Consider the following 72,089-nt stretch of genomic DNA (forward strand, 5'->3'; position numbering starts at 1 on the left):
TTAACTAGTACAGAAAAACATTAGAGAATTATTAGAATAGCTATCAGGACAGAGGAAAGGGGAAAGCCATCTTCAATTCATCTACCCTTGATTAATTTCTGCAAGTATTTTTGCTGTGAGCAAAATGGGTATAATAAGGTCTATTCCACATAAACCTTATTTTTTCTTAATGTTTAAAATTTATTTTACATACCAACCACAGTTTCCCCTCCCTCTTCTTTTCCTGTCTCCCTCCCACACATCTTATCTACACTCTGCATCCACTCCTCCTTCAGAAAGAAGGTCTCTCATGGGAGTCAACAAGCATGTCATATCACTTTGATTAAGGACCAAGCTCCTCCCCCTGCATCAAGGCTGAGTAAGGCATTCCTACATGGGAAATAGGTTATGAAAAGCCAAGTCATGTGCTAGGGATAGGTCCTGTTCCCACTGCTAGTAGCCCCACAAACAGCCCAAGCTACACAACTGTTATCTCCATGCAGAAGGCCTAAGTTGGTCCCATATAGGCTTGCTAATTGTTGATCCAGAGTCCCTCACTAGTTGTTGGTCCTGGACCTCCCATTAACTCAGATCAGCCATCTATGTGGCTTTCCTGACATGATTTTGAGAGCCCCTACCCCATGCTCATACAATCCCTCCTCCCTCTAGTCAAATGGACTCCTAAAGGTCAGCCCAGTGCTTGAATGTGGATCTCTGCATCTTCTTCCATCAGTTACTGGATTAAGGCTCTCTGTTGAAAATTAGGGTAGTCACCAATTTGATTACAGTTCAGGCACCCTCTCCACTATTGTTAGGAGTCTTAACTGGGATCATCCTTTTGGATCCTTAGGAGTTCCCCTGAAACTAGGATTCGCCGTGACCCCAAAATTCCCCCCTTTATCAAGATATCTCTTTCATCATTCCTTTGACTATAAAGAAATAGACAGATGGTTGGGAGCAAATCACTGGTTTATGACATGATATCAAACATTTATTGTACACTTGTGCTGAAAATGAATTTCCTATTAGACAAGTGCCTATCACAGGTAGTATAATGAGGGATTTTTAGAGGGTATATCAAGGTATCAAGTCTTCATCAGGAGAAAGCCCATGGTTACATTCCTTATAACAACTGTACTACCCTTCTATCTCTCACCCCCTTTACAGTCTTCTCTTATGCCCTCCCTATTAAAAAAAGGTGATTCAAAGTATGACTTCTGTCAACTGATACAGTGGGATCACATGCCTCATGATTATTTCACTAAGTGGCTCACAGATGACCCGATCCTGAGTTTCAGGTCTATTTTCTCTCTGGTTCAGCTAGATCCACAGTGGATCTTAAAGTCAAAATAAAAGGCGTAAAAGTTGACCTTAGGAAGGACTTGCCACTTTAGCCTTCTGTGAACCCCAAGAGTAATGTCTTCTATCATCACCCATCATAGAACAAGCAAAGCAGACATTTTCTTTAACTTCAGAGACACATAATTTGATGAGGGTAGCTCTGTCTGTCACCTGCTCCACAGTAACTTAAATATGCATCCATCTCATTATGATATCTTCATAAAATAACTGCCACTCTGTCTTTAAGAACACATCACAGACATTGCTGAGATTTGTAGATAATGGGAGACAACACAGTCAATATCCTCTCATGCTCATTGCTGATGAGTTCATTCTTTTGATAGGCAGAATGCAGAAGGTTTTGAAAATTCTTTTGAAAGTAAGCTTGAGAGCTTCTAACCTCTTCTGAATATCTGAAAAGCACACTACTTTTGTAAATGCAAAATGGTGATAACCTGATAGAAGGGAGGGATTAAGTATTTCTCTTTAGAATAGCTACTCACTCATTAGCTAGAATGGCAAACTAGAATCATAGTTATATTTGGGAGGCTTGAATGAGTCTGAGTGACAGACTGGAATATACATCACATTAATAGGATGCTAAAAAAAAGTCAAATTAGTTTTAAAGAAATAAACAGAAAAATATAGCAATTGTGCTGGCATTAACTGAGAGCGCTTTAGAAAATACAAAGAGAAGTTAGTGCATTGATCATGGCCTTGGAAAAGCTGTAAAGTCTGAAGGATGGTTCACTGATATGAGGAAGTGGTGCAAGTGAGTTTCTCAGCAATGTATGGAATGTTGCTACTTTGGTTAACATTAGACCAAGTAAAGATAAATCCGTGACAACCCCAAAATGTACTGTTAAATAATGAGTATCCATGACTGGATATAGATAAAGAACAATGATAGTGACAAAATTTAGCATGTCCTGTGTGGGACATACATACATATATTAAAGAATGTTCTTTTCTCCACTGGAAGAAATTATACTGTGGGCATGGATTTGCTACTGAGACTCACAATGAATACCAGAGTTGGAAATGTCTGCTGGGCTGTGAAATGTAGGGTGAACTTGTGTAGGAAAGGAGAACATTTGGAGATGGAAACTTTTCACCTACTCCCTAGAGACAAATATGACCAATGAAAAAGCAGTGGCCACAGGGTAGCATAGAGAAATTGGAGACTGGGAACATTCTGAAGATACAGGAAAGAATGCATCCTGTTTCCTCTTGACTTTGACCTAGTCTAGGCAATGTGAGATGTTCTCCCCTCACACATCATGGGTAATGAAGTGAAAAGGCTCACTGATAATGAATGACACTTTATTATAGAGAGCTAAGTAAGGTAATAACATTCATTTACCCTACTATACTCAACAATGAGTCTAGAAAAAGAAAAGAAACAAGTAATGATATGTCCCTTATTTTATTAGAACATTCTAACATTTTATCCTTTCAAATGCTAAATATGTATTTTAAAGCAACAGAGAAATAATTGAAGAACAAACTGAAAATTGTAAAAGTTGAAAAAGCTACTGTGCCCATGGATTAGCACAATTGACACTGAGAAAATGGTTCTATTGCCAACATTTATCTACATATTCCATGCAAGCCTGTTAAAATATGAATGACATGCTTTCCAGACCCACAAAAACAATCCTAGAAACTACCCAGAAAAATTGAAAGTTTTTGAATAGGCAAAGCAACCTTGACCTAAAGGGCAGTTTTGGCTGCATGACTACATCCATTTTGCATTTAAAAAATCAGAATCTTAGTAACAAAACTCATGGTACTGGCACGAAACAGACATGCAGAACATAAACTACTATAGAAAACCCAGGAAGAGACTCATGTACACACAGACACCTGTGTTTCAACATATATGCCAAAAATACAATTGAAGAAAGACCCTCTCCAACAAACAGCACTGGAGAATCTGTATCCATACACAGAAGGAAAATATTAGGCCCATATCTCTCATCCTGTAAAAATCTCAAGTCAAGTATATCAAAGACCTGAATATAAGACCCAAAACACAGGGCCTGCAAAGGTAAATCATTTCAAGATACACCCAGAAATATGGATTTCCCCTTACAGACTACAGTGGCAAATGATACTATCCTCCCCTAACCAAAAGACAAATAGGATTATATGAAATTTAAAAAATTCTTCAAATCAAAGGAGAAATAAGCAGAGGGAAGATAAAGCATATTAGATGAGAGAAAACAGTCACTAATAATCTGACAGGAGAGCAATATCTAGACACTCAATAAAATTAAATAAATTAAATACTAAAAAGTCATCCAAGTAAATGTCCAAATGAATTATGTGAGTGTTTATCAAAGAGAAAAATAGATATTTGAAAAAATCTTACTCTAGACAATACAAAAATGGGAATTAAAACTAATTTTCTATTCCCTCTCACCCCATCCCAGAATGGCCATAATTCAGAAAACAAAATGAGGAACCATGCTGATCAAGATATGGGAAGGCAGGAGGCATTATAAGCTGATGGCATAACCTCAAGTGATAACAGCAGTTAAAGAAATGACAATGAATATGAATCTGGGTCAACATGTACACTGTTTATTTTTGTCTATTTGGCATAACCTAGACACACCTGGGAAGAGGAAACATCAACTGAAAAATTACTTCCATCTGATTTTTCAGTAGGCATGTCTTTGGGGACATGTTTTGACTGTTAGTTGATGGAGTAGGGCCTATGAAACTGTGGGTGTTACCACTGGGCAGATCGGACTGTGTGATGTAAGAAAGTAGATGAATGTCACTTGAAGAACAAGGCAGTAAGCAATGGTCTCTGCTTTGAGCTCCTGCCTTGAGTTCCTCACCTGGCCTCTTTGATAGACTATAACTTACAAACTGAAATAAGCCCTTTCCTTCCACAAGTTGCTCTTGGCTGTGGTGTTTATCACAGCAACGAAGAGGCAAACAGCATGTTACACAGCCAATTATACATTCTATTATACATGTCTATTGCTATGCTATTCCCAATACAAAAGATACTGACACCATGTATGTCCATCAACAAATAAATGGAAAGAGAAAATGTGGTCTTTATGCATAATAGAATTTTATTCAGTCATAAAATACAATTACACATTTCTAGGAAAATGGATTGATCCACATATTAAACAATGAGACAATTTAAAAAATAAAATATTGCACATCAATATATAACATACATATACACACGTGCAAAGAAACTGAAGGTGAGTTGTAGTGTGGGAGCATGCTGAAATGAATGAGGATGGAAGAACATGACAGGATAATGATGGGAAAGAAAGACTAGTTTCTACAACAGGTAGTTTCAATTATAGAAACATAAGTAACTGTCTTCAGGGTAAAAGAAATATAATGGGCATATACAGAAATCATGTACATACATTATATTATCCATAAATTAAAATATGGCTTTATTAATACCTGACAAAGTATTTCAGAAGAAAATTATTACAGATGAAGAGACCTACTAAAGACATATGTTCAAAACCTGGGAACATCAAGAGAAACATTTTTTATGTTTGTCTTACTTTTATTTGTTTTGTTTTATGAGTCAATAATTACCTTGAACTCTTGAGATTCCTACCTCCACTGCCCAAGTGATGGGATTGTAGGTACATGCCAGCATGCCCAGTTTATATGGAACTAAATTCAAAACTGCCAGCATCCTAGTAATAAAATGCTGTGTGAAGACTCTCCTAACTCTAGCTAGGTTCTCGTCCTGCACTCCTTCAACAATGGTACAGGCAGACAGTACAGAGTATAAATGGGAGGTACATTATTGTCAATTCTTGGTAAAACTGCTTAAAACCAATTGCCAAGTGGGGTTTAAATGAAAAGACTGAACCCTCATTAGCTGCTACTAGCTACCTGAAAGCTTTAACAACTCCCAGAAATATTACTGTTCAATGTTCTGGAAGGCCTGAGCATGCCAATCAAGTCTTCAATTCCAGAACAAGTCTGCAGGTATGCAACATGTTGTTAGCTCTATACTGAGTTCTAGAGCAGTTCTAGAGCAGAGTTCTACGGGCAGGACTCTGAAGTGATGGGTGGTCCCCATGTCTAGAGGCTCGAAACCCCTGAAGGAACAAAGACCTTGAGGTGTGCTGCCTTGGGGGCTGAGGTAGGAAGATGTTCCTCAGGCCTGTAGCCACTGGTCAGGTCTTGAATGTGGGTTCCATTCAGCTCTCTGCTTGGAGTGTAAGTATCAGTGATGACGAGGTATTTCCACCTCAGAAGAATCCAGAAAACCTGTTCTTTGATAAGTGTACTGGTGACAGCCTCTAGGGCACCTGAAATAATAAATTTTCCTTCCTGTTCCTTTAAGTTCCATGAAAATGGGACCTGTGCATGGAAGTCAAAGAACTGCCAAATTTAGTGAAAGCCAGCTGAGCACCATTTGCTGAACTGCTAAGTACATCTAGCCAATCAAAAATGAGCCATCATAAAGTTACCCTCAGTTTCCATTGTTACATCAGTCTGTAGGCCTGCTGTTTTTCAATCTGGTTCACCTTAAGGATCTCTGGGTCAAAAGCTGGAGCAGTTCTGTAGCCTGGGGTTTCTGTTTCTGCTGAATCTTTCTTGCCCTCAGGACTTGGGTTTCCTGTCCATCTGTCATAGAACTCAGTATTCGTGCTAAAGACCTTATTTGGGAAAACTCCACTTCTGCAGATCTGGTGTTATTGCTCCTAAGCACTCTACACACTGAGCTCCATCCCTAGCCATACATAGGAATCTTAAATGTGAATATAACAAAGAAGAGAAATGAAAGAAGGATTAGCATCACCAGAAGAAGCACAGAAATAGTAATTGCAGTTTGGGCATGAAAAATTCTCTTTGAGAAACTAACGGAAAAAAAAACCTAGGGATTCAGTAAGAAATGATCCAGAAGGTCTGACCCAAACAAACATGACCTCAACCTCAAACATAGGACTGAGTAGTAAAACACATCATCCACAAAGGCTATGGCAAAATTACCACCAAGTATATAGCAAGGAAGCTCAAGTAATTGAAATAGATTTCAGAAGTAATGGTTTATTATATCAGGCTTACATAAAAGCACTCTTATCAGAAAGACTGGTGATATGTGGCACTGGGTAAGCCATACTGTACACCCCAGCTACCATCCAGAAACAGACTTGATATGACATGGTTACATTATAAAGCAAAGACAACTACATAAGGATCAGATGCCATTGTCGACAACAGGTGGCAATCTACAACAGCAAAAACACAGTAGAAGAACTGAGCTATGCATTCTCAGTAAAAGAAATGCCCTTTGGGAGGGGCGGGGGGCTGGAGAGATGCCTCAGTGGTTAAGTGCACTGACTGCTCTCTCGGTGCTCTCCATGGATTCTCACTGTTCTTTCTCTGATGCTCCCCGTGATGAAATGCGCCGTTCTAAAACTCACCTTCTGTGGTCCCTGAGTTTATGTATTTTTATCTACTTAAAAGACAATTACATAATTTCCCCCTTACTCTCCTCCCTTCTACCCCTCCCATGTCCCAATTTTTATTTCCCTTGTGCTCAGGTGGAAAATGTTTTAATATCCACCAGGGGGCGATAGAGCACAGCAAACCGATACAGTTGCTAAAACGGCCTGTTCTGCTGCAGTCTACTGTTCAGGGATGTAATCACAAATCTAAGACCCTGACTAAATTCATGCTATCAGGAAGTACAAGAACTGGGATGTCATGGCAACCATCTTAGTGAAGGCACAGACAACAAAGTAGAAAATCAAGGGATGATTTAGACAAGCAGACAAGACCCCACACTTTGTGCTCCATTTTTTGGCAACCAAAAGATACGTAGAATGCTCCAGAAACAAAACAGAAGTTCACAGTCTGCAAAGGTCTGAGAAGCGTTTCTGCGGAGAGACTAAAGAATTCACCTGGGCCGGGCGCTGGTGGCACACGCCTTTAATCCCAGCACTCGGGAGGCAGAGGCAAGTGGATCTCTGTGAGTTCAAGGCCAGCCTGGTCTCCAGAGCGAGTGCCAAGATAGGCTCCAAAGCTACACAGAGAAACCCTGTCTCGAAAATCAAAAAAAAAAAAAAAAAAGAATTCACCTGGGATTTGCTACACCAGAGGGAGGTCTCACAGCTGAGCTATCTATGAATGGTAAGACATACTACTTTATCGTGATGCAGGTGGTTCCTCCCAGGTGAACTATGCCGAGCCTGCTTGGTTCACTAGTACATCCTAAGACCTTCATTTACGAGAGCAGAGGGATATGGACTTTTCTTCCTCAAAACATCGATACTTTTTGTTTTCAGAATGGACATCAACTCCTGTCCTTATGTGCATAAAGGATTCCATCTCTTTCAATACACACAGACACAAACACCCTACCATATTTCAATGAATGAAGTAAAATAAGAAGATTCTGAATTCTATATTTCAAATGGTTAAACTTGTTTATTTAAAAGCCAGTTTTAAGACAATACTTTCAATTTCAAGAAGTCCAAATATTAAACAATTAAAATGTTATTAATAAAAGTTTAGTCTCTGATTTCACAAAAATAAATATCACCTTAAAAAGAACAGTGTTCTATCCACACTTATAAAGCAAAACAACTGTATGTATTTATTTTCTATTTAAGAAATATTTAGAAGTGATATAGGTACTTCTGGGTAGGAAGACTATGGGACACCCCAGAGAGTTGGTAAACTCCATCCTCAGAGTCCAATACCTCCCTTGTTTATTTTTATTCAAAATAATCAAACACTAATAAAACCTCATGACTCATGAGGATGCACTGCGTCTCTGCATTATATCCTTCATGACACGTGAAGATGCAGTGTCTCTTCTGTATCCTTTAAGACTTACAAGGATGCTGAGTCGCTTCTGTATTCTCAATTATAAAGTTTTGTTTAACAAAGCTCTTCATTTCACAGGACTTGTCGGCATCTTTGCACAAATTTGCACAGGGCAGCTTTGACGTCCTTATTTCTCAGACTGTAGATCAGGGGGTTCAGCATGGGTATGATAATGCTATAAAATATAGATGACACTTTCCCTTGATCTATAGAGCTGGCTGATGGTACATGAAGGCTAAAGATCCAAAGAACAGAGCAACAGCCAAGATGTGGGAACTGCAAGTGCTGAAGGCTTTGGACCTGCCTGCCCTCAGTAGAAGGAATGCCTAGGATGCTGGCAATGATGAAGAAGTAGGAGACGAGAATGATCAGAGCTGGGAAAATAATATTAAATGAACTGAAGGACAGAGCTAGTATTTCATCGATAAATGTACTGGAGCAGGATCATTCCAGGAGTGGTAAAAGATCACAGAAGTAATGATTTATATCATTAGCTTTGCAGAAAAGCAGTCTAAGCAGACAGACTGTTTCATCTGTGGCACAAGGTAGCCCTACACTATACACCCCCACAACCATCCAGGAACACACTTTGTAGGACATGGTAACATACAGCAAGTGGTTACAGATGGCAACATAGCGATCATGAGCCATGGCAGCCAGCATGTGACACTCTGAAACAGCAAACACATCAAAGAGGTAAAACTGAGCCATGCATCCTGCATAAGAGATGACAATCTTGTCTATGACGAAGTTTTCTAGCATCTTGGGTGTGATGACACTGGATTGCAGAGGTCAACAGAAGACAGATGACTGAGGAAGAAGTACATGGGGTGGTGCAGGTGAGGACTGAACAGGATTACTACAACCATGCCCAGGTTTCCTAGGACTGTTACTACATAGATTCCTAAGAAGAAAAAGAACAGGGGCAGCTGAAGCCCTGTCTTCTCTGTTAATCCAGTGAGGATGAACTCTTTGATGGTGGAATAATTTCCTTCTGCCCTTTTCTTCTAGGATCCTATGCTGAAAGCAAAGTAAGTTTTAAGACAGATGCTTAATATATTTTTACATACCAAAGATTCTGAAAGAATTCAAGTCTTCTCAACCAGGTATCTCCAGTGCCCTGCATGTTCCTAGTCAATAGTTTTAGTCAGATCCCTGGAGCCCAAATATATGAAGCATGCAATCCAGTATCAGACAAAACAATGGCCACTTATGCTCCAGACTCTATGAGTGCTTACATGTAATATCCAAATATAAATCACCCAAAAATTATTCTGATAATGGGACTTGAGTGTTTCGATGGATTTCCATGTCCAATTTGTAATCAGATTAGGACTGCATAAAGAAAGTGCTTTTTGATATATTGAGAAAATGATAGTGTTGGTAAAAGTCAGTGATTAATATGACACTTAATGGTGACAGTCTAAAAGGCTCCATCTCTTCTTTAGTTAAAAAAAAAAGATTTTCTGCCCTCTTCATGTTTCTTCAGTTTCACACTGTGGGAGCTAATTTAGACAATGGAGAAACAGGTATAATTATAAGCAGACTGGTAGGACAGAAAAGTGAAAGTTGTCTCTGTAAATTATAATAAATTATATGATATTGCATATATTAAATCCCAACAGATGTACAAGCGATAACTACTACCTACAATTCGAGTTATGTAAGGTCACAGAATGCAAAACAATCTCAAAATAAATAGTGTTTCTACAAACTTGCAACAAATAACAAAACAAGCCAACTGAAATAAAGTGAAAGCAATTATCTACACAGAAAAAAATAAGGAATTAATGAAAGGCTATACACTTCCAATTGTAAGATGTTTTAGCTGTTCCTCATCCTCTCTTTGCTTGCCCTCTCTGTTTGACCTTGATGTAGGGTCATATGGAAACCTAACATAGTAGAAATTTCTTAAAATATACACATATATGAAAGAAATCTAAATTGGAATAAGAAAATAGCAGGGAAGATAAAGTCCCAACTAGACATTTCTGGCCACCAAATGGAACCTTCATTGCCAGGAATGCGTTATATCTAAGCAACTTATTAGCCAAAGGTGTCCCATGAAAAGCCTCAATCAAGCCAGGCTATTGCCAAGGTTGTTGGTTTCACTCCACAACCTGATGGTATGGCCTTATTACAGAAGACAACACCTACATAATTTATTGAACAAAGAGAAGTCAAGCTGGTGCCTAACTAGAGCCTTCAGTATTTCTGTCTAGTATACTTGGTAGAGAAGGGACTCTGTATACTACCAAAAGAGAAACATGAACACCAACCCAGCTACAATTTCTTTGAGCAACAATGGTGACCAGCTTGCAAGAGACATGGGTGCAATACTAACCCAAAAGTTGAGGGAGTAACTAACCACTATGTACTTGGCCCACTCCATGAGATGGAATCCATGCCCAACATGCCTGGCTTGATAAGAACCTGAGAGAACATAGGTCAGGGGCCAAGTGGAAACCATATATTATTGTTATGCTAAAACAATAAAATGACTCCCAATGACATTCTGCTATACTCATAGATCAGTATCTGGCTCAGTCATCATTGGAGAAACAGCTTCCTGCACTAGATGGGAACAAAAACAGAAACCCCCAAGTAGACAATGTGCAGAGGTAAGAGACCTTGGACACTAAATGGGAGCTCTCCATAAAATACCTCCCCTCAGTGCTCAGGGAATTCTGCAGAAGAGGAGGCAGAAAGAGAATATGAGCAGTGACAATGGAGGATACCAAGGAAGCTAAGCCTTTTAAATACATTAAGATTGATGCCCACATGAATTCACAGAGACTCATCATTGTGTGTGTTTATGTATTCCTTCCACTTTTCCTTTGGCTCTTTTCTTCCCTTTTCTTTCCTACTCTGATTTGTTTTATTTTATTTCATCTTATTGTTTTTGGATGACCTTTTGGATTCTAATAAAAGAGAGAAAGAAAGGGTGTAGATTTTGGAGGATGGGAAAGTGGGTGAATTAGGCAAGAATTAGGGAGGAAAAACTATAGTCAGAATATATTGTATGAAAAAAGTATATTTTCAACAAAAATTATAAGATGTTGTTAACAGAATAAAGGCTGTTTTACATAAATTCTATGTTCAGGTATCAGATGCACCAATGTCATGTAAATGGCAGTAGCCATTCTCAAATTGATTTTCTGGTGCAATGTATTATGTAGAAGAACCCTTTCCCTGTAATTGCATATCTTGAGAAGATGACTCTAAAATGCTCAAAATAATGCAGTTAACCTGGAATAAACAGTGGAAATTTGAAAGAGGATAAAATTGGAGGTTTCACATTCCCCATCATAAAAAGTTGTAAGATCATAAGCCATTTTCAAAATTATAGTGACATAGATTAAGAAACTAGAACTGACATAGCTGTGTTATCCTAATGATTGTGTTTTAAAAGTGAATCATAAAATTCAATGAAAAAAGAAACATTCTTAAAGAAATAGCCCTGCAGTTTTTGCTGGAGAGGATGTGGAGAAAGGGGAAAAGTCTCCATTGCTCGTGGGAGTGCCAACTTGTACAGCCACTTTGGAAATCAGTATGGCAACTCCTCAGGAAAATGGGAATCAGTCTACCATAAGATCCAGCAATTCCACTCTTAGGCATATACCCAAAAGAAGCACATTCATACAACAAGAACACCTGTTCAACAATGTTCATAGCAGCACTATTTGTAACTGCCAGAAACTGGAAACAACATAGATGCCCTTCAAATGAAGAATGGATAGAGAAAATGTGGTACATCTACACAATAGAGTTCTACTCAGCAGAAAAAAAAACATACAAAAGAATCTTGAAATTTGCAGAAAAATGGATGGAACTAGCAGAAACCATTCTGAGTGAGATAACCCAATCACAAAAAGACAAACATGGTATGTACTCACTCATATGTGGATTTTAGACATAGATTAAAGGATTTCCAGCCTACAATCCATACTGCCAGAAAAGCTAGTAAACAAGGTGGTCCTTAAGAGAAACATACATGGTACCCTGGAGAAGGAGAAAGGGACAAGATCTCCTGAGCAAATTAGGAGCATTGGGGGAGGGGTCTAGGAGAATGAGAAGGTGTAAGGAGGACATGAGGGAGCAGAAAGGTTGAGTTGGGGGAAGAATTGAAGAAAACAAAAGAGGAGATACCATAATAGAGGGAGACATTTTAGGTTTACAGAGAAATCAGGCACAAGGGAAATCTGGAAATCTACAAAGATGACACCAACTAACAATCTAAGCAACAGAGGAGAGGCTACTTAAAGTGCCCTCCCCTGATAATGAGATTGATGACTAACTTATCTGCCATCCTATAACCTTCATCCAGTAGCTGTTGGAAGTAGAAGCAGACACCCACAACTATTCACTGAACTGAACTGGAATCCAGTTGCAGAGAAGGACGAGTGAGGAGCAAAGGGGTCCAGACCAGGCTGGTGAAACCCACAGAAACAACTGACCTGAACAATGGGGAGCTCTTGGTGTCAAGACTGATGGCTGGGATACCAGCATGGGACTGATCTAGACCCCAGCAACATGGGTTTCAGTGAGGAGACCTCAGAAATCTATAGGACCTTCTGTAGTAGATCAGTACTTATCCCTAGCATAGGTGTGGACTTTGAGAGCCCATTCCACATAAAGGGATACTCCCTGATCCAAGACACACAGGGGTGGGCCTAGCCCCTATCCCAAAGAATATGATCAACTCTGATGATCCCCCATGGAAGGCTTCACCCTCCCTGGGGAGCAGAAAGTATATGTGATATGTAGGGTTTTAGTTGGGGGGTGTGGTAGGGGAGGTAGGTAGGGAGAAGGAACTGGGATTGACATGTAAAACAATTTTGTTTCTAATTCAAATAAAAAATAAAATATAAATAAAAAAGAAATAGTCCTGGAAATAATAAAATAGTTGCATAGTAAATAATTTTAGATCACTTTCTCAAACCCACCATAAACTTCATTCAAACATGTAACAGTCCTCCATCAAAATGCTGACTTCATATAGTATTATTTAAAACCTGTATGGATGTAACCTTTGATAATGGTATCTTAGGCAAGATGTCAAAACTATGTGCTTAGATAAACCAAATAAATGTGTATAGAGAGAATTAATGAAAAGAGCTTTATAAGAAGAAAACAGTGTAGATCTAAGTCTAGATATTTAACAACACTCTCCAGAAAGTGAAACAGACTGTACACAGAATAGGATAAGGTATTTTCATGTACTATGCCTGAGGAAGGATTTGTAGTCCTATTATAAAGTACTCTTGCATATTAAAAATTAAAAGAACTGATATGCCAATTAACAATGGTCAGATAATCAGAGAACATATTGTGATGTGGTCACAGCAGCATGTGACTGATGGCTTTCCAGTGATGTCATGAAGTCCCCCACGGTTGTGGGAATGTTAGTCTGCGTGAGCGTCTTTCAAAATGCTGAGGTTAAAAAGTACTAGGACAAGTGGAATTAAGGTACTCACACTTTCTCTACTTGTAAAACTCTGTCCAGATCAGATATAAGCTAGACTAAGTACTTTCAGAAGCAAAGAGCTCAAGGTGAAGCTGGTGCCTGTAATTCAAAACAGACTTCTGGCCCACTTGGCTTTCCTCATCAGATTGAAGATCTCAGTTTCTGTGTGGCTCAACTATACATTACGAGCCAAAAGTTGTGATTCATCTAATAGCTTCCTTATGTTTCAACCCAAAGAACCCACCAAAATGACATGATTTTCACGAAAGTTTTGATATATAAGCAACACCATAATTATTTATAGAAGGCAACTCCCTGGAGAAAAACTCACATCCGGGATCCACTGCTGGGAAGTAAAGCAATTAAAAATTGCTTTTAACACTCTTTAATTCCCTTGTGTACAATAGTCTCTCTGTTGTAAATTGTACTAGGAGTTAAGGCTATTAATTATGGTTCTTAAATATCTTTATTATGACAACCTCCTATCTAAAAAAAAAAAGTATTCTGAAGTGTAAAGCTATTCTTTCTATTCTTTTCTGTCAACTTGGAGAATTAACTAATGTCATTTTTATTGACAGTTTCTCCGTTTTGATCATTTTCTGGCTTTCAATACATTTAGGACATCTTCAGTAAAGGGGCTTTTGATGAACACAGTGATTTGAAGTACTTGGAGAAAGGAGAAGAAATCTTAGGACTAAAGCCAATGTGAACCATGTAAACACTATAAAAATGTTATTGGCTCAGATTTTTCCTAAAGTTGCAGTAGTTAGATTTAGGTCTTGAAGTTAAAAATTACATATAAGCAATGATAGGTATAGAATCTGAATTTTACTTCACTAAATGAGAATGGGAAGCTCCTATACACTCGTGGGTGTCTCAGTCTGTACACATGCATTGTGTTATAAATGTAATAGTATGTAAGGGATTCACCATAGACAAGTAATTAGAAATATGTTGATTAGCATATACTTATAGTTTGTCAAACAAATGAATAAGAAACAATTGCATTCAAGTACCAACATACATACCCAGCTCCCCCAGGTATTGGGGTTTATAATATCATTATTTTGTAAAGGTAACCAAACTTCTCAGAGGTATGTCTAATAGTGATTGTTTTTCATTTTACTGCTTGATATTTGAAATGTTTATTGTTTGACATATTCATGCATTTATAAAATTAATTTCATGGTACTCAAATTCTTAGCAGATGCTGTTTGGTGTTAAGAGAAAACAACTCTGAGTGCTTTTAGTAATAAATATCTTATACTTTATTTACCTCAATATATAGGCATATTAAAATCAGGAAAATATTAATTATAGAACCTAAATTGTCCAGGGCATATGATTAAATTAGAAAAGTCCATTTACACTGAGCCTAAATTATTTTAGTACCTAGTACATAGCAATGCTATCTTTAATTTGATTCCTTTACTGTTCTTGAGTCAGTTTCATTTTTTAACCAGTTTGAGCAAATGTCAGCACATCAATCTGTACATATAGTGAATTCAGAATCTTGCCCATGCACTGTGTGCTTCGCTGTTATTGAGGAAAAGGCAGGACTCTTTAAAATATTTGTCTTAGTCGGGTGTGTGAAGATCAGAGCTGACCTTTTGCATACAGGCTCATACAGGACAATCTAAGTATGCCTTTGTACTAAAACACTGTATATAGAAAAGACCCTGCTCGAGAAAGTAAATACTGTAATGACAGTGCATATACTCATGCTTCGTACAAGTACACTCCATTTTGATCTCATAGGATCGCATGCCTAGTGATTTGGCAGGCAGCTTAGCTTGTGAAAGTACATTTCATAGTGGTCACACAACAACGGAATCAAAACATTTCTCAGAAAGCAATCCCTGTCATCAGGCTCTTTGAATCTCTTTCTTCCATTTTTTTATATGTGTATGCTGCCAGATGGTGCATTCCTTATTGTTTTTAGAGCTTTGCATTGTATAAACAAATTTCCCTACAATAGCTAATATTGATCCTAATATTAGTTCAGTTTTGGAAGCATCTGCATATTTGAATTTGCTCTCTGTGAGCAAACTTGGACAAGTTGGAGACTTCAACAGGTTACAGTATGGCTTAAATAGCTAAACTACTCGTTCTCCATTTTAAGTGAGAGCCAGGAAAAAAAGGTCTGATGTGGACATACACTGTGTGAAATAGTTGCTTTAATTCTATAATCAATCATAGTACTGGTCCTTATTTGTTGATCATCCCCTAATGTCATCAGAGAAACAAATCACTACATGCTCTTATTTTGTGCTATAACTACCAACTTAAATATATAAAAGCAGAAGAAAAAGACAACACTGAATGGGAGTAAGAAACATAGTTCTAAAACTACAATGTGACTGTATGTATCTAGAGACACATGATACATGATATTACATTTAATTGTTTTATGTTATGTAGACCAACATCATGGGACATTAAGGTTTCATGATTTACAAGATGCTACACCATGTAATTTTTTCCTTATTGAATTATATGTGTGTTCCTAGCTTCTTACATCTATGGTGTCTTCTTAACATGTACCGAGTGTGGAAATCAGAAACACAGCCTCTGCCCAAGTACATGGTCACCACATTTACCATCGGCATTAGTTGTTTTTCTAGTTTTGACAAAAAACTTGACAAGAAAGAACTTTAGGAGGAAGGGGGCCACTGGGCTCATGATGTGAGAGTCTATAAACCATCTTGCCAGGAGAGGCTTTTCAGCAGGAGCTGGTCACATCCTGCCTGCATTGAGGATGCAGAGAGAGAAAGGAACACTGATGTTCAGATTGACTTCCTCAGTCTCACTGTTTATTCCGTCTGAGACTCCCCTTCATGAAGTAGTACTACTCAAGGTGGACTTCGCCCTCACTTGAAACTTTCTGAACCACTGTCAGATACTCAGAGACATGTCTTCTGACTGATTCCTAGCCTACTTAATTTCACATTGAAGATAAGCCATTACAGCATCTGAAGTTTGAACACATAGACTATAGTCTGTATCTTCTTGTAGGAATGCAATCAGGTAGTACTCAGAGAGATTTTGACAGAAAAGAAAATTGCATGCTAGCACAACAGCATAATAATGAAATTTCATGGTTGATTTTGTAAGCTAACAGGTGCCTTGGTGATTATAAAATATTTAAATTGACAGAAAAAGTAGACGTGACTGAGCATAAGATTTTTTGTTGTGTTGTAGAAATTATTGTCTACTTCATTTAACATTTTGATTTTTACTCTACAGTCAACTAGTAGACACAACTTTTAAGGCACAGATATTTACAATAGTTAAAATTTATTTTTAAAATATTTAATTTTGTTCACCAGCTTCATCATCTAATTTAATCATATTTCCTTACATTAACATCAGAACACCAATTTGATTCACCTAATTTCTTTAAAATTTTATATTATAAAATGCTTACCCAGTAAGTAAATATAACTATTTTCAATCATTCAATTTTCACTGAATCCAAATCTTATAAATAATATAGCAGATGAAAAGATTTGTACATAAATATGTGAGTGGTTCTTTTAATGTGTTGACATAGGGCTGTTTCTCCATCCACCAGGGGAGGATAGAGCATGATTTACAGAATACATATACTAGGGTAGAATCTGGGATAAAGCTTTACTTGTTGTGGGTTACTGATCTCATAGTCTGCATTACAACTCATATAGATAGAGAGAAAGCCCAGTATTTGTTAAACTAAGCCACAGAGAGGAGGACCACCATAGTTACTCTCCTACTGCAAAGATAGCACCACGCAGTTAGAGGACCCAGGGATAATTTGAAGAGACAGGGAGCCTATCAGACGTATTGTATTCTTCTTCCTCAGACTTCCTCCATAACCATCGGAGCTGTCAAGGAAGAATGTCAATGGTGAAAGCACTGATTTGTTTTGGTTTAGTTCAGAAGTTCACACTTGGGAGATACTGTAGACACTGGACAGTTGTGCTTTTGCTTTTTACATTCCTTTATTATGATAAAATGAGCTATGGGAAAGCCTGCAAGAGGCAGAGCCCAGTGCAAGCATGCCTCTTCTCACATTACAGGAACAGGGCTCTAAAGTAGAAAGGATTAAGTGCTGGCATGCCTGTCAAAGGGCATGCCAAATTCCATTCCTTTCCATGTTGCTAAGAATCAAAGCATAAAAAAATTTCATGACCAAGAATTGCAAATGGGAATGAATTTCTGTTTTATTACAAGCTTAAACTGCACTATATACAGTCTGCAGAGTCTACATGTGTTACTTTCTTTTACTTAAATGTAAATATAAGTAAAATTTAGAGAAATTATAAAGGATTACTGCTCTCTAAAATGAGGAACTCATTTAAACCATAATGAATACAAGTACATTCTAGTGGGAACTACTAGTTTCATAGTTACCCTGACCACTCTGAGTGAGTAAGCAATAGAATACTTAGTTCCCATTGCATTGCAAATATGACAGGTTATCAGAGATCTGAGAAGACATCAAATATTTCTTGAGTTTTGTTGAAACTGAACAGGGGCTATTTTGCAATATCTTTTCTGATTTTCTCATTTATATGAATTTCCATGAGGTTCCATTTTAAAATATCTTCAGTTGGAAGTCTTTGTCATGGGGCTGAAGAGATGGTTCAATGGGTAAGAACAATTTTTAGTCTTGCATATTTATGGGATGCCTCAAAGCTGCTTGTAACCCCAGGTCCAAGGAAATCCAATGCTCTCTTCTGGCCTCTGTGGGCAACACAAGCACACAAACATAAAATATAAATAAATAATATCCTTTGTCATCCTATCTTCATAAACACATTAATTTCCTCTTCTAAGTTTTAGTTGCTAGGAATAGTTTATGCTTCCAAAGAAAACAAAATTGCTAGGTAGATGTGTATGTACACTTGAGATCTCCTCTCTTGAGAGGCTAAGATAGGAAGGCCAGGAGTTTGAGGAAAGTCTGGGCTAGCTTAGGTAGGAAAACGCTGTTTTTAAATATTAAAGTATACACACACACACACACACACACACACACACACACACACATACACACACACACACGCACTCACGCACAGAGGAGAGAGAGAGAGAGAGAGAGAGAGAGAGAGAGAGAGAGAGAGAGAGAAGGGAAGAGAAGGAAGGAGGGAGGGAGGAAGTCTAGATGACATTCTTGTATTATGAGTGTAACTTGGACTCACAGTAATGAGTGACACTGATGTGCAGAGCAGAAATGACAAGAACAAGACAGGGAACATGTGAGAAATGGCCCAGAATTCAGGTTCCATGAACCAGGCTACTGTGTAAAATGTGGGTAAACAATGAGATAAAATAGTTATATTAGAATTGAACTGGAGGATCCAGTGGAATCAGCTGGAAACCTAGGCTGTGTTGTCACAATGTGTTTGTTTTGGTCTGAAATCAATATCAAGTATAAAATGGAAATCAGAGAAAAATTAAGGAAGCTAGTGATCAAACTGTGAATTAAAAAGTTGATCTATCACCAGCAAGTAAAACCTATTTAAAATGGTGCCTCAACATCTCCATTTTTTTCTTGTTTTTGTGCTGCATCACTATGAAAGACCCGCTCGAAATGCCCCTGAGCCCCCTGCCCCGAAGCTGCCGGAGCCTCCCAAGCCTTCACCCCGGCAGGGCTCGCGCCCCCAGCCCGCCCCGCCTGGCATCGCGCCTCGGGGCTGGGGCCGAGCAACGAGCACCAGGTGGGCAGGCCCGAGAACGAGCACCGGGTGGGCCGGCCCGAGAATGAGCACCAGGTGGGCCAGCCCGAGAACGAGCACCGGGTGGGCCGGCACGAGGGCGAGCACCAGGTGGGTCGGCACGAGAACAAACACCGAGTGAGCCGGCCTGGAGCCCTGCCCCTGAGCCCCCGCCCCGCCCGAAGAGAAACACTCCGTCCCAAGGTCTCCGCCCCCAAGGTCAGCCATCAGGAAGGGGGGGGGGAATTGAGTCTGCTGTACCAGACACCAGACCTTGAGAATATGCTGATCTGGAATGGCTCTGTGTCTCATTTGAACCATCCAATGGAAATGATTCTGTATTTCGCCTCATTTGAAAGACTCTGTGTTTCACCTCATTTGAATAACTCTGTACTTTGCCTCATTTGAATAACCCTGTATAGCGCCTCATATACATTGACCAATGGGAATAGCTCTGTATAATGCCTCATTAGAATTATCCAATAGAATCCCTGCTCCTAGCTTGCGCCTTTTTCCCTATATAAGGACCCCTTTCCCTTGGCTCGGGGCGCTTAGCCACACAAAGGCTAAGTCGCCCCGGGTACCCGCGTCTCCAATAAAGCCTCTTGTTTTTTGCATCCAGTTCGTGGCCTCGCTGATTCCTGGGTGTGGGGTTTCCCTCTACGAAAGCACCTCTTCGGGGGTCTTTCATTTGGGGGCTCGTCCGGGATTAGAGACCCCCCACTCAGGGACCACCGACCCACGTCTGGGAGGTAAGTGTTGTGCGGATCCGCTGTTTTGTCTTGTCTGGTCTGAGTCCGTCTTGTGAATTGCGCTTGCGTTTGTAGTATACAGCTGTGTACATTTGTATTTGGCGGATCCGAGAGGAACTGACGAGTTCGGACTCCGGACCGCGGCTCCAGGAGACGTCCTGGTAGCGTTTGAAGCCCTCAGGGTGAGGGATTTGTATTTTGAACTTGGGAAGCCCTCGGGGTGAGGGATTTGTACTTTGAACTTAGATCTATGACTGGACATCTTCCCAGTCTCTTTGGAGAAGGCCCTCGGCTTGAGGGATTTGCAATCTTTACTGGGGACGAAGAAGGAGGGCCCCCTTCTTCGACCCCCCCCCTCAATTCTTTCGACTCTCTGTCGAAACCGCGCTGCGAAAACCTGTTCTGTGTTCTGTGTTGTTTGGCCTTTGTTTTGTAATTGATGTGCATAAACGCAAATGAATTACTCTTTGTTCCTCAGCTCGAGCGTATAAACTTATCTGGCCTGATCCGGACATCTAAACGGCCTTAAAGTTATTAAGAACTGTAAAAAGGACTTTGATAAAATTTTGATGTTAACTGAAAAAATATAGGAGACATAAATAATAAAAAGGGAAAGAAAAAAAAAACTTGTCTAAAAATGTCTAAGAGAGTCAGAGAAATGAACTAGGAGGAAGTCATAGCAGAAAAGATTGTTATAAAAGGTTATAGAGAATTAAAGCAAGCGGTAAAAGTTACAGAGGGTTAAAGCAAGTTGTTGGAGGTCACAGAAAGTTACAGAGGGTTAAAGCAAGTTGCAGAAGGTCAGAGGAAAGTTGTAAAAAGTCAGGAAAGTTATAGAAGGTCAGAGGAAAGTTGTCAAAGGTCAGAGAAAAGGTTGTTACAAGTCACAGAAAAACCCTGCCTAAGAAAGAAGTTAAGCTACTGTTTAAGGAATCCTGGCACTTAGATGTGCCTGCCCTGGCCTTGCATCACCTGTACCTCTCTAGAGCAGGTGCTAATTATTTACAGAAATAAGACCTTACCTAGCCACCTGTAGATACTTAATGTATGCTTAAGGCAAGTAATTAAAACAGACAAACAGACCTCTAATGCTTCAGAGATCTTCAGAATATGGCATTTAAATTGTTATCTTTAAAGTTTTTAATGTCAGACAGACTGCCAGATCCTGACAATGACCCAAAATCTCCAAAAGATTACGAGGCACCTCGGTTCCCGCACCTGGACCAGTGAGCGAGATGCTCAGATATGAAACCTGCCGCCTGCCAGAACCTGGCCGAGACCGTGGACAAAGCTGCTGGACGCTGGAAAATTGATTGTACCCCTTTGCCTAGACAAAACAAGGTCAGTCTTTTCCATGTCCCTCTTCCACAGAGAGAAAATAAAACCTCTCACAATATAGGCCTGGCAAAGATTGTTGTTCTTTGAGACAGCTGCCTCCAACGGTAATGGAGAAACTTGGGTTTGGCTAACTGTATATGGACTTGCTTCTAACTGGCTTCTGTCACTTTTTAGTAGATTCGGATAAAATATACCCTTCTCAGATCTCTGAAATATTACTGGTTGTCAGCTTGACAGCATCAGACAGTCAGATCCACTATAGACTAGTCAGTATGTTAGCTGATAAAATAATGACTATCTACTGTTCAGGCACAAGCTCAAGGTTTTTAAGTTTATTTTGGTTGTCATCTAAGTACAAACTTAAAGGGTTTTTCATCAGGCCAAAGGCACCTCTGTCCAATCCATACCCGGCTCTCTGGACAGAGGAGAAATATACATGCTTATAGCCCAAATCTGTAGTTCTTGCTAGGACTCAAAGTTATAAATATGTTCTTGCTGTTTGAACAGATATCCAGATATCTGCTTTCTCTGCACTGTGGGCTTCAATAAATAAGTTTTAACCTCTGTTCCCAGTTTAAATATGTCTTAAACAGGTTTCTGCTTCTGACAGACATCTGAATATCAGTTGCGGACTACAGGCTGTTCTAAGTAGACTGCGAGCCCTGGACTTGCTATGGATATGAACCAGTCTGCTGATATGGACACCCCCTATCTCTGCAACAGTGTCTGCTAACCAGAAGCCCCTGATGGATTCCCCATTGCCTAAATTCCTTTTTGCTTTTGACTAGCATTTCAACCTTCTGGGGTCCCTAACTTCGTCCCAAAGTCAGCAGGAAGCAGTTTGGAAAGAAATTTCGCCGTCCATTTTCCCTGGTTAGAATGCTAAGTCAAAAGGAACTCCCTTGCATGGGGATGCGAAACGACAGGGGATGCTCACTGGAAGCCTTCATCCTCATGGGACAAAATTCGGGTAACCAGAGGATGGCAAAAGGGCTCCACCGGTACCACCTCTATGCCTCTCCTTATTTCCTTTACAGCATATTAGGGAAATCAACCCGATATAAGAGGGAGCCAATATCCTTTACCGTGGCCCTATTATTAGGAGGGATAACAGTGGGGGGCATAGCAGCCGGCATAGGGAATTAATCATTTCAAACTTCTACAGCAAGCCATGCACACAGATATCCAGGTCCTAAAAGAGTCAGTCAATGCACTCGAGAAATCCTTAACATCACTCTCTGAGGTAGTCCTATAACAGACCATACAGGAATAGTTAGAGGCAGCATGGCCAAGCTTAGAGAAAGACCTAACCAGAGACCTCTGAATGGAAGATTCCATTCAGTTACAAGAGAAATGGGGGAATGAAAGACCCGCTCGAAATGCCCCTGAGCCCCCTGCCCCGAAGCTGCCGGAGCCTCCCAAGCCTTCACCCCGGCAGGGCTCGCGCCCCCAGCCCGCCCCGCCTGGCACCGCGCCTCGGGGCTGGGGCCGAGCAACGAGCACCAGGTGGGCAGGCCCGAGAACGAGCACCGGGTGGGCCGGCCCGAGAATGAGCACCAGGTGGGCCAGCCCGAGAACGAGCACCGGGTGGGCCGGCACGAGGGCGAGCACCAGGTGGGTCGGCACGAGAACAAACACCGAGTGAGCCGGCCTGGAGCCCTGCCCCTGAGCCCCCGCCCCGCCCGAAGAGAAACACTCCGTCCCAAGGTCTCCGCCCCCAAGGTCAGCCATCAGGAAGGGGGGGGGGAATTGAGTCTGCTGTACCAGACACCAGACCTTGAGAATATGCTGATCTGGAATGGCTCTGTGTCTCATTTGAACCATCCAATGGAAATGATTCTGTATTTCGCCTCATTTGAAAGACTCTGTGTTTCACCTCATTTGAATAACTCTGTACTTTGCCTCATTTGAATAACCCTGTATAGCGCCTCATATACATTGACCAATGGGAATAGCTCTGTATAATGCCTCATTAGAATTATCCAATAGAATCCCTGCTCCTAGCTTGCGCCTTTTTCCCTATATAAGGACCCCTTTCCCTTGGCTCGGGGCGCTTAGCCACACAAAGGCTAAGTCGCCCCGGGTACCCGCGTCTCCAATAAAGCCTCTTGTTTTTTGCATCCAGTTCGTGGCCTCGCTGATTCCTGGGTGTGGGGTTTCCCTCTACGAAAGCACCTCTTCGGGGGTCTTTCAACTATTAATTTTTGCTAGTGTAAACATTGATATTAAATAAAAGAAAATAGTAACTGAATATCATCTTTGGGGAGACATTTTCTACCCATCTGAATTTAAGGAATAAAAAGTACCAAGATTTAGATGCATTCCAAGATTTGCATAGAATTTAGCTTTAATTGTGTTTCTCAGAAAGAAATGGAGCAAATATAATTTTGTAACTTTTATAAAGTTACAAACATATGGATGCATTCTAGAAGTGGCACAAAGTTCTTTATTGGGAAACTACTCTGAATGGGATGAGTGAGCTGAATAGGTGCTCTGTACAACAGCCACCAGCCACCGGCAAGCTTAAGAAGGAACTGAAATCAAAACGAAACATATTGGAAGAGAACATCTGGACCTCACTGCCGATATCTTTATGAAAGCAAATTTGAAGCTAAGCCAGAAATACAAAAAGCATTCCCCAAACACTGATCTTTCCATTTTCTAAAACAAAGGCGACAAGAGTGCTAGTTAGGGTTATGTGTTACAAATTATGACAGGCATTGGTGGCACATGCTTTTAATCCCAGCACTCGGGAGGCAGAGGCAGGCAGATCTCTGTGAGTTCGAGGCCAGCCTGGTCTCCAGAGCGAGTGCCAGGATAGGCTCCAAAGCTACACAGAGAAACCCTTTCTCGAAAAACCAAAGAAAAAAATAAAAAATAAATTATGTCAGTTACATAGATGAATGTGTCCATCCATCAGAGATGCTCATATAACAAAATGTTGAAAATTTGGTTGTTGTTAATGGTAACGATTTTCTACATCTTCAGCTCTTTCTTTTGTAGTACAATTAATTAGTAAATGTGCACGGATGAATATACTCAGCTGGTCTACTGGTTTTTGTGTTATCTTTTGCTTTGTTATGATTGAACTCTATTGAACATTTATTTTGTTACATATTTTTAGTTTTAAAAATTCCTTGCAAAATCCATTTCCAAATATTAGACCTACTATTTCCTTTTTTCATAAATTTATAGGACACATCATGTCAGGCATTAAAGTATTTCAACTTCTCCACAGACCTTAGCTTTAATTGTACTTCCCCCAAATAGAAACAGCATATGTGGCTTCATTATTGTTCTATATAGTAACACACTAAATCCTGTTCTAGGAATGTTATAGAACTCTGTATTAAGAAAGTACTTTGAATACTAATTTTAAGTGTGTGTGTGTGTGTGTGTGTGTGTGTGTGTGTGTGTGTGTGTATGTGTGTGTGTTGAAAGTGCACATGTTTTAAAGCTGTGAATCTAAAGTGATTTCTCATGCTAGTTTTCATTAAACAACTCATTTATCATTTTCATTTTTGGTGGAAAATATCTGGGATCTTTAAACATGTTAAAGGTTTGAAATTCTTAGTTAAAACATTATCTTGTTTTCTGAGAGCCAGGAGCACTAGCATTAATTGTTTATTGATTCATGAGGGAAAAGTATGCCTGTCTGAGACCCACATATCGAAGATGGGAACAAGGCAGTAATCCCGATGTCTTTCCAGGACATGCCATGTCCCTGGGAGTACCTGCTGTCCTCTTGAAATCTCTAGTCAGAGATGCTAATCTATTTCATAGGGCTTAGACACCTACGGGCATTAAGCTCATCCATAGAGCCCCACTGTTCAGACCTCTGCTGAGGAGGAGAGAGCCCCAGAAGAGTTTCGGATCAGCAGGGAAACTTTCTTAGTTTCTTCTTACAGTTGTGACAAATTATCATAAATATAAAGGTTTTCATGCTTACCTACACATTAGCTAAGGGTGCTGGAAATCAGAAGTTCAAAAGGTCTAGTTACACAAAATATTGATGTTGAAAATATGATCTCAGCTTGTTTCTCAGTGACTACTATACTTACAAAAATAATTGTGATTAAAATGAGGCACCCAGCATAACCTGGCATGATCCCTTCAACTGAACTGGTTAGCAATTTCAACTCCATGTTGGTTATTAATTCTCCCTTACTATGTAACCAAATATATTTGCTGCTTCCAAGATTAGAACATTGGTTCTTTGAGAAGAAATGTCCAGCCTACCATGCCAACTGGCAGGCTTCTTGCCTGGCATGCTATCAGATTCTAACTTTACTAGATTTCCCCAGGGCTAACATGTTGAACATTCTCATAGAGATCATCAGTGGGCTCTCAGTCAATCTACCCAAGCAGTTTCTTTTACTTACTGACACTTCAGTTGTTGCCTTAGATGAAGTAGGGATTTGGCCACCCTGGGTCTGAGTATATTATGCTGTCTTTGAGTTTAATATCAGACAAATGTTTCCGAATTGATTTGTAGGAAGCTGGGCTGGAGATGTGACTCAGCCCACAGAAGACCCACCTAGAATGCACAAAGCCTTGGGTCCAAGACACCATACTGTATAAACTTAGTATGGTATAATTTCTCACTGGGAGTGCCATCTAAGATCATATATTGAGTTTGAGACCAGGTTAAAATATATAAGTCCCTTCCCCAAAAAAATATATTATGGGAAATCTATTTTCATGATAAACTGTTCATTTTGCCAACAGATACCTGTCAAGAAAATGGACTTTGTGAAACAAAATTAAACAAAACTGTGCATTTAACTAACTGTTCATTTTGCCAACAGATACCTGTCAAGAAAAGGGACTTTGTGAAACAAAATTAAACAAAACTGTGCATTTAACTAGCAAATGTCGACTTACTTTGAGTACCTAGTCAATAAGTAGTCCAATTCCAAGCCCTGGGGACAATGAATTTCAAAATTAGCTAAGTTTTTCCTTTTATATACGGTTTTGAACCTAGCAGAGGTGTGGGTATACTTCTGACAGGCAATTGCTCTCTTAAGACCTAAGGGGAGTTTAAAGCAACAGACAATGATAACAGTATAAATCAAGATCATCAGGCTGGGAGATCAGCACAGGATCAAAGCAACCCTAAGTCAGTTATTAATAGGTGGCAAAAGTCAAAAGCTGCAAACAAGACAGTCATAATAGATGAACTATGTTGCAGCAAGAAGGAATGGGCCTAGGACATGGGCCAACAGCATGCAGCTATTTGGTTCTTCAGGCACTCAGTGAGAAAGCCAGACTTAAGTGTAAATGACAATACTGAGACATACCTATTCAACATAAATATGTACATGTACTAACTAAGCAAAACATCAAAGCAGAAGTTTAAAGAATGGATCTATGTAGATGGAAAAAGTGATGGTCATTTAGTTAGACTATTACAGAAAAATGTGCTTTAGATTAAAACAGATTCACGAAGGGTTTTCTATTTTCTATCAAATTTATCTTATGCTTTCTTCTTTTTTTAATGCTGTCTTCTGGAGATGGCATGGATGTTTCACACAAGAACTCACGGAGCTGTGGTTACGTAAACAAGACCTTCACAAGATCATCCAATTTAGAAGTCTGCCATGGAATGAGAGAGAGATGCTGAGGTTCTAACATTAGCTTAGGTCTGTGTTGTTAGTGGCTGAAGAGGTAGAAAGTCACTTTTCCTTAGTAGTATAGTCTCTAGTAGTGTCTGAACCCCAGAGGTCATCCCCAAACCTGAGTGAATGTAGGTAGCAGTAATTGGACTCTACTGGTTCTCTCTACTTTTTGCGGTTCTGGGACTTAAACTCGGGCTTTCAGGCTTAAGCTAAGGAATGAAAACAATTAGACATGAACATGACAGAAAGATTTTGGGGGAAGAGGGGTGAATTCAGAGGTGGTCAGGAGATGGGAAAGAGTAGGGGGTGACAATGGCCAGTGTACATTGTGTACATTTGTGAACTTACCTAAGACAAACTTAGTATAAGCAATTGAATGATGTAACAGGAAACACAAATTTATGGTGGTCATACATAGTAATCATATCTAACTTGATTTAAATATTATGTTTTTTGCCATGTGACTTTTAATAATATTTAAATAATTAGAATGGATTCACACACACACTTACCAAATAAATCTGACCAGTATTATCAATGACTGATATCTTTGTCTGCATTTTAAATATGTTTTCCTTGAGCATAGAATTTTAATTTGCCCATTATTTGATCCAACACTGCTAAAAGTGTGATTGTATTTCCTTCTTCATTTTTCAAGTAATTTAAATATCAATCACATTTTTGTTCCTTTAAGATAACAATCATCACATTTTAGATGCTTTTATGATTTTCTTCTTCAATTGCTCTTTACAATCTTCCTATATGTTGTAATTTTCTTTTCATCACCTGGGTCTTCTCATACAAGATTGTTAGAAGCACTTAAATCTATGAACGTATTTCCTTATTTCTCCAATTTCTCACGTGTCTTTTTTAAGTTTTAAAAATATTTGTATTGATTGTTTGAGAATTCCTACAATGTTTTGATTGTGTTATTCCCCCTTCCCCAACTCGTCCCAGATTCTTTTCCACCTCCCTATCCCACCCAATATCATGTTCTTTCTATTAAAAAAAAAAAAGAATTAAACAGAATGCAAACACCAAAACTGTGGGTCCTATTTGTGTTGACCATCTACTTCTGAGCACAAAGCCTACCCTTAGAGTATGGTTTCATGTACGTAGTGTTTATCCACTGGTGAAAACTGACAGCAGCTATCAACTCCAAAAAAGAGCTACTTGGCTAGGCATAACTGTGTTCACTTCCCCTCCTCCCTGCTGTTTTGACTAGTTTGAACCTGCACAGGTCTAATGCATGCTCAAGTCTCTGTCAGTTCCTGTGTACATCCATTCTGTTGTTTCTGGGAAGTTATTCCTCATTTATGGCTTTTACAATCTTTCTGCTCTCTCCCTCTTCTTCTGCATAGATATTGGAGCCCTGAAGAGAAGAATGTGATGTTGATATCTAGGGCTGAACATTTCCAAGTCTCTCATTTTCTGTAAGTTATCCAGGTGTGGATCTGTGTTAGTTACCATGTACTATAATAAGAAGCTTCTCTGATGAGAGTTGAGTGAATGCACTTCTCTACGGGTATATCAAAATGCAATTAGCAGTCAGTTTATTTCTATTTCTATTAGCAGAATATTAGTACTGTTTTCTTAGGACCCATGAGCTATCTAGTTTGGGGTATATTCTAATTCCTTCTTTATATCTCAGTGTTTTGCTCCATTTGACTGTAGTTCCTAATGTAGAAGGGCTTGGTGAGATGCTCCCTAATCCATATTGAAATTTTGGCTTTCTTGCTCTTGGGCAGGCCTTGTGCATACAGTCAACATCCTTGTGCAACATCCTTGTCATGGCTGGAAAACTCCTTCACAGCAGTCCTTCACAACCTGTGATCATAATAATCTTTCTGTCCTCTTTTCCATGAGTATCCCAGAGTTTTGAAGAGAGGCATGTGATATAGTTGTCCCATTTAGGGTGGACGCTATGTAGTCTTTTATTGTCTCTACCATGCTTGTCCAATAGTAATACGAATTTACATTTCTTCAAAGTAAAGCAGTGTCAGAACCCACTCTAACTCTGTGAGAACTCCTTTGAATTGCTTTAGCTGACCACAGTTTCCACGTCCCCACCCACAGCAGTTAATTAGTACACCACACTTTTTAAAGCATTGCCATGGAGATATCAGAACAACAAACCATGCACAGAGTTTAGGATGCCTGAAGAGATCAAGAAACAAAGTGTGACATGGGTCATTTGTGCCAAGGGTTTGAAAATGTACAGTGGACATTGTGATAAGTGCTGTCGTGAAAGGTATATGTGTCCCATATGAAACACACAGAACTGGGCTCATTGCTGAAGACAAAAGCTGGCATGGACATTTACTACTCCAAAAGGAAGAAGTGAAAAACACACAAATAAGCAAATAACAAACCTTTTCTTGGGATTGATGTGTGCCTAGTTGTATGGCCCTTTAATTAAAACTTTCAGGTCAGAGATAATCGTCAGCACCTAAGACAATCCCAGACACTAACTTCATCTTTAAATGACCAGGGTATAATGTTGTTGCTACTGTTGCCATTATGGTTAGTTTGTTTTAAATTAGTCTATAAAATATTGGGTTTTATCATGACATTTTCACCAGTGTATATCATTGTATTATAGTTACTCCTCCTATCTCTTCTACCATTACTTTTTCTGGTGTCTCCATGCCCTCTTACTGATCTCCTTGTACTTCTAAATAATTCTGCTTCTTCTTGGTCTAAATGCTCTTTAATTTCTTAGGACTGTGTTATAGGTTGGATTTCCTAGAAATGGAGAATGGGGCTAGAGAAAGAGGAAAAACCAAAATCACTAAATTAAGAGGAATCAAGAGAGTATATAGCTCCACTTTCCAAAATATTATGTCAGCAATGGTTATCCCCAAGTGTATGTGGGATTGTCAATGCATCAGAATTAATATGCTTTATCTGTCTAAAGTAACTCAGAGTATGCAGATAGAATAGTCCTTGGATATTTTAAAACAATAAAAGAGTTTATTATGGAATTGAATATAAAAGATACACCATTTCATTTAATCTTTAAAATAGAAGTATAAAATGTATAATTTTGCTACTGCACATTATTTCAAATTAATTATCTTCCCTCTAGCCTCTGCCACTTCCAACTTTTGACCATTCCTCAGCTGTGTTATCCTCTGCCTATAAAGCCACTTCAGTTGCTAATGAGATGAACTTTAGATAAGGAAACTTGGCTTGGATTTGGCTCTTACAAATTAGTCCTTTCAGCTTTGACATACTTGAGTTATTTTTTAATCAACAGTATCAGCATAATAATGGTTCATTCTACAGTACTGTTACATTGCCAGAAGAAACCAAGCAGCAGTTCCAAAGGATGACAGGATGATACTAGTGAAGTCAGTGAATTAGTCTGTCTAGACATCTGACCTTCAAGTCTGTTGTCTTGGAAACTTAATTTTCACTGCACACAGAAAAGCCAGCCCTGAAACTTGGATTTAACAATAATCAAATGTGCAGATGTGAGGCATATAACAATCCCATTTTGTTAATTTACTATTAATCCAGGATATTTATATATATATATATATATATATATATATATATATATATATATATGTATATATAATATATTTGAGAAATATTCTGGTATATATAGGAAGTCTGAAGAGCAAAAGTCCAGTTTATAACTGAAAATGTGAAAATCTTCCTGATTCTATATAGTATTGCCTTTTATTGGTAAATTAAGGAAGAACATTAAATTAGGATGAGATAAACAGTTAACCATTTCTATTTTTTTCCATACAGGACTTCTCTGTGTAGCTTTGCAGCCTATCCTGGCACTCGCTCTGGAGACCAGGCTGGCCTCGAACTCAGAGATCTGCCTGCCTCTGCCTCGAGAGTGCTGGGATTTAAGGCATGCACCACCAACGCCTGGTGCCTACTATGTTTTTTAAGTTGAAAATAAGACATGAAGTTTGGAGGACATGTGATGAGTGAATTTTCAAGGAGTATGAGTTTAGGAAGGCAGGTCAAATATGATCATATTTCATTACATACATGAATGATATTATCTAGATACAGAAAATATTTAAAAACTAAAATCATTCTGAAAAATAGAACGTTGTATTAATACAAATGAACCTAATGGAGTCTCTGCCTTTGATCAGTTTTCTTCAGTCAAATAAATATGATTTCTAATTTATTTCTTAAATGCCAAAGTACATTATCACTCCATCAATAAGCATAGTACCTGAGAAATTAGCAGAGAACTAACAAATGTAAAAGTATAAGAGATACTTGTTTTAATTTATTTGGAGGACTTCATTTCCTGCAGCTGTTATAATATATTCTCAACAAAAGCAATGTAAGGAAGAAAAGGTTTGGTTCACAATTCCAATAAAGGAGCTAGTCACATTTGATCCACAGTCAAGAGTAGAGAGCAATGAAATAAATCAAGCATGCCGGTTTGCCCTCCAGTTCTAGTTCTTGTTTTTTTTAATTGTAGGGTCCTACCCATATTCCACCCCTGTTAATGGTGAGTTTTCCCAATTCATCCAAGCCAACTAAGAAAATCCCTCAACAGCCTGCCCCCAGACCAACCTACTTTAGACAATTACTCACTGGACTCCCTTCCCAGGTTATTAACAATCAAAGCTACATCACAATGTAGGAAAGAACAATTTAAATACAGTGAGCAGACAAAGTGAATCAGAGGATTGAGAGCACCAACTGGAGATGGATTGTTACCGTAATAAATTCAGTGACAATAATCACCAGATCTGTGATCAAATGAGCAACATTTCCAGCATTCTTGGTGACTCACTTATCTTAGAAGCATGAGAGTCAACCATATCCTACTGATTATATGAAATTCTGCCCCAAAATGAGAATAACTTTTTATCTGATTCATTTTTACTTAAAACCTGTTTTAGTAAGTATTCAGTTTTCCTGTGGCTTATCCAACAATCTTGGTTACTATCACAAAATCTACAGAATTTAGTATCTCTTTCACACACTTAATCATGATTAGTTTAAGCCTAAAAAATGAGGAACCCATGATATTTGCTGTTTATGTTATATTATGGAACAAAATGGAGCACTATTTACTTGCATTGGGGAAAAATAAGCATAAGTGACACATTTGATATTATTTATGTCAAAGAAATTAGTCTCATGATCTGTTGTAGGATCCCATTCCTACACTACCATTCAATTCCTGGGTGACCTAAGATAATGGAGGACAAAGTGTCCCCAGAAATAAGTAACTGGACTGTGACACTTTATATCTGTAATTTAGATGGTAAGATTATCTTCTGGGAGTACAAGACAGAAGAATTGGTTCTATTTAATGATATACCTATCCCCTCTAATCCTGATACCAGCTGAAAATGAATGCATACTTAGTTGTTTTGGTCTCCCATTCTTCCCAGTTATATTGTCTTTATTAACAAATTCTCATTAGCTTTATAGAAAATTAAATGTCCATATAATATCTCTGATAGCAGAGAACATTTTGGGGTCTGTATTATTTTAAATATCATGAAGGATCTTACCTGGATAAAAATGAGCATATGGCTTACCTTGATCCAGCGTTCTTCATGGTAGGAAACCAACTAGTCCAGTTACTGTCCACTTTATCACTCCATACACTCTTCACAACATCCTTCACTTCTACTCATCTTTTAATCTAACTATAGTCAAACAACATGAACATTCTGCTTCAATGCTTCCAGGGATGCCCATTATTTTCTGGCTCTGCTCACTTTTGTTGGTTTTTACTAATCCTCAACATCCATTTATTCCTCACAGATTAGGTCACAGAGAACATGTCCCCAACAACAACAACAAAAATAATCTCATGAAATACCTCACAGCAGAAATAATCAGTTACTTCTTGCTCTTGGTGTTTCTTTGTATTAATGATGACTGTATAAGGAAGATCCTAAAAACAAGGGCACTGGAGTCAGTCTGCATGATATTTAATTTTAGTTGTACAACTGTTAGCAAAAGAAATAGCTTAATTTTTCTGTTTTTATGTGCACGTGTATAAAATGTGATAACATCAGTTATCAAAGGTGTTCAGGTAAACATTGTGCATATTAAAATACTCAGTAAACATTAAGCCCTAAAGAAGTATGGACTGGTGTCATATTTTATCATTGAGATTTCTATTATGTCTGAGTCTAACAGCACAGTGTGAGAATACTATGGAGAGATTTTTACATGAAAGTTGAATATCATTCATAAGTATAGAGTTTAATAAAAATGTGAACTCAATTACTTTCTCAGGACATCTGATAGGCAAATGTATTTGATTTAATTTGGTTTAATATCTGCCACAATACCCAACAACTATAAAGAATTTATAAGTGATAATCTTCATATTAATGCACAAAATATAGAAATATGATGTTGGCATTGAGGAAGAGGTTATTTATTAAAAACAACAACAACTCTGACACTTGAAAAATTTGGAGGCTTTGAAGGAGACTGGACTCTTCATGCTTGATGGCCAGGGCCATGGCTTCCTCAGAAAGAGACCAGAGGAGAACATGTGGTCGAATTCTTCTGTGTTTTATCTAATACAGTCAGGAGGTTTGAATTCCAATAACAATTTCTTAGGACATGGGTGAAAGAACCAAATAGTTGAAGTTGTATGTACACTGTTTAGTTAATTCAAAGAATCCAGACAATGTTCTCTATATTCATTTGTATGTATGTTCAGGCAGTGCCCAACAAAACTCCCTGCATAAGCTTATAAACAAAACTAAAAATGTTTAGTATGCATAAAAAATGAAGAAGTCCCAAGAAACAAAATGATGATAAATGATTCCTTGACAGTTTTTTTTCTTGTTTGGCAGGAGATTGAATAAACTTTGGAAACTTGTCCAATCTACCATGGCAAAAATAGCAAAAATATAAAGCTGAGGTTCAAATATTTTTTAAAAACCTTGAAGTTGTGTGCAGATAAAACAGAATATTATGTTTTAAGTCTCATGAAGTACTCTGAGGTCCAGAGGCCTTAAAGTGTTTTCCAATCGAATCCTTTCCAGAAATACAATACACAGGTTGGATAAGAAACAAGTGGTTAGTCTGGGAATACTGGAATACATTCCAAGTACTCAAGGACCCTTTGTTCCTTGAGGACTTGCAAGACTACTTAATCAATTCAATGATTTGATGTAAAAATACAAACATCAAATTAATGGTGACATGAAATGGTAGTCTATTTGAGAATGGGACCAAGTACATAATACTAGTCAAAATGCATCTTATTTTTCATAGGGTTGGAGCTAATATCATTTATTTATATAGTGATTTTCAAGATGTGGATTCAAACATGGGATGGAGAAATCAACTGTCATGGAAAATGATTATCTTTCCAGGTAATTGGGGAAAAAGGACAACCACTTTTTTTCTGGTGCTAGCATTTAGTCTGATAACAGTAAGAAATGCAAGTAAATCTCACAATGAATGAATGTCCCATCTATGAGAATAGCTATTACGACATAGGCATAAGGTAAAATGACAAACAATAACACATGTTGGTGAGGAAAAGCAACAACCGCACAGTAGGAAAGCAAGTTAAAAGATGCATCCATTTTCTAAAAGAGTGTTAGGTTTCTCCCAACATAAATTTACCATGTGGCCCAATAATCCCACTAAATCCCACCATCAGATTTGTAAGAATATAAAAGGGAAGTGCTAAAAAGATATCTGTACTCCTATGTTCATTTTATCATTATTTGTTACAGACTCTGGGATCAACTTAAGAGTCCATCAATGGACGAAGGGGTAATGAAATAAATCTCATGTGCACTAATGATGTATTACTCATCCAGGCTAGAAAACAAATATTAAATATATAATACCAGTTATGGAATCTAAAAGACTTCACTGTTCCTAAACAGAGGAAAATGGAGGAACTAGAATAAGGGGTTTGGATTTGGGGAAAATGATTTTTAAAACATAAAATTTTTAGTTACATTTTGAGTAATCAGTTCAAGAATTTATTGCATAGCATGGTAACTATAGCTAGTGAGCGTGTATTATATGCCAATTGGGTAATGATAATGGATTTTCAATGTTTTCATCACAAAATATGAGCAAAATAGTACATGAGTAAATTAGCTAGGTTTAATCATTCTACAATAAATACATATGTCAAAACACATTTTTATATATAAAATATAGCCATAGTTCTTTGTGTATGTAGGGCTGAAGAACATGAAGAACTATAGGCAACTGAGATAAACTGGGAGCAGGAAGGGCATACCAGCTAGTTTTCTAGTGACAAATGGTCAGTCTTAAAAACACTCACACAAGTAATACTATACAGACTAAATGGACATAGGAATAGGAAGGAAAGTGGGGAGGAATACATGAGAATATGGGAGGGTTTGGAGTAAAAAAAGGCAAGGGAGAAATGTAATTATATTAAAATCTAAAAATTAAGAAAATAAAAACTATATTTTAAAAGGCATGACTAAATTTTTCTATTATGACTATATTTAAAAAGTATTCTTAAGAAATATATATATATATATATTATATGTGTGTGAAAGAAAATTAGAGAACATGCCAATACTCTTGTTAAATTACTATTTTTCCTAATTTTTGTCTTTCTGCTTAAGTTTGTCTTGCACATAGTACAACAGGACTTAATGTTGAATAGCGAACTGTAATTCTGTGTGAGAGAGTCCTCCTTTCTGGGTGAATAGTACTTCAAAGAATGGCAAATAACCACAACCAAGACTGAGCTATTTTAATGACAATGGATAAGGAGCACCTATAAACATACAAAAAATAATATTGTACAATGGTCAAATAATTTCTTCTCCTTTAAATGTCCCAATTACCATCATGGGTGAAGAATTAGCATTAAAGTTTCATGTCTTGGCATAGAAGGAATTCTAGGTCAATGGATTCAGCCATTTTAACTTCCTAATCCTCAGAAAAATGTCCCTTCCCATGCACCACTTTTTTCAGAGCTATCTTTACTTCCTTATTTCTCAAAGTATAGATCAAAGGATTTAGCATTGGTCCTACCAGATTCATCAGAATTTGAACCACAGTTCCCAGCATGGGGTTAGGTGTGGGCTGCAGGTACACAGTGATGATGGGTCCATAGGCACAAAGGATAGCAATAAGATGGGCACTGCAGGTGGAAAAGGCACGCTGACGTCCCTCAGTTGAATGAATACTCAAGATGGAGATTGCAATTCGAGTATAGGACACAAGAATCAGGAGAAAGCAAACAAGGGATACTAGACCAACGTTAGTGAAGCTCACTCTCTTTGCTAAGGATGTATCAGCAGAGGCCAGTGGCAAGACTGCTGGTATATCACAGAAGAAGTAATCTACTTTGTTGGGTCCACAGTAAGGCAAAGTGAAGGTGAGGGAAGTCAGGATACTGGAATGGAGGCATCCTAACAGCCATGTACCCACAGCTAGAGCCACGCAGATCCTAGAGTTCATGATGACTGAGTAGCGGAGAGGGTGACAGATGGCAGCAAAGCGGTCATAGGCCATCACAGTATACAGGAAGCATTCAATGCTCCCAAGAAAATGAAAGAAAAAGAGCTGGGAGACACAGTCTTGGTAGGAGATGAGCCGGCTAAGTCCCATAAGGTAGAGTAGCATTTTTGGACAGGTCACAGAAGAGAACCCCATGTCAAAAATGGACAAGTTCCCCAGGAAAAAATACATGGGTGTGTGAAGGCGGGTGGAGGAAATAACAGCCACAAGGATAGACACATTTCCCACTAGGGTGCAGGCATAGAAAGGCAGGAATAACACAAAAAGCATAGTCTCCAGGCCCTCCGTGTGTGGGATTCCCAGAAGGATGAACTCAGTCACCACCGAGCAGTTCCTCATGTCCATGAGAGCCAACGGAAGAAGCAGAGGGGATGGAAAGCGTCTTGGCTTCGAATCAACGTGGTGCACATGATAAGGAAATAAGATGCAGTGATATTTTGGCTCTATGCTACGGAAAGACTGCTAGTGATCCAACTTAGAAAGCATTGTGAAAATGCTTGCCAACTGAATGCTTTGTTCACCAAATAGTTTTGCTGTATGGATCCCAAACGCAGATGTTTCTTGTTAAGTTAATGTCGAGAAAAGATCATGTTTGAGAAAAGAAGGACAAAGCCACATAAATATAAGCTGCTCTTGCACCATGGTGGAGAGATATCAAGCAAGCCTCAGAGTAATTTTCAAAATGTTCCCATCACTAGAGTTATGAACTACAACTTCAGCATCATTGTATTTGCAATATACTATCTATCAATAACAGCCTTATATTTTATCCCTTTGTTCTTGGTAAAGAAAACCTTGAAGCAACATATATTGATTATTACTTTACAGCTCAAAACAGGCTTATTTAATGTCAGTCACTTAATTCTCTCAGAATCTCTATGCTTCAGGTCTGGGAAAAAAGAAAGAAATACTTGAGTATTGGACAAAATAAGCAACTCTGATAATCCAGATCGATGACAGACATTGGGATCTAAATGTTTTTTGTAGATATCCATCTTCCCATTGTACAGCATCTGTGACAGAGTGTTGGAATGCTGTCCCTGTTGAACCAGACATGAGAGTCATTTGTGTTCTTGCCTCCTTAGCCAGCAATGGAAGATTAATGTTGTCTTTCTAGCTACCATGTACATGAGCATAAGCACACCTACACATAACTATGAGGTCTAGGAGTCGATTCTGTTATCTGTAATGAAAAAAAAAATAATGCCGGGCACAGAGCTAGTCCTCAAAATAAAATAACTCTGTTCGGAAAAGAACTGGATATCATTGTTTTTCTTTACAAAGACTTACATGAAAGATCATAATCTTCCTAAATAACCCTGTAAAGAAGTTGATACTATCTTCCTGTTCTTTTATTCTGTTCCACTAAATGTTTACTTGGCTCTCATGACTGAGAAATGATTGCTATTGTTCTACAAAAAATAAAACAAACAAAAACAAGCTACAAACAAGAGCTATACATATATTTATAATACCCATTTCAAAAAAGTTTTACTATCACTCATCAAATGAAAATGAAAATAAAGCTACCTAGATATAGGATTACTGAGAATTTCTATTTTATTAAGCATTTTGAATAAAGTACAAAGTCTTGTTTATAAAGAGCAATGTTAAGAATGGTATCTGTGAGCTGATGTACAAGTAAGATAGAATAAAATAGTAAGCAATAGCTAGATTGCATTTCCTCAGAGAATCATCCTGTTCATTTTGAACTCTGAGAACCTTTGTAAACAATCACTTCAAATTCTCCTCTTCTCTAGATGCATGCGGTATGAGCATATATGAACATACTACTTACTTACATGATTCACAAAAAGGCAGTTTGCTCTTTAACCTCTTGTTCATTGGTCTTTCTGTGATTCTTACTTCACACTGAAATTAGAGATCTCAGTAGAAACCAGTGAAGCATTCTCTCCCATGCTTGCTAAAGCTCTTCTTAGCCATGGAACTGGAACAATGACACAAAATTAAATGTGCCTCTTTCCTCTGCAAAATTGTCTTCCATCAGTAACAACTTCATTATTTTCTCAGCTATGGAAACAGAAATGTTTGGAGTCCTTGGAATCTAGTGAATGCATACTATTTCATCAGGTTTCTGACCAAAGGGAGTAATCAGATGCTACTAAGAGATCCAACTAAGTACATTTGATAGTGCTTCCTCTGATGGCATCACTTTGAAATTATGTTTTTCAAAAAATAAAAAAGTAGAGTCACATCCAGGCATCCAATTTCAATGACTGACCTAGGAAAAGAGAAAAATGTAATAGCTATAACTCAGTCTAGGGCATATATAGAAATCATCCCTCAGCATAAGCATGCATTATTAAGTTGCCAACTGTCTCAGTCCATTTTAAATGTACTATCTCAAATAATTTTATCTAAGTTTTTATACTTCTTTCTATAGATTTATTTGAGTATTCCAAGGCAGTAAGCATAAATTACCTCAAATCACTAAATCATATTGGTGTTAGAGCACTGGATTAATGCTAAGTTAGGTATTAAGTATGAAATCTTGATCCAATAGAAGCAATTTTCTCATATACTAGGAAGGCTCACCACATTGCTTTCTCTCCACTCTCCCATTCCCTGTGTACCATCATCTGAGGACATGGAGATGAAATAGCTGTGTCAGATCCTTAATCCAATCCTGATGCAAGCCTTCATCTTGGATGGTTGTTTATGCCAAGTGTCAATGGCATGCCTTCATTAAAATCTATAGAGACTAAAGTAGTTCTAATTTTCTGATATTTTCTATTAGTTTGATTTTTATATGTAGCCTCAATTACTACACTTCCCAACAAACACATTTTAATTGACTTCCAAAAGCAAAAACAAAGTCAACATATGACTTTTTCCAGAATTAAGTATGTATACACATCACTCAACAAATATTAAGAAAAGATACTGCAATAAATAAGAACAATTGATATAATCTGGATATTTTTGTCTGAATTTTATTATCTTTCTTTTTCAACAAAATACAAACTTCATATCCTCAAACAACTGAACATGTATAAAACATAAATTATTGAAATAGAGAACCAAAGAATTTAAAAATGCTAAAATTTAGCTATTTGAAAAGACTGAAAAATATTCCTTCATGATGAAGAACACACACATAAATAATGTGCAGAAGGAAAGCAGACAAGCATATATGTAGTAGCTACATGAGAAGTACTAAATCAAAATAATTTATCAAAATGCAACAAATATTTGTAAAAGCTAAAAAATAAACACAGAAACATGAATATTCACACAAATTACTTTCTACTCAAACTGTGCAATTACTTAATTAAAATATTAGTAAATGAAAGATATTTGTTATCTCACAGTTATATGGGTCAGATTCCAGACATTACCTAACTGGATATCAGGAGTTCTGCTAGGGAATCTTATGAGGTTACTATCAAGCTACCAGGGAACTGGGACTTCAGTTATACCTGAAGTAACCAATAGGGAAAAACTTACTTCTAAGTTTACTCTAGGGTCTAATATTCAACTGGGACCTGACACAGAACTTCTTCCCAACATGGAGATTCTTCAAGGCAATCAACTCAAAATACTACAAGGTGGAGAACAACATCTAGATGGACAGAAAGGCACAGCTGTTTACAATCTAATATCATGGAGATATTCAATCACCGCTGCCACCTTCTATCACTAGAACCAATATGCTAAGTCCACATAGTAAATTATACAGGAGAAAGGATCTTAGATGTAGAGGCAGTGTAGAGCGGTAGAGGAAGTGGTGATCTTCTAAATAATTGATTACCTTGGGATAGAAAGATATTTGTATTTTTCAAAATCAAAGGGGAAACAAGTTCTTAACCTATTCAAATAGAATTCAATTCGAAATAGATTAAATATTTAAAAGTAAAAAATAAAGTCATGAAAGTTAAAGAGCCAATTAAGAGTAAAATGGTAAAATATAAAAAAATCCCAATGAATATAAATAAAAATACAGATGTTTTCTAATAAAATTAGAAAAATTAGATAAAATGTGGGGTTTCATTTGTAGTTTTATAGACATGTGTACAGCTTAGGTACTCGGAAAAAGAAATAAAATAAATGAACATGATAGTTGTGATATATTTAACAACACTTTATAATCAAAACATGTGATGTGATGAAGATGCTTCCCTAAATCAATGTGCATCAATATGTGCTATTAAAATCTCTATTTTAATCGTGGTAATATTTTATTATTCCTATTTTAAGGATTAATCAATATGCTTCTAAAGCATACATAAGCTGTTTATCAGTTAACTTGAAAATCTATGTTGTTATGCACTGACATCAAATTTGTGTGTAAAATATAAGCTTATGTCTCCTGGGTACTCAAATGTACTTGTTCCTGCGATCTACAATGCACAGACACTACCAAACATTTTTAGTTATAGAAAATGTTTTATTTTTCTTCTTTGTGGTTAATTTTTAAATGCTTTATAATTTCTTATTTTTATAATTGTAATGAGACCAATTTTAAATTAGAAACAAGCTTCTTTTACATGTCAATCCTAGTTCCCTTTCCCTCCCCTCCTCCCCTGCCCCTTCATCCCAACCCTTTTCTGCACCACAGGGAGGGTGAGGCCTTCCATGGGGGGATCTACAAAGTCTATCATATCATTTGGAGCAGGGCCTAGAACCTCCCCCATGTGTCTAGGCTGAGAGAGTATTCCTCTATGTAGAATGGGCCCCAAAGTCCATTCAAATACTAGGGATAAATACTGATCTACTACCAGAGGCCCCACAGATTGCCCAGACTTCCAAACTGACATCCTCATTGAGGTGGTCTAGAACAGTCCTATGCTGGTTTCCCAGCTATCAATCTGTGTCCAGGAACAATGCCTTGTTCAGGTCAGCTGTTTCCGTGGGTTTCTCCAACCTGGCCTTGATTGCTTTGCTCATCACTCCTCCCTCTCTGCAAGTGGATTCCGGAGTTCAGCTCAGTGTCTAGATATGGGTGCCTGCTTCTACTTCCATCAGATAATGGATGAAGGCTCTAGGAAGGCATATAAGGTAGTTATCAATCTCATTATCAGAGAAGGGCATTTAATGAACCCTCTCACCTATTGCTTAGATTGGTAGTTGGGCTCAAACTTGTAGATCTCTGGGCATTTCCCTAGTGTCAGAATTCTCTTTAAACCTATAATGGCTCCCTCTATTATGGTATCTCTTTTCTTGCTCTCCTGTATTCGTCCCCTGACTAAATCTTCCTGCTCTCTCATTTCCTCCTCTCCCCTCTTCTTCTCCCCTTCTCTTTATTCTAGCTTCCTCTCCCCTCCCCCATGCTTCCAATTAGCTCAGATGATCCTGTACTTTTCTGCTTCTAAGGGACCATGTATGTCACTCTTAGGGTCCTCCTTGCTTCCTAGCTTCTCTGACAGTGTGGATTGTAGGATGGTACTCCTTTGCTCTATGTCTAAAATCCATATACAAGTGAGTACATACCGTTTTTGTCTTTTTGTGATTGGGTTACCTCACTCAGAATGGTTTCTACTAGTTCCATGCATTTACCTGTGAATTTCAAGATTCCATTGTTGTCTACTCCCAACCCCCCACTGAGTAGTACTCCATTGTGTAAATGTACCACATTTTCTCCATCCATTCTTAAGTTGAGGGGCATCTAGTTTGCTTCCAGTTTCTGGCTATTACAAATAATGCAGTTATGAACATAGTTGAACAGATGTCCTTGTGGTATGAAGGTATATGCCTAAGAGTGGAATTGCTGGATCTTGTGGTAGACTGATTCCCATTTTCTTGAAGAATCGCCATACTGATTTCCAAAGTGGCTGTATGAGTTGGCACTCCCACCAGCAGTGGGAATGTTCCCCTTTCTCCACTTCTCCAGCATAAGCTGTCATTGCTGTTTTGATTTTGGCCATTCTGACAGGAGTAAGATGGTATATCAGGGTTGTTTTGATTTGCATTTCCCTGAGGGCTAAGGATGTTGAGCACTTTCCTAAATGTCTCCATCACCATAGATGGAGAAAATAAAACAGGAGTAAACAAGACATTCCATGAAAATGTTAAATTTAAAAATGTCTACAAATCCCACCATGCAGAAGTTGCTAGATGAAAAACCTCAACCCAAAGAGGTTAACCACACACATGTAAACACCATAAATAAATAAATAATCTCATACCAGCAAAACCAAAAGAAACTCACACACACACACACACACACACACACACACACACACACACACCACCACCACCACCACCACCACCACCACCACCACCACCACCACCACTACCAACAACAACAAAGTAGTAAGATTCAACAATTATTAGTCATTTTCTCTCTCAATAATAATGGGCTTAATACTCCAATAAAAAGACAACTAATAAAATGAAAGAGGAAATAGAACCTGTCCTTCTGCTGCATCCAAGAAACTAGTCTCAATATCGAGAATAGAAATTAACTAAGGGTAAAAGGTTGAATAAAGATATTCCAAGCAAATGGATCTAAGATGCAACCTGTTGGAGCAATTCTAATACCTAACAAAATAGACTTCAAATCTAAACTTATCTCTAAAGAGATAAGGAAGTATAATATACTATATACTCTTCAAAGAATAAATCCATCAACATTTCAGTAATTAACATCTATTCCCCAAACACAAGGGTAGCCATTTTGCAAAATAAATACTAGTATAGCTTAAATCACCTATTAACCCCAAACACTGATACTGAAAGATACCATTCTCAATCAATGTACCATTCATCAATGTACCATTCTCACAAATGTACTGGTCAACTAGACTAAAAAGTAACAGAGACATAGTAGAGCTAACAGATATTATAAACCAACTGAACCTAACAGATATTTACAACATTTTACCAAAACACAAAAATTCTACTTCCTTCTCAGCACCTCATGGAACTTTCTCCAAAACTGACCACGTACTCTGTCACAAGTCAAGACTCAACATATACCAAAAATCAAAAGAAAGAAATAAATCCCCACATGCTATCAGACCACCAAAGATTAAAACTGGTTATCAATAACAATATCAGAAGCAACAAAAAGCTTACAAACTCAGAAACTGAGCAACACTCTATTGGATGACTTCTGGGTCAAGGCAGAAATATAGAAGGAAATTAAAAACTTCCTAGCATTCAATGAAAATGAGTACCCCGCATACACAAACTTATGTGAAATAATGAAAGTGGTACTAAGAGGAGAGTTTCTAGCACTAAGTGGCTATCCAAGACAGTCAGAGAGATCACATGCTAACAACTTAATGGCACACCTGTAAGTTCTAGAGGAAAATGAAATAAACTCACTCAATAAGTAGAAGCCAGGAAATAATCAAACTGAGGGCTGAAATCAATAAAATAGAAATAAAGAAATCAATACAAAGTATCAATGAAAGAAAGAGTTCGTTCTTTGAGAAAATCAACTAGATAGACAAACCCTTTTCCTAACTAAAAGATGAAAAGAGACTATGCAAATTAACAAAATCATAAACAAAGAGGAGACAATACCAGATGCCAAGAAATCCAGAGAATCATAAAGACATACTTTGAAAATCTGTACTCTACCAAACTTGAAAACCAAAAGAAATGGATAATATTCTAAAACATGTTCCACTTACAAAGGTAAATCAAGATTAGATGAACAATTTAAGTAGACCTATAACCCCCAATGAAATAGAAGCAGTGATTAAAAGTCTCTCAACCAAGAAAAGCCCAGGGCCAGATGGTTTTAGCACAAGACTATACCAGACTTTCAGAGAGGAACAGATAAATGACAGTACTCCTCATATTATTCCACAGAATAGAAACAGAAGTAACATTGCCCAATTCACTTGCTGAGGCCACAATTACTTTGATACCCAAGCCACATAAAGATTCAACAAAGAAAGAATTACAGACTGGTTTCCCTTATGAGCATAGATGCAAAACACTAAATAAAATACTTGCATATTGAATCAAGAACTTATCAAAAAGATCATCCTCCATGATCAAGTAGGCTTTACCCCAGAGTTTCAGGGATAGTTTAGTATAACAAAATAAGCCAATGTAATTGACCATAGACACAAACTGAAAGAAAAATTCAACAATCATCCCAATAGATGCAGAAAAAGCCTTTAATAAAATTCAACACCCATCATGATAAAAGTGCTGGAGAGGGTAGGGACACAAATGACATATCTAAACATAATAGAGGCAATTTACATCAAACCAATAGCCAACATCAACATAAATGGAAAGAAAGTCAAAGCAATTCCACTAAAATCAAGAATAATACAAGTTTGTCTACTCTTTCCATATCTATTCAATGTGGAGTGAAGTTTTGACGAGAGTATTAAGACAACTGAAGTAGATCAAGGTGATACAAATTGGAAAAGAAGAAGTCAAAGGATCATAATATGGAAAATATAATATATATCTAATTTTAGATAAATATAAAATAATATAATTCCTCAAGGCTTTATAAAAGAACCTTGGTATTATTTGTTCCCAACCCTCCTCCTTTTGTAGTTAACCTCTCTAGAAGTGAAATTTTAGAATACTGCTATCATTTCAAAGGACACCCACTCCTAGCCCTAGGCACCTACTGACATGCACTGTGTTTATGAATGCTCTTTTTGTAATGTTCATACAAACAACATATCATGTATCAAATTACTTTGCATTAGCATTCTTTAGGGTCTAATCCATTTTGTGGCACCTATCAATTGTCTATTTCATCTCATGATGAATAATATCACATCAAATTGCTAGAGTGTGTTTACAATGTATTCATTACTCACGAAGTTAAGGGCTCAAAAATGGATTCTTTGGCTATGAATAGCATTTTCACGAAAATCTGTGTGTACATACTGCCCTGTCTATTCTCTCAGATATACACCCAGAAGTAAAATGCTGCATCTAAAATATAGCTGGGAGTTTGGCTCAGAAATATAGTGCTTGCTGAACATGCTTAATACTCTGAGACTGAATCTCAGACTGAAACAAAGAACAAGCTGTGCTGGCTGGCTAGATTTATGTCAAATTGACATGAGCTGAGTCATCTCAAAGGGGGGAACCTCACTGAGAAATATGCCTCCATAAGACTGGTTGCAGGCAAGACTCCATGGCATTTTCTTAATTAGTGATTGATATAGGAAGGCCCATGCCATTGTGGGTGATGTCACCACTAGTTGGAGGCTCTGAGTGCTATAAGAAAGCAGTCTGAGCAAGCCACCAGGAGCAAGCCAAGAAGCAGTCCTCCATGGTTTCTGCACCAGCTCTTGACTCTCTCCAGATTCCTGCTGGGTTTGACTTCCTGCCTTAATTTCCCTCAAAGAATTGTGATTCAGGTTATGTAAACCAAAAGACCCTATTCTCCACAGTTGCTTTTGATCATGGTGTTTTGTAACTGTAATAGTAACCCTTAATAAGACAACAACAAAGAGAACTATTGACATTTGAATAATATCAAAAGGGAAAATAGGCTGACACGGATTTTCTTATGTGTTATTATTCTCAGATGAATCTGAACTTAAGTAAGTCTTGCTCATAATATGTCTTCTATAATAAAACAAAAATTAATGAATAAAAAACCACTATAGAACAAATGAAACTAACGAAACACTAATTTGGTTGAACAAATTGCATTGTTTAGAAAAAAATCAAATTATGCTTGGCAATAAAAGTGATATTAGGTTGAAAGATTTAATAAAATATTTGTGAAGCTTATGTTTTAATTTAAAAATTGCCTGCTATATTTAAAATGTATTTTACTGGATATTTAAATTTTGAAGTAAATATATTCAATTTTGAAGAAAAGCCATCAATTCAAAGTGAGGCTATGAGGAGAAAATGCTCCATTGGAGAATGTGAAGATCAGAACAGAGATAGGTTAGTCTCGGGAGCCATGGAGGTAGATGTGGATGATATACATTAAATGTGGCTACCTAGGATTTACAACAGAGCTATCAGTTTTACTACCACATATCTTGGTGAACCCAGAACCTTACTGGGCACTATACAGGAGGAGAATTATGGCTGGCAGAAAATTGCCTTCATTATCTTTAATGAACTTGGACAATAATCTGGCCATTGCATTTTTCACTGGTCACATTTCCACTGACCTCATCTATTCCCTCATGTCTCCTTTCACAAGGCCCCGTGAACCAGCTTTCATCTGCTGCTGATTTACCAGGTATTCTCAGAAAGGTTTCCATGGAAACCAAATGCAGAGACAAAGGGAAGCACACACAGAAATGGATTAACATTAATTTTAAGACTACCATGTCCTCTTCTTTGAACCTTAACAAAGAGCCAATGTTTCTAGCACTGCCAATACCAAAGGCTTACAAATCTCTTATGTACTGCAAATAAGGTAAATGCTAGAAATATTATTCCATGATAATATAATAATATAATAAAGTAAAAGTAACACACAGTTGTGTGGCATTTCAAAATGAGACATGACCCAGAAAAAATAATGAGACAATTAAGTTATTGTGGAAAATCACAGAGTGTATTTATACAAACCTAGATGCAATTCCAAGAAACCATAAACACAGGATGAATCAGGTTGTCATCTGCAGAATAGTACATTCTGCTTTACAGAAAGTCTATGTTTTTATAAGTAGAATTATACTCTTATATATCCATAAACTGTATAGTGCTGTAGATATATAAACAATTAGCACAACTGTTCATTATCAATGATTATTCACCAAATAATATTGTTTGTGCTGTATATTTATATGAATAGCAGTACAGTAGGCTTGTTTACACCTGCCCTAACCACAGATGTAACAAGAATGTTACATTTAATTGTCAGCAGGTGGTGGGAATTTTCCAAGTTTTAATATTATCACTTGAAACAGCTTGTAAATTAGTTTTTTGTTTTAGAATTTATTTATTTTTATGTTGTGAGTGTCTGTGAAAATTTATGTATGTTACCACATGCATGCCTGGTGCCTGCAGTGGCCCTAAGGGGATGCCAGATCCCCTGAAAGTAGAGTTACTGATGGTTGTGAGCTATCATGTGGGTACTAGGAATGGAATCCATGTTCTCCGAAAAGGCAGCAAGTGCTCCTAACCTCTAAGCCATTGTCTCTCCAGTGCCCCCTTATTATCTTATGAGGCCAGCATCAAGTATGGTCTGTCATTGACTGAGAATGATTGTATGTGGTATTTGAGGTCTAATAATAGTAATAGCCCCCACATAATATTAAATAGTCTTTATTACAGATTTTTAGTTATTATATTTTATTTGTTTTTATGTATATGTGTATGCACATGCCACTGAAAAATATAAATTTTTGGAGAACAACTTACAGGAGTTACTTCCTTTCTACCATTACATATATCCTGGGAATTAAAGTCAGGTTATCAAGCTACTTGGCAGGTCTCCTTACTTGCTAAAACCATCTTGCTGACTCAGTTTTATGTCTTTGTTTGGTTTGATTTGGCTTTTGTTTTTTAATCCAAAGAAAAGAAGAGGAAAACTTAGAGGGTTTTAGGGGGCAGTTTTTTTCTGGGGTGGTTTTGTTTTTCTCATTTTGTTGTTGATTTCTCTGCCTTTGCTCCTCCTACATTTGCTCAATTCTTCCCTATTCCTAATTTTTCCAAAATTTCAGATCTTCTCAGCTAATAAACAATGATTTATATGTCATTCCATTTTTAAGACTTACCTGATATTTGCATGTCAAATTAGTTTCCCTTCTGGACCCACTACATATTTTAAGTGTAGTGATCGAGGATCACTTATATGTAATTTGTTTCATAATTAGTTTCAATGAAAATCTGTCTGATTCATTATTTTTTGTTCTGTGCAATTTTCCACAGTAAGAGTTTTCTAGATTAATATATTAGTTCATTAATATGAGGAGAAATATTCTGAGTCCTGAGGCCCCAGGTGAGACACAGAAGTCCTTAACTGGTACATGGGCTTATGCACAGTCATTTCACTGTGGAGTTTTTTCTCCTCATCTTTAGAGAGTGTTTTTGCATTAGTCATAAAGGAGATACTGTGTAACTGAAATTCCTGTTTAAGAGTCAAGAATTTTAAAAAGAGACAATTACAGTGCAACTATGTGAGTGTGGTCTAAATGTTTCTGTCCAGTTCTGATCACCATTAAATTTCAAGCTCTTAGACATCAGTCTAAAATAGTATAATTGGCAAAGGTTGTGGGACAGCTACACAGGGATATCACTTACACAGAGATATCCAGCCCCATATTACAAATAACTAAAGACTCTCAGCTGTGCTCAACCGTCCCCCAGAGCCACAGTGGAAAATTAAAGATGGAATTGGTGGCATGAAATGCACGGAGATATGCAGTCCATGTTCATTGGATATTCCAATAGATGCAGCAATTAAACAAGCAACAAGAAAATACAAATTCTTAGTCATATCAGACAGTATACATCTACAGTCATCTACACAGTACTACACTTAAATCCTGAATTTTACACCAAGTCATTACCGAGATATCACAGTTCCTCATTTTGCTTTCACTTTTCCTATGTTATGTATATTGGTGGACCTCTAAGAATCCTGTTGGATTAGAACATATAAAATAGTGGCTTTATATAATAATTAAAATGCTATTTGTCTCTAAACACTTACTTTAAAAAAGGACATAGTGTTTATACGTCAATCATAATACAAGTTTTTTTAATTATGGATTCTGAATGGTTTTACCATGTAAACTGCCATGGTTTTCAAGTTGGGCCTTCTATGAATTCTCTTGAAATACACCAAGTCTCAAATTGCTTACCCTGGTCCTGTTGCATATTTCAACTGCCTATTGCTATGTGCTGGCCAAAGCCAGTTTTGTCCACTGAAATGTGATTGATAAATTCCACTGATTTTTTTTTTTCTTAGAGGTGAGAGGAGTCTGTATGGAGAATACCCAGCTATTAGGAGCTTTGCTGAAAAATCTGAATGTTCACAATTGTTTTAATTTCAGAAAAATCTATTCAGTGGCACAGTAAGTGGCAAAAGGGAATCTTTATCATTAGCTCCCCTAAAGGAAAGATGTAGTGATCCCTTTGAATGCAGTAGTTTAGAAACAACCACCCTCATTTAGAGAAATGCTGACAAAACAGAAGTCAATGAACTTATTTGTGAATATGTGTGGGGAGGAAGCTGTGTGTTAGGATGTGTGTTACATCAAAAAAAAAAAGTTTCCTTAGAGAAACATTCCAAGCAGAGTCTAAGGCATAAACACTTTAACAAGCATTTGTGTTACTTAAGCCAATCCCCAGACCTATTAATGTACATTGCCTCGTGACTCCCTCACAAATGAGAATCAAAAACTAGTGGGAAAAGTCATAGTCCTAATGAGCATTAGATGTATCTCATAGGTATGGCTCTTGAGATTAATTATTTTTAAAAAGTTGTCTTCTGTGATCCCTTTTGAGAGACATTATAGGTTTGATGTAAGTGGTAAGAGAAGTTTCTGTGTGATTTCTGCTATGAATTTTCAGTTACCTAATTAAAAATAAGGCCCATTATTTCAAGAAATGATGGTATCATTTCTTGACATTATCACAGAGCACACACGTCATCCACTGTACAGGAGAGGCAAGAGAAGAGACATAGCACTGGGACTAATACAAACTCATGCTTAATGAGAGTGAGACCGTATGAGTAATTTGAGAAAGATGCCTAGGCTGTCAGTCAAAACTTCTAAACTTGGAAAAAGGGATAAAGCAGTAGGCATTTATTTCACAGCCTCAGTGTTTAAAATAAATAAAATATGCATATAAAGAACTCAATATGGCACCTACTTCATTGCAATATTAGCCAAATCATGACAAAATTACCATTTTTGTTTTGTCTCAGGATTTGTTTCTGATGGCTTTACTCTGTTCTCTCCTATATACAGTTAAAATAGTTAACAAGCATGCGGTTTTCTCACCTTATTCAAATACTATTAATCTTAATATACATTTTAATCTTACAATTTTGTTACTAGTAGATCACTTTGACAGATTCTTAATTTCTAATAGTAGTTACCAGTGAGAATATTTCCTTTTATGGTATTTAATGAGAATTTGGGATAAATGAAAACAAGGTCCATTTCTCTACTTTTTGTTTTTTATTAAGCATGTCTATATATCTACTTTTAACTTATTAATTGATGCTATAACACAAATTTATGCCCTGTGACATAAAAATACAATTCCAAAATTAATTTTTATTACTTTATTGGATCACATGCAACTGGGTTTGGCCTTTGAGTATCCTTACAGGAAGTAAATTATAATAGGAAATGCTAATCCAATTTTTCTTAAATCTAACATATGTAAGCATGAATATAATGTAATGTATAAAATATTTTATGATTAATTAAGTTTAAATGCTTTATTATATGCAGCAGTAATTAAGATAATTAATTGTGTGTGTTAGTTGAATGGGTAAACACTGTTCTGAATGTAATAGTGAAGGTGTTTTCAATGAGGTTGACATTTCAACCAGTGAACTAAGTAGAATAGATTATCCACCCTGTGTGGGTAGTCCTCCTCAAATTAGTTGAAGGTCTACAGAACCCAAGCACTAAGTTGAAGAAAACTTTGAGGGTCTTATTGGCTGAACTTGGTCACTTCTCCTGCCCTCAAATTGGAATCTACACACTTGACTTTTCTTGTTCTCGGGTCTTCACAGTCAAATTCAAATGAGTTTATAATTATACCTTCAGGCTTACATAGCAGAAATAGTTTTGTCTGTGAGGAATGGGCCTGAAATGTTAGTAGAGAACAGTTGGTTACCACTTTAGCTGTCATGTCACTATGTACCATCAGACACATAGTGCCATAAATGATGGTATTGTAAAATGCATAACTCTGTGCATCTAATGCCATGAATACCATCTTCAGTTTTCCACAGAAGGCTAAGCATAGCTAAGAGTTGTTAGCATTTTGTAATAGGGGATAGATATCTCCTTGTAGATACCCTTGTGTAGATGTCCCACAGTCTTTGTCAATTATAGTATTTCATGACAAATTTCAGCTGTCTTGATGTTGTACAAGTCAAACCACCAGCTGTGTTGTCATGAGTGTGAAAGCCTTGTCATGTCTAGAAGAATGAATTTCCCAGCATTCTCTCATGTCTTCCAGTTTTACATTTGTGATGTTTCCTAATCACTGTTGGTAGTAGGGTAGGTTAGAAAAAGTTGCCTCATTTAGGGCTGAGGACTCAGTCTCTTGTTCTTAGTCATTGATTTGTGCATCTAAGCATTAACTTCTGCTCCCTAAATAAGAAGCTTCTCTTGCCCATGTTAATAGATATAAACATACATCTTGAGAAGACAGTTTGGCAAAATGATCATCCCACAAAATAACAATAGCACATACTACTTAAAGGCCTATAATCTCCAAAGCCATGAACGTTTTACTAGGATTAGTGGCAAGAAATTCCCTCCTCTGGAGCAGGCCTGTAATCCAATCAGAAAGAGGTCAGTTTATGTAGTGTTTTCAGTAAGAATTATTCTCCATATGCTATGCATTTGAACACTTGGTTCCATGTTGGTGGCTTTGCTTGGGAAAGTTAAGGAAGCTTTGGGCTGTGGAATCTTGCTGAAAGAAGTATCTCACTAGGAAAGTGTTTATGAGAGTTTATAGCCTTGTCTCTGTTCCAATTCTCTCTCTTTTCTGGGTGTTGTTGAAGATGTGACCTCTTAGTTTCTTGCTCCTTCTGCCATGTCTGTTCCTTGCTGGCATGCCTCAGCCATAATGGACTAATGACTCTAGAACTATAAGCCAAAAAAAAAAAAAAAACTCTTTCTTCTGCAAGTTGCTTTCAGTTATGCAGTTTTATCACAGAACAAAAAGTAACTAATACAGAAGGTGGCACCAGCAGAGTGGTGTGTTGCTGTGAAGAAACTATTCATGTTGCTTTTTTATAGGAAAGTGGAAGATCTTGAAACTTTGGACTATAAAAGTAATTTAATACTATAAAAAGTATAAAAAGCTGTTCGAATAAAAGCCTGGAAGACAGTAGTGCTCAAAATAATGCTGAGAAAAGAGATCTAGTTGAGAGGCAGGCAGTGCAAGTCAAGTTCTCTATTAGCAACTGAAGTAAAGGTAATTCCTATGATATTTTGGCAAGGATTCTGATGCCTTCTGCCCATGTTCTAAGAACTTGCTTGAGGATAAATTAAAAAGGAATTGACTCTTTTGTGTTTTGTTTTTGGTAGAGGAAAGTTCAAGACAGCATAAGATTGAGTCTGGGGAATAGTTACTACTTACAACTTTTACACAAGTCTACAGTGAAAAAAGTAAATGGGACAAAAGAAAGTATAAGTTGTGCAGTTTGGAAAGGAAAGGAGAACAAAGAAGTTCAGTGCTAAGCCAGGTTGGTGGTATTGCATGCCATTAATCCCAGCAGTTGGGAGGCAGCTTTGATTTCAAGGTCAGTCTGATCTACAGAGAGTTCCAGGACAGCCAGGAATAGACCAAAGAAATCCTGTCTCAGATAAAAAGGAGGAGAAGAAGAGGCAGAGGGAGAGGGAAAGGAAAAGAGAGAAGAGGAGGAGGAGGAGGAGGAGGAGGAGGAGGAGAAGGAGGAGGAGAAAGAAGAAGAAGAGGAGGAGGAGGAGAAAGAAGAGGAACAAAAAACAAGAAGAACAAAAAGAACAAGAACAGGTTGTTAAATACTGGAACCATGGCTATGCTGAAAGAGGAACCCCTGCTCTGGGTTGGAACCATGGGATCGTACCTTTAAGGCAAGACCCTCACCCAGATAATCTTCCATCTTGTAAAAGGAGAAAGCCCAAGAAAGAGGTTGTTTAGTCCTAGAAAGCAATTGCTCTAAAGTATGAAAGTTGCTGTGACTGTTGTTGAAGGGAACCAGGGTCCATCTAAGGTGGCAGCAGAAATTATATTTTGTCCTCATAGCAGTGGCTTTGAAGACATGAAAAATGTGATAGTGAGTGGAAGAGTGGAGAGTCTTCATTTCTTCCTCTGAGGTTCCCAAGAGATGCTGAGGCCGGACAGTAAATGACAGTATTAAAATTGCATCAATAAGAAGTCCCTAAAAGGAAGTTGTATGAAACTGTGAAAACAAAACCTAGGTTGTGGTGGGGACCCCAAAAGCCAGGAGCTATTTACCAATTAGAGTTATAGACAGGGAGCTGGAACAGCTCAAATAGTAGGTATATGTTACAGGAGTCAAAACTGAAACAAAGTCAAACAACCTAAGCCTTTTGAAATTAAAATCTCAGACAAGAGACAAGGAGCTTTAAGTATTTATTTGCCTTGTTGGTTTTCATTTTATCTTGATCCAGTATTTCTCTCCCTTTGAGAATGGAAATGTTTACCCTGCGCTATTTATGTTGGAAGCATATAATTTGATTTGTGATTTTTTACAGGATTAAGAGATTGCATTGAGCCTTAAAAGAAACTTTGGATCATGAAGCAGTATTGAGATTGTAAAAGACGCTGGGAACTTTTTTTTGCAGATTTTTTTTATTTGAATTAGAAACAAGATTATTTTACATGACAATCCCAGTTCCCTCTCCCTCCCATCCTCCCCTACCATCCCCCCAACTAAAACCCTGCCTATCACATATCCTTTCTGTTCCCCCTGAATGGTGAGGCCTTCCATAGGCTGTCATCAGAGTCTGTCGTATTCTTTGGGATAGGGCCTAAGCGACTATGGGAACTTTTAAAGCATGTTTTGCATTTTTATATGGCCCTGAGCCTTTGGAAAATAGGGAATGGTATTTACAGGCTTGAGTGAGAATGTCCCACATAGACTCACATATTCCAACACTTGGCTTCCTAGTGGTGATGTTTGGAAAGGTTATGTAACCTTTGGATTGTGGAGCTTTGCTGGAAGATGTATATACCAACTGGGGTCAGGTATCTTGCCTCACTTCCATTTCATTCTCTCTGGCTTCTACATATGGCTGAAAAAAATATGGTTTCCATGTTTTTATCTTCTTGTTCCTGCAGCCACACTTGGTTGCTGCGTGCCGCTGTGCATTTCTGGCATAATGGACTCTTATCCCGTTGCAATCATAAGGCAAAATAAACTCTTCCATAGGTCACTCTTGGTCATAGTGCTTTATCACAGCAGCAAAACATAACTAATACATCTAGCCCGTATTAATGATGCCATGTTTGCATTAGTGAGCACCTCACTAGAATATATCTGCATTACTGTAGCTCATTTCTGAATTTGTTTGCAAAGAGTGTCTGTATACTGAGGAACCTCCACACCATATACCTGAGAATAATTTTTAACAATGAAGTTCTTTTCAGTCCACATACATATAAAATAGTTTAAAATGTCAGATAATTATCACTCCAAGATACACTCACTAGAAAATTTGGGGAAGTTGATCAGCTTGCTGATTGTTTTCAACCATCTCCCGGCAGGTTCCCAATGAGCTTGAGATCCAGTTTCCCACAATGGTAAGTCACAGATATTTGCTTAAGTGACTCTCCTCTATTACCTTACTTTTCCACTCCCTTGCTCTGCATCCTGGGTGAATTTTCCAAATGAATTCCCTATACCTAAATCCCATGTCAGTGTAAGTTATTGGAAAATTTGAATGAAATAAAAATGACAAATTTTCCATTTCCCTAGTGGAAGCAATTCTGTAAGAAGAGGTTGGAAATGGACTTTTCATGTTTTGTGTGTATACAGGAAAAGCATTAATAACTTCTCAAAATAGTATGGCAATTCCAAACAAAGGACTCCTTAGATTTTCAAAATTTATGCATATTTACTTATGAGTAACATGAGCAAATACTGATATAGTCATAGAATGGTATACTACACAGAGACAAAGTTGGGATAACTTTGGGCATCACACTTTGATAATAGAAAATAATTGCAGACATATACAAATACACAGGAATTTAAAAAGGAACACTAAATCAAAGTAAGGAATTTTCAATAGAATTACATCAAAGCCTTATAATATAAATTTTAAGGACACAAACATATATGATAAAACTAAAAAAATAGAGTTAGAATGATAACTTCCAGGGAAAATTAAGGTTATGAGATCAGACTAGTTCTGGTGGGAATTACAGTTTTCCTTTGTAGGTAGAGGACTACATATGTTACAATAGTTCTTTACACTTAACATACTTTTCTTTGACATTATTTCCAGTATTTTTAGTATCTGAAAAAATATAGTTTAGAAAGATGTCTATCAGGATCGTGGCTTATTTACTTATTGAGGCAGCTCACATTTTCCATGGAGACACAAGAGCTTCAGGCAACTTTCAGAACAGCTGAGCTAAAGAGACATTGGGTTACTTAAGGAGGCAGTCATCTTGGAAAAACCATTCCTCCAATCCTAGAACAAGAGTCTGAGTTGCGTATGAGCCTAGCAAACAGAAGGTATAATGGATTTTATCTTCTTGCAGAAGACACTCCCTTTTACATGACAAACAGTTAAGGTATGCCAACTCAAGGAATTAATTCTAACTCACACTACAAAGGAGACAAAAGCATGTTGGTCCTCCGTGCACATAATGCCTTAGCCATTATTCACATGTAGCATGCAAACAAAGTGTTTAACCATCAGTTCCCATTCTTTGAAACTATTGCCTCTTCCCCACCCTCCCCTGGGGGAGCAAAAGGGAACTATTCCTTTGGCTTTATTTTCTATCCAGGTCACAATATTATTCTTGGACTTTCTCTTAGTTGCATGTCTGTTTTTACTTTTTAACCTGCAGATTTTCACTACCAAGAGGCAGAATTAGAATCCTCACCTCATCATCTCCATGCCTTAGCAGAGTCACTTGTGAAATGGAATCCAAATGAGTGAAAACAAAAAGTGAACAGGACTCCATTTTTTTATTCTTACAGACTGCCCTGTCTATCTAAGAAACTGTAACCAGATAATGAGGAAAGGGAAATATGGACCCCAGCAAATCTGGGAAGGGTTTGACATGCAGTGAACACAAAATAACCTAACATGTATTACCAGATTCCTCTTTAATTTTTTTAAAATTATACATGTGAATGTGTGTCTATGTGGATATGTGTGCACCCGATTGCAGGTTCCCTTAGAGGCCAGAGTCATTGAATCTCCCTGGAGCTGGAGTTACAGGAGAGTATGATCCACCTGAAGTAGATGCTGGAAACTGAATGGGTATTAAATGAATCCTCAGTGGTGGCAATCTATATTAACTGCTGAGCCATCTCATGAGCTGCTGCAGATTCCTTGTTGGGCTCTCTTCCTTAAATGTCTCATTCATATGTTAAATGTTCTCAGTAATACCAGTTTCCAGACCTAGCATGGTTTGTTAAGTCACCCTAACATGATGGTGCCTCTGCTTTGGCCAGATCCGTCTTCAGGACCTGGCCAGAAGTTTTTCTCTATATAGAACTCTCTGTGGTTCATAAATAACATTATGTTATCTGAAGCCACAAGAATGTGCCTCTTTTCATTAACTAGATATTTAAGATGGTTTATCTAGTGCAGACATTTGAGGTAATCATAACTACACCACACATGGAAAATCATCACACACAGAGGACAATGAAAAGGAGGAGGGGTGGGAAAATATGGAAAATTAAGATGGACAAACATAGAATAGAGTCAGGAGGAGGGTGGGGGGTTGGAAGGAAGAAAAGGAGGGAAAAGATTTGTGATTAAAATACAACTCAAAGATAAACAAAACAACAATGAAAATATGGACAATCAGAAGGCATAGGCTATTCTGCTTGCTAGATGGGTTCCCCTTCCTTCTTTGTCAATAGTGTAATGTCCATGAGAGTATGGGTTTTACAGTCGCAAACCCTGAAGTCTCCCTTCTGTTAATTCCCTAGTCATCCTTTGAAAACTCATTTCGGCCATTTCCCTAAGTCCTTCACATGGTAAATGTGGGATAATTTCAAAAATATTTGTGAAACCAAATAAAAACATTATACCACCCATGATGTAAGACCAAAATATTCATGACTGGTCTTTCTTTACAGCTGCTCGGGAAGGAAGTCAGGGTTATGTAGGAACTTCCACAGTGAAGATTTCACCTCCTTATTCCTAAGACTGTAGATCAATGGGTTTAGCATAGGAGTGACCAGATTATTTAAGACCTGAACAGTTGCATCGAGCCAAGGACTTGGCGTTGGCCTTAAGTATATAAGGACAACTGGCATATAGAAAAGCAAGATGGCAGTGAGGTGGGCACTGCAGGTGGAGAAGGCTCTACGACGTCCCTCAGCAGAGCGTATCTGCAGAATGGCACAGACTATGAAGCTGTAGGAGGTGAGGATGAGGAGGAAGCAGCTGAGGGGCATCAAGCCCACACTGATGAACCCCACCATCTCCAAGGCTGATGTGTCTGCACAGGCCAGCTTCAGCATCACAGGAATATCACAGAAGTAATAGTCCACCTCATTGGGACCACAGTAGGGCAACTGGAAGGTGAGAGTAGTTAGAAAAGTAGCCTGAATACAGCCAAAAAATGATGTCCCTGAGGCCAGGATGGCACATATTCTGTGGCTCATGATGATAGAGTAACGTAGAGGGTAGCATATGGCAACAAAGCGGTCATAGGCCATCACTGTGTACAGGAAACACTCTGTACAACCCAAGAAATGGTAGAAGAAGAGCTGGCACACACAGCCTGCATAGGAGATGGCTCGGCTGTTTCCTGAGAGGTAAAACAGCATTTTGGGAGAACTCACAGAAGGGAAAAATATGTCAAAAATAGAGAGCTTACATAGGAAGAAGTACATGGGAGTGTGAAGACGAGTGGAGGAAATAATGGCCAGTAAAATTAACAAGTTCCCCATCAGGGTGAAGATGTAGAAAGACAAAAACAGGACAAAGAGCATGGTCTCCAGACCCTCTGTGTTCGGGATGCCCAGCAGGATAAACTGAGTCACTGCAGAGAGATTCCTCATTGTTTTAAAACTTTTGCTGATAGGTTTGATTGTGCTTAATATGGGAAGCAATCTCATCTATGCAAAACATTTCAAATGCTGCAATTACCTCATTCTGTCTACTTGTTTCTCAGAAGGAATATTCTCTGTGGGGAAATGATTATTTTCTTTACCAAGAACAGCAGTTTAGAGATATACTAAAAACATTTTCAGGTTGGAAATATATTTGATGGCATTTTCTTTGACCATATTTATATTTTGAATCATGATGTTATCTTTAAGTAACATACTCTTGCTATGCATTTCCTTCTGCAAAATAACAGAAAAGGAGTATATTATACATTATGACAACTAATGCCAATCCTGACTTCAGTTCTTATTAGTTTTATTAGTTAAAATGATTCACACATTACCTCATGGACATTTGTAAAATGAAATTCACAACTATTTAACAGATTCTATAGTATCAAACACACTGTCACCACAATAGTTATGTAATGCCTGTGAATGTACCTAGTAAAACTATAAATTCTAATTAAAATCTTTCATCATTTTATACATCTGAAACCTACTTTCCACAAGTGCCTTAATTTGATATTAGTATTTTGTAATTGTTTGCAAAGAAATATTTGTTAAATAACATTATATATATATATATATATATATATATATATATGTTTAATATATACAGCTAAGGAAAGTTTTTTTTTCTTTTTTTTACTTCTATTCTTCTCTCATAGATTATATCCCAACTGCAGTTTCCTCTCTGTGGCTCCCAGTCCCTCCCCACAACCATCTCTCTCCCCAAGGTTTCTATTTCTGTTTAAACAAACAATGAAAAGAGCAAGCCTCCCAAGGATAGACACCTAACATGAATTAACAAAATAAAATAAGACTGGGCACAAACCCTCATATCACTGCTGGACACAGAAACCCAGTAGAAGAAAAGGAGACCTAAGCACAGCCAATAGAGCCAGAGACACCCCTAACTCCCATTGCTTGGAGTTTCGCAACCATAACGTATATGCAGAAGACCTAGCTCAGACCTGTATATTTGTTAAATAACATTACTAAGCCAATTTGTACCTCACCTCTTCAAATTAAATGTCTTTAGAATTGAGAGTGTCCAAATGCCCAGGCCTGCCACAGCTACGTCTCTGGTTATTCTGGCCCTTTAATCCTAAGTGAACAGAAACAACTCAGAAATATTAGCCAAGAGTAACAGCAGCAAAAAGGCATCAAATTCAGGTTGCCTTGAGAAAGTAACAAAAAATTTTAAAGTGACCCACATAGAGGTAGAATAAAGGCAAGAAACACCACTACTGAGGCTAACTATACTCTAAGTGGAGTATCCAATGCCTGAGGATGCAGAGGTCCCTTTTCTTGATCCACCTAGTATTAGTGACATTAACAATAATACCAACAGGATTCTTCCCTCCCTCCATCTCTCTCTCCCTTCCCCCTCCCTTCATTCCTTCCTTCCTTTCTCCCTCCCTCCTTTCCTTCTTTCATTTATTTATACAAAATTAATGAATACTTACTTTGTTCCAAATATAGACATATCATTTAAAATATGATTATTTTCAAAAATTTACCCATGAAAGTAGCTATTACTATTATTAATCAGACCTAAAGATTAGAAATTGAAGTTCAGCTGCATTAAGTATATGGCAGACTTGTGTTCCATCTTTTTTTACCCTTAAACTTTTGAAAAATCTCTCCTCTATCCTCCTTTCTCTCTCAAAGAACTAGATCCAATGCTGGACAACACCCTTGAAGGTGGGTTCCCATAGCTGCTTTACTTGAATGCTGGAAATGATTTCATGACTTACCTCTTCCAGGTTAATTACACTTATTTAATATCTCATCTGGTTTTAGAAACCATACAATAGCCTTTTATAATTTTAAAGACTAAATTTAGTATTATCTCTAAGAGAGGAACTTTTTGGTTTTAGGAAAAGAAGATAATTGTTTCCCCAAGAAAGTATTTCTTCTGAAAACTTAGTAGACTTACCCTGATGTAGACAGTTGCAGAATTTGATATGTGTATGCAGGACAGGCTGCTGCCTATCATGAGAAAGAAAATTGTCCCGTGTTAAAAGCACACTCAAAGATTTCATTGTCAAATTTTACAACCTGATATTGGTATTCTGACTGGTAAGTCTGCATCTTCTCAAAGTCATGACATCCATTATGGGAGTTCAGATCAAATGCTGTAATAAATGCCCCCAAATTCCCTTGCTAAAATAACCTGTGCCATTCTGTGTTCACCAGCATTAAACTCCAACTGGATACAATGAAAACAGTAAAATGAGAGGCAGTGGCATTATAGGGCTTGGAGTGAATGATTGCTCCTTGGTAGCAATTCTAGCCACACCTGAGTAATATCTGTAAGCAAGTCAAGTTATTTTCCTTCTCTCCTTGATTAGCAAAGGCCCTCAAAGGTATCTAGTTGTTGCTTATGCTTAGACACCATGACATTCTGAGTCAATGATGCCATTTTCTTTAAAGTCCATTAGAAGAAATGGGTATCCCAGAGATAAGGAAGGGTCCATGCATGGCCCCTGTAGAGCATGAGGGAGTCGAAGAGTAGATAGACCTGGACAGAGCAGAGGTACTCACACCATCCTCCTGAGAACACGGTTCATGTTTTGCTCACTAGAATAGCAGGGCCTGACATTTATGCTTCTTGTCAGAGCCAAATGCACTGTAGACAAAGGAGTTCCCATTGCCCTTTTAATAAAGAAGAAAGTCTCATGGGACTTGTACAACCAGCATGAGAACATTCTCCATAGACTGCTTTCTGGGAAGTATCTTGCAGAGCCCCTTAAGGCCACTTTTTTTTAGCTATGGGTAGCTCTGAGGGGGCAATTAGTTTGCCATATTCATTCATCATTCAAACATGAAATAACAGTGATGATATTATTGCAAAGAGATGCTCTAAAGTCGAAAAGTTTATGTGTAGCCGAATAGGCTCCAGACCTAACAGTCACCTGCAGTGGTGTATCTATATTTTGGTGCTGTTTTATACCTTTAAACTTTTGCCTGTGACATCATTTATCCCATTGTTTAAAAAAAGACTGCATGCATATCTTAGGGCTAAGTGTTTACCTTTAACAAATAATGTTATTCAAAACAGCAACGTAATTGGATGTTGGACATGGTGGTTTGCACCTTTAATCCCAGTACTCAGGAGGCAGATGCAGGTGGATCTCTGTGAGTTTGATGCTAGTCTAGTTTACAGAGTTAGCTCTAGGCCAGTCAAGGCTACATAGTGAGATCCTGCCTGAAACAAAGAAACAAACAAAAACCATAAAGAAAAAGTATAATTGGTAGCTAGGTGTTATGAATCAAAGTCAGAACTTTCCATTATTACAAAGTATCACTGCTCAGACTTTCAAAGACAATGAGGTTTGCACTGTACTGTGATGAACTGGGGATTTGAGTTTTGCAGTCAAAACAACAAGTTATAATATTTTGCAAAGACATGGTGTGAGTTAATCCATGAGAGTTTTCATAATTGGGCTGCATGACAGACTTATTTTCAAATTAGAGAGGATTTATTACAAAATGAAATTAAAATAAATAATCTCACAATGTATTTATATGTTTGGTAGTGTATGTACTTAACAAATAAAGATGAAAATCTTTAATAGATATTACTGAGGACATTCATTATATGCAGGCAAGCTACAATAAATTCTTTCTTTGAAATAATTTGATTTTATTTATACTGTAAAGCTATTCAATGTCACCAGACTAATTCAATAAATAAAACAGCTTTGTATTAATAATTGCAATTCAATTTAGCTTCCAGGGAATGCAAAACTAAAACCATGATCATTGCAGTTACAAAAGTAACATTGGATAGTAACACAACTTAGTTATTATCAGACTATCTACAGAGAATACTGATCTCTGTCACTGAAGTTGTGAGAATCAGACTGGATATGAGGTTGGTTTTTCAAGACAAGGTTTCTCTGTGTAGACCTGGCTGGCCTCTAATTCAGAGATCTGTCTGATATGATTCCTAAGTACTGTGATTAAAGGTGTGCACCACCACTAAATTGCAGCTAGTACTACCAGTGCCTTTCTAAGTTTTAGATCTGTAAGGTGGCTACCCTAGACATTATGATTCAAATTGTACCATAAAGTTATCTCTCAAGTATTACCTCATTTTTCCATTTTATTTTGTGTATATGGGTGTTTTACCTACATGTATGTCTGTGTACTACTCACATGCAATACCGGTAAAGGCAGATAGTTGTGAATTTCCATGTGGGTGCTTGGAATTGAATACAGGTCCTCTAGAAGAGCAGCCATTTCTTTTCCTAACTGTTCTGTCATCTCTCCAGACTTATATCTCATTTATTTTTATAGTAGAAATTTAGTCTCAGGAACCTAAAGGAAATTAACCAAGTCATAAAATTGCATTAGCCACAGAGCTTTGTACTATACCTGGATTTGTAGTTATCTTACCTTTGAGCTATAAAAAAAACAAACAATGTGTTTATTCCCAATTCTAATTTTCAAGTCCTCACTTGTAAGTGACTTTACCAGCCTTGTGAAGTTGTTGGAGTTTCCTAATGCACTTTCACATTGTTGGAATTAATTTTCAACAATTGTGTAATGTGGGTCATGTTAACCTCATTTAATAAGTAAAGGGCACTGGAACTCAAAACAGTGACAGTGTTCCTAAAGATAGACCGTAGGAGATCCTAGATATTGCCAGACTTAGCTCACTTTCCACTACATCACCAAAATGACTTCAAGCAGAAAGCAGCTGTCCCTGTGAGAGTGGGAAGTTATTAATAGGTTCATTGTAGAGATCCTGCAACCTCAAATTACTGCAAAATACCAGAATTTGATAACCTATGCACTATATTTTCTACTGAAATCCATTAATCTTTTATGGTCATCTGCCTTTTCTCAAAATTAGTGAAAGTAATATTAAGATATTTGTAAAGTAACTCTATTGTCACTATGCTTTTTTTTTTTCTGAGACAGGGTTTCTCTGTTTAGCTTTGGAGCCTATCCTGGCACTCGCTCTGGAGACCAGGCTGGCCTCGAACTCACAGAGATCTGCCTGCCTCTGCCTCCTGAATGCTGGGATTAAAGGTGTGTGCCACTAACGCCCAGCTTACTATGCTTTATGTAATTATGAAGAAATAATATTATCTAAATTCACATATTTTAAAAATTGACATTTTATCAAAGACTTGGCATTATGTAAGATAAATTCCTGGTTCTGTGGACACAATCTTTATCTTTGAAGTTAGTTTGGATATAGAGTTAAATGGAGTTAAAGAACCCTCTCTAGCATAGACACACAAGCTAAAGTAATGCCCTGTTATATATTGAGACAATATATAACAATATATCAATTCTTGCTAAATGTAAGCAAATAAGCATATTTCCATGAAGACAATACTGTCAAATAAAGGCTGGGTGTGGTGGCAAAAGCTTAATCCTAGCACTCTGGAGATTGAAGCAAGCATGTTTCTGTGCTTTCAAGGATAGCCTAGTGTCTCTATTAAGTTTCAGTTCAGGCAAGGCTGTATAGAGAGGCTTTGTTTAAAAACAAACAAACAAACAAAACAAAAACAAAAACTATGTTACGAGAGTTTTAAATTCTGAAAGACTGAGTAAATGAAGGTAAATATACATTTGCTTTTAAAAGACGACTTCATAAAATTGCAACAAATTATGCAGTTTGAATAAAAAATATTACAAAATTGTATATATCCTTACTCTAAGAATCACAGATTATTCAAACAATGTTTTGTAATATGTCTTCATAGAAGCATTTACATAGAAAAAATTATACCTGTAGTTGACAATGCTGCCATGAATTTAGTATATCAAATATGTCTAATAAATCCAACCTTTGTTCATCTACATAGAAAATATTCTTTTGGAATTTCTAGGAGCATTCATAGAAGTCTTAATTCTGAATTTAGGTTAATATGTTAACTTGGGTTCAGGAATGCTGGAATTTCAGGTGTTTTACTTACTTTTGTATTGCTGTGATAAAACCCCAAGACCAAGGGAATTTATTAAAATAAGTGTTTACTTTGACTTATGATTCCATAGTGTTAGATAGAGTACTTGATGTCTGAGGGACGATAAGGTGGCAGGAACAGCTGAGAGCTCACATCTTTTCTTTTTCAGATTTTTTTATTTGAATTAGAAACAAGATTGTTTTACATGACAATCCCAGTTCCCTCTCCCTCCCCTCCTCCCCTACCACCTCCCCCCAACTAATGCCCTAACTATCACATATCCCTTCTGCTCCCCCTGGATGGTGAGGCCTTCCATAGGGTGTCATCAGAGTCTATAGTATCCTTTGGGATAGGACCTGGGTCCACCCCTGTGTGTCTTGACTCAGGGAGTATTCCTCTATATGGAATGGGCTCCCAAAGTTCACACCTATGCTAGGGATAAGGACTGAACTACTACAAGAAGTCCTGTAGATTTCCGAGGTCTCCTCACTGAAACCCATCTTCCTGGGATCTGGATCCGTCCCATGCTGGTATCTCAGCTATCAGTCTGGGGAGCAAGAGTTCCCCGATGTTCAGGTCAGCTGTTTCTGTGGGTTTCCCCAGCCTGGACTGGACCCCTTTGCTCTTCACTCATCCTTCTCTGCATCTGTGTTCCAGTTCAGTTGGGTGGTTAGTTGTGGGTGTCTGCTTCTACTTCTACCAGCTGGGATGAGGGCTATCGGGTGGCATATAAGTCTGTCATCAATGAGAGCTCACATCTTCATGGTAATCAGGAGGCAAAGAACACACTGGGAAGGGCATGTATCTTTTTGAAATCTCAAAGACTAATAACCTCAGTGGTATACCTCCTTCAACAAAGTCACACATTTTAATACTTCCTAAGCAGTACTACCAACTGGGGATCAAGTATTTAAACTTATAAACCAATGGGGCATTGACGTTTTAACTACCACAAGTGTGTGCCACCATGTTCAACTTCTCTAATAGTTTTAAAATCTATATTAATGATATTTAAAATGTTCATTTTATTATTTTATGTGTATTGGTGTTGTGGTCTCCATGTATATCTGCATACCATGTTCATTCTTGGTACCTGTGGAAACCAGAAGAAGGCATCAGATATTCTAGAATTGGAGTTATAGAAAGTTGTGAACTACCATGTGGGTGCTGAGAATTGGATACAGGTCCTCTGGAAGAGCATCTATTCCTTTTATTTGTTGAGCCACTTGTCTAGCCCCAATAATATTTTTAAGTCTTTAATCAAATTTCTTTTTAGTAGAAAGAAGGAAATACAATGGTCATATGAATATATGCTTCCTCAATGTGTGTGTGTGTGTGTGTGTGTGTGTGTGTGTGTGTGAGTGTGTGTGTATGTGGTGACACAGGATATGTATGCTATAGATTTTAGTCAGTTGGATGGGGTGGTTTTGATTATGTATGGACAGAAATCACCAAAAGACAAACAGGACAACCATAGTGTTGGTATTCTATGACCCTGATTCCTGAAGGGACATACTTATAGCTATTCTGTAAGAACAGAATCTTACAGTTTTGAGAGACAGAATCTGGGATTTACAATTTGATCACCATGAGAAACATCTGGGTTTGGACCACCAATGATCCTAAAAAGTGACATCTAGTTTAACCCCCAGAACTTCCTTACATGAGCAATGCCAGTACTCACAGGCAGTTCCAGCTCCATCAACTTGGCTGATAGGACTCTCTCTCTCTCCTCATAATGGTTGACATAGTACTTGAGAATTTCAGCGTGTAGGGCTTGACAGTTCCTTTTACAGCAATCAGACTCTAGACTCCCTTGTCACATCCTTATCTATATCTTAAAAATCTTCATCATCTGGCCCTTACCTTACTATCTCTGCCTCTAGTAGCTTTTGAAACCCTTAGCCTTCATTCATTAATTAGTGTTGTTGTCTTGCTTCCACTGTCTGCCTGATACCATTTGCTAATTGCCAGCTTAGATTGTCCTACTTATAGGAAAGAAGAATATAAATAAATAAGTACATAAGTGAATAAATAAATAAATAAATGTTGGCAGGTTTACTTGTACCACAGTCCCTCATGCAAATGAATGTTAGCATTTGTCATGTGCCTTCTCTTGAGTCAATAAGAGAAACGTGACCCCTGTGGATTGAATGAAAGTGAATATAGGTTTTCTAGCATTCATTCATCAAGTCTTGGCTTTCATCAAGTTCAGTTTTCATTGTGTCTCAAATGGTCATGAGTCACACATGTCTTCAGTCCGAATTGTAGCGGTGACAAGGGTTGCAACATCAGAGGTAATAATGGCATAAATACAAACAAGAGGGTGACTGAAGAGTTCTAGGTAGTGACCAGGATTGAAACAAAAGAAAGCACAGAGAGTGGATACAATGAGGATGAAGGAAATATAAAGAATGCAAAAAAAGGATAGAGTCAAGTGTGAACAAAAGATCTATGAAGAGACAGCAACAACAACAAAAAAGATAATTCTATATAGAACACAGGTTTCACTTTGTACTCAGTTTTAGTGGTAGAATCTTGAGGCAACAGTGGATTTCCTTTTACTTGTGGTGAACTTTGTAGCAGACAGAAAATAAATCCAGGCTAATGGTAACACATAAGGAACAAGAAGGGCTCTTATTAAAGCACACATGGCTCTTTAATGTTCAGGAGATAGAAAAATGTCATCCACGAAAGTGTATTTCAACCAATAGTTCAAAAAAGTTTTCTTAAATATTTATTATTATATTCAATTATACATATGTGTGTATGTCAGTGAGTGTATATGAATGTAATACATTGCCAGTGTAAGCCTGAAGAGGGCATTAGATCCCTTGGAGCTAGTGTTATAGGCAATTGTGAGACACCTGATACACACCCTGGGAACTGAACTCTGGTCCTCTGCAAGAGCAGCATATACTATATACTACTTGAGACATCTCTCCTGTCCTAGCAAATAGTACTTAATTGTGAAAACTGATATTTGATTACATTTGAAGTTTGTTTTGTTTTATTTGTTTATTTGCTTGCTTATTTGTTTGAGACAGGGTCTCAAACTGTTCTGGAATTCACTCTGTAGATCAGACTTGCTTAAAACTCAACGAGATCTTCCAGGCAGCCTTCTGAGTGCTAGAATTAAAGGCACACACCACCATATCTGGCCTGCATATTTTTTTTTAATTTTGTGTATACCTATGTGTCTCTGTGGGAATATGTGCAATTGTCAACAAAGACCAAAAGAGGGTTCTTAATACTCTGGAACTCAAACAACTTGGATACTGGGAACTAAACCTGGGTCCTCTGGAAAACCAGCACACTTTTAACAACTAAGCCATTTCTCCAACCCTAGGTCTAAAGAAAGTACAATTTATGCACCATTTCCTCATAGGAAAACTGAGGAAGAAAAAAAAAACCAATAAAGTAAACATACTGCTTCACCAATCCAAAGGAGAAAATAAAGCATGATTGTTTTGTCTTGTTGGTTTGCAGTAGGAGGCCCTAAACTAAATCCCAAGCTCTTCCGTAGTCTAGGAGTTGAGAGGTATCTGTATAGAACATCCTTCTGTTAATGTCATGTTCCTTAAGCAACCATCTATTTCAATTTTTAAATATATGCAGGCTACACAGATAGGAGACATGATGCATAAAATATTACAAAAATACTAAGCCCTTTTCAGAATTTGATAGGCACACAAATTAACTAATGATCTCTGTTGTTGGTTTTTTTCTTAGTCTTTACTCTTTTGGCTCTTTTATGGGGCCTGCCACCCAGTCCCCAAGTAAATACATACAGACACTTTTTCTTACTTATAAATAACCAGCCTTAGCTTGGCTTATTTCTAGGTAGTTTTTCTTAACTCGAATTATCCCATCTAATTTTTGCCTGTGGAGTTTTCCCTTTTCTTATTTCTGTATATCTTACTTTCCCTCTTACTCTGTGGCTGGATGGGTGACTGGTCAGGTGCCCTTGACATCATTCTCTCCTTGTTCTATTTTGCTTTTTCTTCTTCTGCCAAATTTCTCCTATTTATTCTCACTGTCTACCAGCTCTGCCTATCCTTTCTCATGCCTTGCTATTGGCTGTTCAGCTCTTTATTAGACCATCAGGTGTTTTAGACAGGCAAAGAATCACAGCTTCACAGAGTTAAACAAATGCAACATAAAAGAATGCAACACATCTTTGAATCATTAAAACAAATGTTCCACAGCATAAATGAATTTGACACACCTTAAAATAATATCCTACAACATATTTGTGTTAAAATGTATACCTCAATATAGTCATTTTGTGGCGCTCGAAATGTATATTCAAAAACAATTCAGAACACCTGTAGGTTATAATAGCACTGTTTCATTGTCACATTGAACCCTAAGAATATTTATCAGAAGTGTTCTAAGAAACTAGATTTTATGGAATAGGCAATCTTTTCTACTTGGTTTCCCATGTGAGGAAATGCTGCAACAACTGTCTGTCCTTCTGTTTTTCAAATCTAGGTCCTAGAGAGATGGCTAAGTAGTTAAGAGTACATGCTGCTCTTCCAGAAGACCCAAGTTCATGCAGACAAGGAGCCTGAAAGTTATAAGTTCTGGTACTATAGTATACTGGTTTAATGCCTCAACTTCACAAGTGAGATATTAATCACCTACAGACATCCACTTATAAACATTTAGCTGTATATCCAGGATTCTGGAAGTGGTCTTCTAGCAAATATTACAATCTTACTTCATATGAGATAGTAAATCAGAGATCGGAGAGATGGTCCAATGGTTAAAAGCACTTGCTGCTCTTACAGGAGACCAGGGTTTGATTCAGAGAACCTGCATCTATAACTCCACTTCCAGAAAATTCAACACCCACTTTGGGCCTCTGTAGCTATCAGGTACATGTGTGGTGTACATACATGCATGCAGGCAAAGACATTCATACACATGAAAAAATAAGGAACTTTTTAAAGGAAAAAAGATAGTCTGCTAACAGAGGATATAGTGACAGTGTAACTGGCCTGGCAGAAATGGAGATTTTTCTAAAGAGACAAATATATCTCCCAATCTGAATGTCAGACTAATGATCAATGGATCCCAAAGAAATGGGAATTGACCTAGAAATCTTATGCTGAGAGAAGGGCTACAGCTAGAGTAGAAGATTGCCTCTAGGAAAGAGGTCTCAAATTTCTAACAATGTGTCAGAGCACCTTACAAAGTGTGACTGAAACCCAAACCATGATCCAGCTTGGAGGATCTCGAGCTATCTTTGTCCCTCTTAGTCTAACTGCATTGAATACATATTTTATTCTTTTTTACCATTAATTTAGCTTTTTAAATTGATTTATTGAGGAGAGGTGGTCAAATCTGGCTTAAGGCACAAACTGTGCCTACCCCCAGTGCAGTATTAACCAAACACTGTGCAAAAAATGGACATATCCTGTTTTCAGCACCAACTAATTAAACTAATTCATGTTGGCTGAATCAAACAAAAGACCAATACAGCAAAGTCATAGTACGAATAGACATTTTAATATTGGTAACACAGTAATCTGAGAGAATAAGGTCATTTACTAGGATAGGACATGTAAAAAGTGAGTGTCCCAGTGATCAGCAGACACCATTCTTTTTCTCTCTCTCTCTCTCTCTTTTTTGTTTTGTTTGTTTGTTTTTCAAGACAGGGTTTTTCTGTGTAGCTTTGGAGCCTATCCTGGTACTCGCTCTGGAGACCGGGCTGGCCTCGAACTCACAGAGATCCACCTGCCCCTGCCTCCCGAGTGCTGGGATTAAAGGCATGTGCCACCAACACCCAGCCACCAGACCCCATTCTTCATGGGCTGAAGAAAAACATGTTCAGGTCTCAATACAACCTACATTAATTCTGAGTACACGAGGCCACAACAAGACTCATGAGTCTAGCGGGTTAAAGCTAATCCTAAGGACTTCATTACCAACCTCATAAAGGATGATTAATGGTTAAGGACAACAACTATTTACAAATACCACTAGACTCAATTCACTTAGACGAGAAAAAGAAAGGTATGGAGAATAGAGTAACGGGGGTATCAAAAATGTCCCCAATGGCAACAATGAGCAAAATAGAAACCTTGAATCTGATCTTGAAGTTGGCTTTCAGTTTACCTCCAGCTTCTTCCAAGAATGGACAAGTCCAAATCATCTTTAAGTATATAATGTGCATAATGATAAGTATACAAAATGAAAGGAGTGTAGAAAAGGGACAAAGAAGACAATTATTTAATCCAGGCATTCTCTAGCAGCAATGCCACAGTCCTTAGGCGGGAGTGTAATCTGTATTTAAAAGCTGAGAGAAACATCACTGCATGCACGTGTTCTCTACATGCTCCAAGATAGGAAATAGTTTCTATAACTACCAGCACTTGTCAGAGGGGACACACAGACACCGAAACTAGCTAGAAGAGATAGTCAAAGCAGTGTGCTCATCCTTTACTTTTATAGTAAGATACAGGCTGCAAGATACTCAAGACAAAATTCATCTTAGCAGAAGAGATGGTAAAGGACTTGGCAGGAGGCAGAAAACAAAAGACTTCCTTCTTCTGGGCATCAGTCTTTTAAGGTGAAGATGCAGGCACTCACAGTTGTATTCAAGAACTTATTGGCAGTGCGCATAAGCCTGGTGAAGCCACGAACTGTGAGGATGAGATCAAGAGTCAGAGCTTTGGGATAGCAGATAGCAAGGAAGCTCTTTCCTTGCCCTCTCTCAAACTCTCAAGTCCTCACCCTCATCCCTACTCTATCTTTCCTTCTAGTTTTTCCTTTCTGTGCGCCCTGATACACCTTTAATCCACTCTGATTCGGGACTTTCATCAGCAGGGAGACAATGAATGCTGAAGGAGTGTTTGTTCTCCGTCCAGTAATGTTCTCAATAACATTACTGAATGTTATTGAGACTCAGCTCAGTACTGAGAAAGGATAGTTTCTGTAGTAACTGTAGTTACTGCTACACTGTGTCCTTGCCAAACCACCCGTCTATGTCCCTTCCCCCTTTATTCATCTCTTTCCACCCCAATTACACATTCCAACCATATTATTCCACAAAGACAAGCTAAGGGAACAGAAGAGCTCTGACTCAGCATGAGGCTGGGGCATGTGGGGACTGTCAGATATTAACTCTGGGTCCCATGCCCCTTCCCCATGCTGAGTCAGCACAGTATCTGGCTTAGTAAAGGACACAGAAAAGGCAGGGGGACTGTGCTCCTACCTGTATTGTTGTGAAGCCACACGACCGCCTTTCTTTCCAGAAGTTCCCACTCACACTTCAATTCTTTGCCATTGGCATGGAGCCAGATCACAGCCAGCATTGTAGCCCAAGCCGAGGGTTCCAGTACCTGCACAGACAGTGAATTCCCTGATGTTCAGCATAGAGCAAGAAGTCTCTCAAGAGGACACATACAAACTTCACTTGCTCCCCATTCTGTGTCCCCCAAACTGCTGCAGCATGGAGTTTCTTGGCTCCCTTCTATCCTCGACTTGCATTGAGTATATCAGATGTTTTCTCTGATTATCAGCTTAACAACCCACTGAGTCTTAGGGCAGAAAAGGCTGTAGTTGTAAGTCCAGTACAACCACTAGGTCAGCCAAAGAAACCCACCAAACACCTCTGAAGAGCATGGTCCTATGGTGCCCAAAGATGAACATACATAAATAACTGTCTTTATAAAATAGTTTTGGTTATATGAATCCTCTTCCCCATACTTCCCCTATGGAAAGGGGAAACAGGAAAAAATAA

The 72,089-nt window shown here is 37.9% G+C and overlaps 3 protein-coding genes and 1 pseudogene across 4 annotated transcripts in view; all 4 read right to left on the minus strand.

Annotated features, from left to right (window-relative positions):
* Positions 1 to 8,214: 8,214 nt before the first annotated feature.
* Positions 8,215 to 20,590, minus strand: LOC100767813 (annotated as a pseudogene).
* Positions 20,591 to 35,932: 15,342 nt separating this feature from the next.
* On the minus strand, positions 35,933 to 36,871 carry LOC100764447 (olfactory receptor 958). Its single transcript, XM_027412193.1, has one exon. It carries the CDS (start codon positions 36,869 to 36,871, stop codon positions 35,933 to 35,935), a length of 939 nt encoding a protein of 312 aa, XP_027267994.1.
* A 20,551-nt stretch (positions 36,872 to 57,422) lies between these two features.
* Positions 57,423 to 58,358, minus strand: LOC100765963 (olfactory receptor 149). The gene has a single exon (XM_035444438.1). The coding sequence runs from the start codon at positions 58,356 to 58,358 to the stop codon at positions 57,423 to 57,425; it is 936 nt and encodes a 311-aa protein (XP_035300329.1).
* Positions 58,359 to 69,831: 11,473 nt separating this feature from the next.
* LOC100766840 (von Willebrand factor A domain-containing protein 5A) overlaps positions 69,832 to 72,089 on the minus strand; it is a 21,396-nt gene continuing 19,138 nt past the window's right edge. For both annotated transcript variants that reach the window (XM_027411845.2, XM_027411844.2), the window contains exons 19-20: positions 71,562 to 71,688; positions 69,832 to 70,989 (exon numbers count right to left, since the gene is read on the minus strand). In XM_027411845.2, coding sequence (XP_027267646.1) covers positions 70,904 to 70,989; positions 71,562 to 71,688 — 213 coding nt within the window. In that variant the 3' untranslated portion in view covers positions 69,832 to 70,903. The remainder of the gene's footprint in view (positions 70,990 to 71,561; positions 71,689 to 72,089) is intronic.

Source organism: Cricetulus griseus, chromosome 4, assembly GCF_003668045.3.
Source record: "Cricetulus griseus strain 17A/GY chromosome 4, alternate assembly CriGri-PICRH-1.0, whole genome shotgun sequence".
Lineage (NCBI taxonomy): Eukaryota > Metazoa > Chordata > Mammalia > Rodentia > Cricetidae > Cricetulus > Cricetulus griseus.

Excerpts from the sequence above, each read along its gene's own strand:
- LOC100765963 (XM_035444438.1), bottom strand. The coding sequence starts at position 58,358 with ATGAGGAATCTCTCTGCAGTGACTCAGTTTATCCTGCTGGGCATCCCG.
- LOC100764447 (XM_027412193.1), bottom strand. The coding sequence starts at position 36,871 with ATGGACATGAGGAACTGCTCGGTGGTGACTGAGTTCATCCTTCTGGGA.